A 72,089-nucleotide genomic window follows, 5' to 3' on the forward strand; every position below is an offset into this window, starting at 1 on the left:
CCCAATTTCACCTCACCTCACCTATAATATGTGTCCTAAACACAGTCACGATTGAGCTGACAAACCTCACCCGTTCTCATTTTGGGAAACAACTGCTTACCGGTACACAAAGAAAGTGTCACTAGGGACCATATTTCATAAATGTTTGTTTGTTTGTTTATTTGTTGTTTAACGCCGCACTCAGCAGTAATCCAGATATATGACGGCGGTCTTTAAATAATCGAGGCTAGACAATCCAGTGACTGACATCACGAGCATCGATCCACGCAATTGGGATACAATGACATACATCAACCAAGTCAGCGAGTCTGACCACCCGATCCCATTAGTCGCCTCTGTCGCATACATAGTCGCTTTTACGGCAAGCATGGCTAGCTGAAGACCTTTTAATGTCAATAGTCCCAGCGAGTCTGACCACCCGATCCCATTAGTCGCCTCTATCGCATACATAGTCGCTTTTACGGCAGCATGGCTAGCTGAAGCCCTTTTAATGTCAATAGTCCCAGCGAGTCTGACCACCCGATCCCATTAGTCGCCTCTGTCGCATACATAGTCGCTTTTACGGCAAGCATGGCTAGCTGAAGACCTTTTAATGTCAATAGTCCCAGCGAGTCTGACCACCCGATCCCATTAGTCGTCTCTGTCGCATACATAGTCGCTTTTACGGCAAGCATGGCTAGCTGAAGACCTTTTAATGTCAATAGTCCCAGCGAGTCTGACCACCCGATCCCATTAGTCGTCTCTGTCGCATACATAGTCGCTTTTACGGCAAGCATGGCTAGCTGAAGACCTTTTAATGTCAATAGTCGCCTTATACGGCAAGCATGGCTAGCTGAAGACCTTTTAATGTCAATAGTCGCCTTATACGGCAAGCATGGGTTGCTGAAGACCTTTTAATGTCCATAGATCCCTTTGTCCCAGCTGCCACACCTGGCTGCAACTATTCAATGTTGTAATAAGTCTTATATTGTCCTGTAGCCTTAACGGTTCGACACAAAACTTACACCGTACAGGAGATTCCTGTGTCTTCTCCCAAACATGAGCAGCTGTCCTGGCTTTGCAGATTTCCTTTTCATCACTTTCTATCTCATCACCTTGAACTTCAATTTCATGTTCGTCCTGTTCTTGGGGGCACGGGTGGCCCAGTCGTCTAAGGCGCCGCGATTCGCTGTGCAGAGTTGCGTCCATTGGGCACGCAAGAAACCTATGATTGTGGGTTCGAATCCCGGCTCGCCCCGATTATGTTTCTAGGTTTGTCAGCACCATACCCGTGCTCGTCGGTTTCACCGAACTGGTAAACGTCCGAGACCTGCATCACTTCGGGCTTTCCTCCCACATTAAGCTGACACGCCGTGATATAACTGGAATACTCAACCCAACGCACGCACGCACGCACGCACGCACGCACGCACGCACGCACTCACTCACTCACTCAGTCACTCACTCACTCACTCGTCCTGTTCTGTGTGTTCTCCTATTTCACAAAGATGTGTAACCATCTGTTCATGGGAAGCATCTAAACTAACTCTTTAAGGAATGTTAACAGGTAAAACTTCATGATCAGCATTTTCTGTCAAAACCCTTTATACTCTGCTGTGGTAGATGCTCTGTCCAAACCCTTTATACTCTGCTGTGGTAGATGCGCCCATGGGAACCACCGTGTCTGACAAATACCACTGTCCCCATCCTGTCCAAGAAGTCCACCAGGACCCGTCAATTCCGTTTGAGGTTCAACTACACAAAATCAGAACCAGTTGTGACTGTGCCGTTCAGTGCAGCCTTTAATGCAGATCGAAAGGTATCTGCAGGCTGTGATTGGACGATATTGTGTAAGATTGTTATATATTTTAAATGTACATCCCTGTAGTAATTAAAGCTGACCATGTTTTTCTATATTTAGTACTGTCTTTTCAACATGATGCCTTATGCTGAATGTGACCACAGGTATTTTCAAGTAGGTGACATTTGATGCGGAACTGGGGGTGTTGTGTTTAGCTTCCTGTACTCGGAAAAGCAGCTGGCTAAGCTAGTCGTTTTTTTTGTTTTTATTAATGCTCTAAGGCCAAACTGTGCACACACGTACAGGTAATAACTGTTGAATGCTTAATTATTTAAAAAAAATATAACGTTACTATAGAAGTCTATGGGAAAACATATCAGCATCATCAGCATCATCAGCATTACCGTCAAAACATCATCATCATCATCATCATCATCATCATTGTGTGTAATCTGTATGAGGTCCTGGACGGGCGTGGTCAGCCCTGGTTTTCAGCTCAAGGCAGGTCATGGATAGTGCCTAGTAACGGTTCCAAAGTCTCAGTAAAGCGTTCAGTACAGTAGGCATGGCTGACATGCCAATGCCATTGTTTCCTTAAGCCAGTAAGTCTTGTCAAGACAGCAGAGCGTTTCTGAACTTCCTGGAACTTGTAATGTTATCTCTTTATAATTTCATTTGGTCCGCGTCATCCTGTAATCGTGAAATACAACAATATGAATCACGGGGCTAGAACACGGACTGGTATGCGGAGTCAGTACACTGTGTCTGAGTGGGGTTTCCTTGTCAAACTGCCAGATGTTATCTCAGAGGGCTAACCCTTAACAACGGTAAAAAACCGTCCAAAATAAGTCCCAAATAGTACAGGCAGCCAGACACGCAAACACGCAAACGCACATACATGCGCTAAACAGGTGCAATACATTTGAACGCGACGTGAAAACTCATTTCACATAACCTTACATCGTCTCACCGAAAGTTATTGTAAGCCTCTAGTGAAATCATCCGATTGTTTTTACGGGTCTTCATTTCGGATTCTGTAGATGTTACATCTGAATATGTTCTGTAGAACGTGCCTCTGTCCCAGATTATATTGTCTATTGTCCGAGGGACATTCTGTTAAAAACGCGTCTGTTCCAGGGATATTGTGTTGAAAGCCCGTTCCTTCGTAGAACATCCCTCTGTTCCAGAGATACTCTGTAGAACGTCCCCCAATTCCAGGGATATTTTCAAGAACGTCTTCCTGTCCAAGAGATATTCTGTAAAACGTCCCTCTGTCCCAGGGATATTCCGTAGAACGTCCCCCTAATCCCAGGGATATTCTGTATAAACGTCCCCCTGTCCCAGGGATATTCTGTAGAACGAATGCCTGTCCCAGAGATATTCGGTAAAACGTCCCTCTGTCCCAAGGATGTTCTGTAGAACCTCTTCCTATTCCATGGATATTCTGTAGAACATCCCCCTTTCCCAGGGATATTCTGTAGATCATCCCCCTATCACAGGGATATTCTGTAGAACGTTCCCCTATTCCAGGGATATTTTGTAGTACGTCCCCCTATCCCAGGGATATTCTGTAGAACGTCCCCCTAATCCTGGGATATTATATAGAACGTCCCCATTTCCCTCTGTCCCAGGGATAATCTGTAGAACGTCTCCCTTTCCAAGGGATTTTATGTAAAAACGTCCCTCTGTCCCAAGGATATTCGGTAGACGGTCCCTTTTAGAAGATAAATACTATGTGTCTATTTCCAGGATTTTATCGAGTATTTGCATCTTGGAAATTCATCTCGAGACCCGAAAGCGTTAAACCTATTGTTTTATTTAGAAAAAAAACATGCGCACTCTTTAACACCTCGTACTTACTCGGTTGTGAGGCGTCAACATCGAACGTTCTGTCGCTGCTATGGTGATTGTGATTTTGGTAATAACGTACACCGGTAATGAGACGCAAATACCATCACGTATATTTCAGCTGCGATACCTACATCCTTGAATTCCTCATACATTTTAGAATCAAATGCCAAATGGTCTTTGTCACCAATACAAATTGTCTAGATGTAATGAAGCACAATAAATGAGGTGTGAAAACGAACGCTGAAAAAACTGCACTTGTTGGAAATGTAAACAAAGCCATTCGTCTATTCGTTGAGTACATTGGCTCGAGATCTGCATTTTCAGAATATACACGGGAAGAGAATCGTAGGAAGAATTAGGGAATTAAACATATATACATTGCAATAATTTGATATTTTCAACAGAACTTGTCGAAGTTCCCGTCCTGTGTGACGCCATGACTGACGCAAAATCACGCACAACGACAACGGTATTTATCAGAATTTCTGACTATTTTCGTTGGTTTCAATGAAAAATACAGCAACAAAAAACAGTACACAGATTGTCAGAATGTTTCTGATTACTTACATGTCACATTTATGTATATACGAACCCTGAATCAACGAAAGTCCCCTCGTAAAATCCCGCGCACTGTTGACAGTCAACACGCCATTTTGTAAAATTCGGTCACCGGTAGTGATGTCAAACTTCAACATATTTGTTCTACATATTTGGTAATTTCTCTGAGGTGAAGGTCCTTGAATGAAAGTACAAACGATCATTGTTAACTGCTTTTTACTGTTTCATGATGAAGATCTTGCATATCTTTTGTACATTTTTTTCACACAATTAATTTCACTTTGGATATTAATCAATGTTCAATATGATATCATACGTAGATATAGGCCACAACATTATATGAACGTTTGATAATCTCCTGTTTGTTTGAACAATGTTCACATATGAAGTTGATAAGTTTATAGTGTCGTATACGATATTTCTTTAATTTGAACAAGTGTACGTGTGACAGGTACATTTACATTTCATCTTGTATGTATTTCTAGGGAGTGTTATAGTCAATATTATAAGTTCATATAAATAGTGTCGATGAATAGCCGTTTCATTTTATTTTATAGCTAAAACTGACGATATAACTTAACCAAAATCGATATTATTTTTCGTTAAATTATATGCACACATTTCTTGAAGAATTGGCTTGGTCTTGGATTTTTATTTATGCCGTTTGATATACAGAACAGTGATATCTCAAGATTCGCCAGGAGCGCGTTAGTCGCTATGGTGATTGTGATTTTGGTTACTATTTCAATAATCCCAATAATTCCCATAAATAGAGAAAATCAAAATATTTGTTATGAATTTTGTATTTCCATTGTTAATTAGTATGCAAAAAATGCTGAGTAATTATGTATTCCTACACAGTGATTCGGTCGCTTGCTTCAGGGAATTCAAATCATATTTTCACCCTCTGACATTTGGTCATGTGACCCAAATTAGCCAATCACAACACAGAACACACTTTCGACAGGTTTACAATATCCCACATTGCATAGTCTTTCATTGGATATTCTGTAGACCATCCCTCTGTCCCAGGCATATATTCTGTAAAACGTCCCTCTGTCGCAGGGATATTCTGCAGAACGTCTCTCTGTCCAAGGGATTTTCTGAAGCACGTCCCCCTATCCCAGTGATATTCTGTAGAACGTCTCTCTGTCCAAGGGATTTTCTGAAGCACGTCCCCCTATCCCAGTGATATTCTGTAGAACGTCCCCCTTTCCCAGGGATATTCTGTAGAACGTCCCTCTGTCCCAGGGATATTCTGTAGAACATCCCTCTGTCCAAGGGATATTCCGTAGAACGTCCCCCTTTCCCAGGGATATTCTGTAGATCGTCTCCATATCCCAGGGATATTCCGTAGAACGTCCCCCTATTCCAGGGATATTCTGTAGAACGTCCCCCTATCCAAGAGATATTCTGTTAAACGTCCCCCTATCCCAGGGATATTCTGTAGAAAGTCCCTCTGTCCCAGGGATATTCTGTAGAACGTCCCTCTGTCCATGAGATATTCTGTAAAAAGTCCCTCAGTCCCAGGGATATTCTGTAGAACGTACCCCTATCCATGAGATATTCTGTAAAACGTCCCTCAGTCCCAAGTCTTTTCCTGTGATATTCTGTAGAACATCCCTCTGTCCCAGGTATATTCTGTAAAACGTCCCTCTGTCCCAGTGATGTTCTGTATAAACGTCCCTCTGTCCCAGAGATATTCTGTAAAACGTCCCTCTGTCCCAGTGATGTTCTGTATAAACGTCCCTCTGTCCCAGTGATATTCTGTATAAACGTCCCTCTGTCCCAGGAATATTCTGTTAAGAATAACATCTGGACAAACTTAGGAACAAAGATGCAACTCATTATGTAGAGGTTAATACCCCTGTTATTCACAGGATTGAGACTCATCTAGTGTTGTGTTCATCTAACAAACGGACAATTGCACAGGATCTGTCACATGATGGAATGTTAGAACCTACTTCAGAATAGGGTGGATGAACAATAGAATGCATTGTTAGTTGTTTAACACCGCACTCACCAACCTTCCAGGTATATCGGCGGTGTGTGACTAACCGATTCTGAACCAGGCAATCCAGTGCCTGACATCACGACCATCGATCAAAGCCATTGGAATACAATGGCATGCATCAACCAAGTCTGCGAGCCTGGCAGCCCATTGCGACATGTTTTAGATTTATCCGTTTTGATGAGTTTTCTGCGTTTTCACTCCCATTGTCCATATACGGAAAAGGGGGGGCATGGGTGGCCCAGTCGTCTAAGGCGCCGCGATTCGCTGTGCAGAGTTGCGTCCCTTGGGCACGCCAGAAACCTTTGTTTGTTGGTTCGAATCCCGGTTCGCCCCCATTATGTTTCTAGGTTTGTCAGCACCATACCCGTGCCCGTGGGTTTCACCGAACTGGTAAACGTCTGAAATCTGCATCACTTCGGGCTTTCCTCCCACATTAAGCTGACACGCCACGATATGACTGGAATACTGTTCAAAGCGGCGTTAAACCAAACTCACTCACTCACTCACATTTCTGAGTATGTGAAAAACGACGGTTTCACTGGTTTCACTTATTTTGAAGTTAATGAAAGTCAGTTTTTGTCTGCCATAAGCTCTAAATTCTTTCTCACAGAGGCATCAACATCCTCTTAACTTGTCATATAATTTATTTGCTTTGCAAACTTCATACATGAAAAAGGTAACATCCTCGTTGATGTTCTTGGGTTTGAGCTAAGAAAACCATCTGCTCTTGATCAAGTGCAGCGCATTACTCATGATATCAATCACTGGATTGTCTGGTCCAGACTCGATTATTTAAAGACCGCCGTCATGTAGCTGGAATATTGCTGAGTGCGGCGTTAAACAACAACACAACCAACCAACCTTGTATCGTTATGTTGAAGAACTGAGTATTTCATTGTTGCTCTGTCGACATTCTTCCGCTCCTTTGTATATTTTCTTGTAGGTCTGAAAGGAAAGCATGAGTACTGATTTAAAACAAATGTACAAATAACAGAACAAACTTTATCATTGTAACATGACGCGTATATACATATTCTGTACGTGCAAAGGCTGCACCTTATTGTGAAGGTCGTTTTACTTCTGTAAGGTACAATGCTAATCCGTGGTATCGTGATAAAGTTTGTTAAAAAACACATCCGGTAGCCTAGGTTTGCCTCTCAAGTATAGAACGTTAATAGTATACATTCTGTGGGAGAAACTCCCGAACTGGCTAGCAGTTTGTTTGGCAGCTGAAAAGTTAGACCTGGTCATCTGTGTATTAGAACTGGCAAGTTACTATCAGTGGTGCTAACGTGTGTATACTTGCCCGTTAGAAGAACGAAGGCTGGTAAAAAAGTTATCAGCCTGACTAACTTTCAACTATGGGTCATAACGAAGTGACCAAGTAAGTGTAGTACATTGTTTTAGTAGTTCATTGCAAGTGTATTTGGTCTATAGAGACCGTTTGTGTATGAGTGACAGTCAGTTGAACGTGATAGGGGTCCAAATGGACACAGAAATCATATATATCAGGTCAATCATGTTTCCTGCCAAGAGAAAGATCTTCACTTTTCATACATTTGGATCATTTGGGACTTCATTCCACGCACGAGGTGCTGTTACAACATTCAAGGAATCCTGTAGTCTTCTTCATAACACAGAGACGGAAGGGCTCAGTTCATCACTCGCTTACTGATTGTTTCACTCAGGGACTGCTAGCTGACTCACTCACTCACTCATTCGCTCCCTGACTGCATCACGAACTTGCTATTGGATTCACTGGCTGTTTCACTCACTCACTAGCTCACATACTGGCTTGCTAGATCAGCCACTCGTTAACTGTCTATCTGACTGACTGACTGACTGGTTCAATCAATAGTGCACTCACACACTAACTCGTTCACTCGCAAATGATACCGAAGACCATTTTTACAACTATTGGGTAACAAACGTTCCGGAACCACTCAACAAAGGTGAAAAACATTTGCAGACTACCCCTGTAAACCTATATTTGGTTTGAATAACTTTGCTGCTTTCATCAGTATCATTTGAATTCGATCTTTCACTCCCATTCTGTACGTCTGCGTCAAGATCTGAGGACCTCAGAGTGAGTGAGTGAGTGAGTGAGTTGGGTTTAACGCCGCTTTTAACAGTATTCCAGTTATATCGCGGCGTGTCAGCTTAATTTGGGAGGAAAGCCCGAAGTGATGCAGGTCTCAGACGTTTACCACTTCGGTGAAACCCACGAGCACGGGTATGGTGCTGACAAACCTAGAAACATAATCGGGGCGAACCGGGATTCGAACCCACAATCATAGGTTTCTGGCGTGCCCAAGGGACGCAACTCTGCACAGCGAATCGCGGCGCCTTAGAAGACTGGGCCACCCGTGCCCCCCTGAGGACCTTAGAAGGAGTGATGAGAGAAATCACATTTTCTGATCGATGCCAGTTCCACAGACACATAATTCCCCCGCCGTGATATTGCTGGAATATTGCTAAAAGCGGCGTAAAACCTCTATCTGACTGACTGCTTGACTGGTTCAATCAATGGCACACTCACACACCATCTCGTTCACTCACAAATGATACAGAAGACCATTTTTACAACTATTGGTGACAAACATTCCCGAACAAGTCAGCAAATGTGAAACACCTTTGCAGACAAATCATCTCTACCCCTGTAAACCTGTATCTGGTTCTAGTTACTTTGCTACTTTCATCAGAAACATTGAAATTCGATCTTTCCCTCATATTCGATACCTCTGCGTCAAGATCTGAGGACCTTAGAAGGAGTGATTGGAGAAATCCAAACATTTTCTGATCGATGCCAGTTTCACATACACATATTTCAGGGCCATGATCCATGAGCCACCACCGTCTGGCTTCATTTCCAAAATGTATTTTAAATGGCTTGTAATGGCAGTCAGGTAGCCTAGAGGTTTGCTCGTCACGCCGTTCCCGACATGGGTACAATTAGTGAAGCCTATTTCTGGTGTCCCCCACCGTGATATTGCTGGAATATTGCTAAAAGTAGCATATTACCATACTCACTCACTCGCTGTCAACGCGTTTAACCCCGACACCGAGTTTGCTGCAGCTCACCCGTGACATTACAAAGGAGTCTGAAGATGTTTACAATTTGAAACAGTGCTGCATTGGGAGGTCACATTCTACTCATTTTCCCTCCACCCATTATGTACATTACTCCTTATCTGTGTCAATTATATCCTAGATTGCTAACCAAGCAAACCCCATTCGTCCCTTGCAATACGAACAAACGTTAACAAGTTGTAGGATAAAATGGCAATGCATTCTGCTGTTGATCTGCCCTATTATAAAATGCCGTTGGTTGCAAAAGAAGCTCCAGAGATGAACGCCACATTAGATGAATTGAAGATAGGGATATAAATAATGTTTATATATCAATTAAAATAGATACTGGAAATACAATTCATCCATAATGCACACCTACGTTTCTGAAAAGAGCTATATCTTGCCATATTTTTAAGTACTTCATATATTCATATATGTTCCACTGATATAAAATGTCAACTTGTGTTTTTTGTGATTAAATGAAACATGAACACAGTCAGTATAGATATCATGAGTGCCCATTAAGCACATATTGTTTTTACTGAGCCAACCAGTGCATATGATATCTTCAGTGAAAGTAGTTTATCTGTGTCGTGCTCCAACTGAGTAGAGTCGTTCAAAGAGTCCTGATATAATTCCAGACTGCAAACTACTTTGTCTTGAAACCTGGAATAGTTGAGAAGATGGCTCTGCTGTTTCTGCTGCTCATTCACACATGCCTCCCCCGTGGACATTGGGCAGACGAGGAAGTAGTGTATGGAATTGGAATCAAGCTTTGTAACCTCAAATGTCTCCAAAGAGGCTCATGCAAAAGTTTTTCATATGACATTGACAGACTGGCGTGCCATCTGTCTCATGAGGATGTAAAGAATGGGACAATGAAAGAGGGGTCAGTTATTTACCCAAAGATGAAAAACCAAGTAAGTCTATTTTTCAAGTTTTACCCCTGGTCATATTAAAAAGACAAATGTTGAAGTGTCCTCATATTAGGAATTTCAGGGCACAGAGAGCAAACGCATAAGACAAATGTGGAGTCATGTACACGTTGTCGATGTCGTGAAAGTAGTAAATGCTTTGATCAAGCTGTTTGATCAAGGTTACAACATTTAAGGGCCCAGTAAAACTTTCAAAATGTTTTATGGATTACATGTGAAGAACATTACCACGTTTGACCCTTCAGTGACAAAAATGGTGTTCTACGCAATTCCATATTTTGACTTGTACCATATGTCCCCATGATGTTTCATGTGAACATTCGACTTGCCTTTGCACGTGTTTGTGCCGAGTGCCATCGACGGAGCAGGATACACTAACCTTTTCGCTACCATTTGGTATCATTACTATTTGATAGCGATTCATAAACACATGTTCATTTATGCAGATATTTCTGGTGGATATGTTTTGCCACTTGATAATGTAACTTCATGTTTGTTATCGTAAAGACGTTCTTTAAAATAATAAAGAATATTACACTGTCCCCCCTCATCAAACCAATCACATTAGATCATTTTAATTTATCATCTAGTAAGGACTTGATGAGGATAAGGAATTTATTCAATAACCACTTGGAGCCGCGTCTAAGCCAAAACATGAGTAAAATGAGAGTAAAAGAACTGTTTCCAATTGGCAGTTGCCATATGTATAAAAATACCCCTAAATTAAAGTACCTCACATACAAGTACCACTACATACAATTACCCAAACATACAACTACCCCTACTTACAAGTGCCCGTGTATTCAAGTACCTACATACAAGTACGCCTACATACAAGTACCCCTACATACAAGTACCCCTACATACAACTACGCCTACATACAAGTACCCCTACATACAAATACCCCTACATAAAAGTACCCCTACATACAAGTATTCTCACGTACAAGTACCGCTACATACAATTACCCAAACATACAACTACCCCTACTTACAAGTGCCCGTCTATTCAAGTACCTACATACAAGTACCTCTACTTACAAGTACCCCTACATAGAAGTACCCCTACATACAAGTATTCTCACAGACAAGTACCCCTACATACAAGTATTCTAACAGACAAGTATCCCTACACACAACTTCCACACTTTAGAAATACATACAAGTACCCCTACATACAAGTACCCGTCTATTCAAGTACCTACATACAAGTACCCCTACATACAACTACCCAAACATACAACTACCCCTACATACAAGTACCCCTAGATAGAAGTACCCCTACATACAAGTATTCTCACAGACAAGTACCACTACATACAACTACCCAAACATACAACTACCCCTACTTACAAGTGCCCGTGTATTCAAGTACCTACATACACGTACGCCTACATACAAGTACCCCTACATACAAGTACCCCTACATACAAGTACGCCTACATACAAGTACCCCTACATACAAATACCCCTACATAAAAGTACCCCTACATACAAGTATTCTCACGTACAAGTACCGCTACATACAATTACCCAAACATACAACTACCCCTACTTACAAGTGCCCGTCTATTCAAGTACCTACATACAAGTACCTCTACTTACAAGTACCCCTACATAGAAGTACCCCTACATACAAGTATTCTCACAGACAAGTACCCCTACATACAAGTATTCTAACAGACAAGTATCCCTACACACAACTTCCACACTTTAGAAATACATACAAGTACCCCTACATACAAGTACCCGTCTATTCAAGTACCTACATACAAGTACCCCTACATACAACTACCCAAACATACAACTACCCCTACATACAAGTACCCCTAGATAGAAGTACCCCTACATACAAGTATTCTCACAGACAAGTACCACTACATACAACTACCCAAACATACAACTACCCCTACTTACAAGTGCCCGTGTATTCAAGTACCTACATACACGTACGCCTACATACAAGTACCCCTACATACAAGTACCCCTACATACAAGTACGCCTACATACAAGTACCCCTACATACAAATACCCCTACATAAAAGTACCCCTACATACAAGTATTCTCACGTACAAGTACCGCTACATACAATTACCCAAACATACAACTACCCCTACTTACAAGTGCCCGTCTATTCAAGTACCTACATACAAGTACCTCTACTTACAAGTACCCCTACATAGAAGTACCCCTACATACAAGTATTCTCACAGACAAGTACCCCTACATACACTACTGCCTAAACGCGTGTAACACGCATGTGACACGGGTGCTCAACGGGTTGCACACGGGGTGAGCACCCGTTGCACACGGGTGTGCAACGGGTGTGCAGCGCGTGTGCAACCCGTTGCACACGCGTGTGCCACGCGTGTAACACGGGACCGGGTTCCAGTTGAAGTTGACAAAATTATCCAATGAATAGTGAGATAAAACAAAACAGTGAGATGTGAAATTTGAGTTAATGAGCGGCCATTGAGCTGTGTTCACCAGACCGTAAATACAAGGTCGGCCCGTCTTAATTAGTGTTCGGTTGTTAGACTTTTATGGCATGAACCATTCCACTAGGGTCCCGTCTAGCCATTGTGGTTAGCCGACAGTAGAACAGTAGTGAATTTAGATGCGAGTTTATTGCTAGGGGAACCCCCGTGTTGACACGATTGTCGCGGGTTGGTAAATGTTCGCCATTAATAAAATGATTGTTTGTGGATTTGCGAACATATTCATTTGCCCACACGAGTCATTCCATTTGATTGCAAATATAACGTTTTTCGTTCGCCAAATTTAAGCTTTAGACAGTACAATTATGATATAGCCGTCACCACTACTAATGTCTCATTATTTCACGTAGGAATATGTCCCATTTCCCCACACCCCACTTTCTGTTTTGTATTTTGAAAGAATAAATAAAAGAAGGTTTTGTGTGGGACACTTTTATACTAATTATAAGAGGATGTTGTAAATGAATATGAACAGCCATGCTGTCTGACTGTTGATAGAATTTGAGATCTTCACAATCACCGGGTGTGACCATGTAGACAGAATCTCGTTAGGGTTTGTGATTTTTACATTTGCCCAATGACCATAGTGAGTATTGCTGGGGATACCAAACGTAACAGTTTATTATTAGAGGTTGTGAGTTCCTATACCACGTCGATAGGATATATTTAGGATTTTAATCCTTCTTTGAGAGGCATTTAGAAGTTGGAGTACTACGTTAGGATAAGATTTATAGGTGACTTTAATCCTTTCTTTCTCTGTGGGTAATCCTTTCACGTTGATTGGAGGAAGTCACTCAACCAGGTCATGACAGGTCGTGAGTTTACTCACTAACTACTGTGAGCGTTTTTGGCATAACATCTTTTCTTGTATAAACATAGAAACGATGCTCACTCACTGTTAATCTTCTGCAGTTTGCTGGCAAAGTGGGTATAAACCTCAGTGTCAAAGACGATCAAACTGAGTTCGAATCCTTGTTTATATGTGACATCTCCCAACTGGTGACATGTTCATAAACTTGGCAAGTGATGATGAATTTAAATATTAATATTATTTTAGTTTATGAAATTGTTAATAAAACTTTAATAAAATTGTGCTTCACTCTCACGGAAAATATATTGTCTGTGAGTAAATTTATATATCACGTTTCATCGGCATTTTTCAGTGATATTGGGACTACATGAAACATGGCTGGTTTTACATTTCTGATACAGGTGCTTGACTGACTGAGTAGTTCATGATCAATTAGATATGTTTAAATCAGTCAAGTTTGCAACAATAGATGAATAAGTTGATACATTTGGACCGCAGTTACCGATTAACAACTTAAGACATAGAGACAGGGAGGAGATATATAACCAAACCTATGGTCCTGTTGAGACAGTTGACAGTTAGAACGTTGGATTAAATGACAGTAACTAATTTGAACATTCCCCAGTAATATCATAAAATACATCATAACTCATAACAGTCCGAGAAACAGCTTCCAGCCATATACTAGTATTGAAGGGACAATCGCTTTTGACAGTTTAAAAATAAACTCACCTTAAGGTGCTTGGCAAGTCAAAACTGACCTCCCTGAATATGTTTTTTAGGTTTGACAGCAACTATGCTTGTGGATTTCAGAGATAGACATGATTTGTTAGCTAGATGTTATTACAATAAGCGAAAATGTCTTAAAAGTCCACAGTTTGTTTAATAGTACAAAAAGTGTGTTATAGATCTATCAACGTTTTCTTTTATTGAACATAATATTTGCACTATATTGCTGTTAGCTGTAAATAATCTAGCCTCCCCATGTACGTAACTTACATATATTTATGTATGACCAGAACAGCAAATAAAGTTCTGGTAGATAGGTACCTCGGAGATTTAACGTGCGCTTTCCGACTTAAGCCTATCTCGCACACGGGGAAGCACTTATACTATTAGGGTAACAAAGCGTAATGATTAAATAAAGAAGTGAACCCCCCCCCAAAAAAAAAAAAAAAAAAAAAAAAATATAAGTTTACAGCCTATTTACAGCAAGCGTGTGAAGGCACGGCGTCGGCTGGCGAGCATGTGTGGCTAGAAGTCTAGCGAGGTATCCTTCTAGTAGTCTTTTGGTCAGCTTCTCATCCCTTGGTTGGGATTCTGGTAGAGACTCTTGGCAAGGAGGGCGGCGGTATTGGCGACGAAGTGGTTTGAGGTCGGTACGCCACTACTCTGGAAGAAGTGGTACAAGTCTGTGTAGTTTGTGATGTCGTACTCGATGTCCTGTCCCCCCTTCTTGTGCACCATGACGAAAGGGACTCCTTTTTTGGCGTAGAGATGTTCCTTTGGGGTGTTGATCTGGTCAACCTTGAGATCCGGCCGGGCCTGGTAGTGGTTGATCGGAATGTCTGACTTTTCCACTAGTAATTAAAGTTCTTTGGTATGACCTCTTTTATCCCTGCTGACGTTATCCTAATGTTCAATTTCAGTCTGCCTCACCAAGCGTAAGAAAGCATTGTACATGTTCTGATAAACCATACTGATGCAATTAAGCAAATGAATATTTGCTGTGGGCAAATATCTATTTTCTATATATATATTTGTGGATATGAAGCATTCTAGTTAATTGTGGATACACTGGGCAGACAGAATTGTGTTTATTTCCAAGCCATCCTGATCGTCGTTTACTACTATAAGGTGTATGTTTTGAGGCAAGATCAAAGGCGCCGCACAGCATTTATTAGATAACAGACGGGGTCGTCCGTTTCGCTTTAAACAACCACCCCACCCTGTCTGTAGGAGTTATATAATCGATGTGCAAATAACTGTGTCAAGTCCACTGCCGGGCTGATGCGGTGTCAGTGTCAGCGATGAACATGAATGCTCAAATTATAGACCTGTAGCACTCACAAGTTGCTCAGCCAAAATATTTGAAAAGTTTATATTCAATTCTCTGATAACAGCAAATATAACCTTAGAAATAGATTCAACATACAAACAATCAAATGTAGAACACAGACCTATGCTTAATAATATTTTCTTCTGGATATGATCAACCTGCGGAACCCTCTATCCCATGAAGTAACTAATGCTCGCTCATTAAAAGAAATCAAATCATTAATTAATCGTTCTGATGCAATTACTAATAATTTTGACTTCAAATATTTTCATAGATCATGCCAAATTGTCCACTGTCGCCTTAGGCTCGGCTGCAGTGACTTAAACGCTGATAAGTTTAGACGACATGTATCAGACATACCAGACTGCACTTGTGGATATCACCTTGAAGATGCAATTCACTTTTTCTATAACTGTCAAAAAATACGATAATATCAGAAACACTGTGTATTTCTACACACATGGGTATGGTCTAAAAATGATATTACGTGGCAGTAGTTAAGCAGTTCTACAAACATGACTCTTCTTAAATCAGTTCACGACATCATTGTCAAAAGCAAAAGGTTTGAGTAGCTTAATTTTATGCATGTAGTAAAGGAAAACTGCATTACCTTATTTCACAGACACCACTTGCTTCAGTGTATTGGCTTCGTGTATTTCATTTGTGCATTTTGTATGTTTATGTTCATCACTCTCTTATATATATCCAGCTGTTGTTAAGTTGTTACCTGGAGTGGTATTACATAAGCAAGTTTTGCTTGTTTACCGATCTAGATTTCTTTTGAAATAAAAATACGTTTAAGCCAACACAGCTAACCCTAAAACACATGATTGTAAACTATTCAAAAAGGGGCACTAATCTCTGGCTTCTTCTCGGGTGTCGGACTCAAACTCAAACTCATTTATTCTTAGAATAACATGACATACAATTATCTACATTTTTTATTATGTACAATTTAACAAAAATAATAAAAATAGGATACGTGGATACTAATACAATTTACCAATTGTATTGTACACATTGTTAAGGAATTTAGATAGGCCTTTTAGATTTCTTACACTGTTAGTGGTCATAATTTTCTTAAATGTTTGGAAACTTAAGATATTGCTTATTTAAGAGTTCATATCGCCGTTGGTGAAAAGCTTCACATTGGAATAAATAATGCAATTCGTCTCCCATAGCGATAGATTCACAGAGTGGACACTGGCTGTCTTCCCTGGGAATGTTCAGCCATCGACCTGTTTCAACTGGTAATCCTTGGTTAGAAAGTTCTGACTTTAATTTTGAGAGCAGTAGACATTTCGCAAATGAAGGTTGATTCTTCAGGTAATACGACCTTTGGATTTCCGCTTGGGCTTTCTAGCTGCCGTGAGTCAATTTGCTCGTTTACGCAACCGAGCGTGACAAGAGACTGGGCTACCAGTCTGCAAGGACAGCTAAATAAGCTTACGCATTTTTGAAAACTGATTGGTTACCCGTGATCTATGAAGATTTCAACAAAGGGCGCATGGTAATTAATTTCTTCAGCCTAAACAAACCGACAAATAACGGCGAAAGCTCATCGGATGTCGTTATTTGGAAATACCCCTGATGGTTACAGTTTAATAATAAAAAAGTATCCCTGAGTGAAAGCATTTGCGGATTTCGGATTCTGTGGATGATACAATTACTACTCCCTTGTTGTCATCCACATTTTCTGGTATAACCCTACACTTGTGTATTTGTCGTAATTCACTTGCTGCTCAGTTAATGAATTTATAACATGTATACTTAGTTGTAGCACCACTCAGATTATAAAGGTTCAAATTTGGTCTTTCTTGTACCTGGGGTAATTATTCAATCTAAATCCAGGTTTGAAGTGAGGTGGAATGTGAGTTATGTGATACGCACGTGGCAGCCCAGCAAGAGATGTATGGTCAGTTGCTTTACTTTTTTTGTAAATCAACTGATCATTCCCAGACATCAAAGGATCAACAGGAAATACGTTGATTGATTAATTACTGTTATCTTGCACAGTGGATATGTCAAAAGTAAGTGTTTACATGTGAAGGTAGGTTTACTAAACCTAGGCAATACACTCATATCATGGCGTAAAGTACAGATGTAAAAACAACATACTTTGTTCAAAGAGTAACCGATAATACACTGACTGGTTGTTCATTGTTATCTAACTCAATGTATGTTTTTAAGAACCGAGGACATTATAAAAATAGTTGTCACGTGGGCTTTCTCAGCTAACTTGGCAGCTATGTGAAACAATTGAAACAAACTAAGTGATCAGTTAAGAAACAAACACGGGTTATAATATTCGATACATTTAAATAACGTTTAAAACGATATATTTAAATATTATAATATATTTTATATATATTCCAAATATTGTTTCCAAATAATTATTATTAAAGTATTTGATTCTCACATAGACATTTGACATCGAATAAGTATTTTTGTACAGCTGCAGACGCAATGGATATTGTTCCTTTATGTTGATATTCCCGGATACATTATAACTTTGGTAGGTTGTAATAGTTATATTTGCATTTTGTTTTCATTCATTCGCTGCAGCTTTGAACAGAATCATTCTTGTACCTTTCCGTTTGGTTGGGAAGTTTTTCGATGCGCGATAGACGTTGTTTTCACAAGTATTTTCTTTTGTAAGCGTGTATATGTTACAGTCAATGTGTAAAATATGATTCACTCAGGCAATTTATTAAATATCTAAATATTTCAGTCATTTTACAAATTGACTGAATAATCCATTCATTTATTTAATCGACAGACTAAAAATGATAAAGACGATCAAAAGAGCTTAAACACATCACAATATATTAATTATGCTAAGAAAAGAAGCCCAACAATACAGAACTGTACTTGGTGATGATATTAAACATAAACAAATATTTGGAATTCGTTATCATATTAATAAAGATGGACATATTTTTCAGTTAATTTGTAAAATAAACTGAATATTTAGGCGTTAATAAATTTCCTTAGTGAAATATGTTTACATTTTGAATGTAAACATATACACACGGTAAAATAAGCAATGTTCAGATGAAATATTTACTTTGTGTTGCAAGTCAAAATAGTGTACACAAAGATCGCACAATTACTAAGCAAGTGACTTACCAAAACTGCATCACCATTACCGATGCTCCCCACAAATATACCTACATTTCCAAAACTGTATTTCATTTTTGTTGATCAATGTGACCATACGTCCTTCTACTATCAATAAAAATGCGCTTACGAATGGCGAGCACATGTCGCGAACAAGTCTAGATTTCTGCTATATCATCCGGGTACTCACTGGGAAAATACAGTAATGCACAGGTAACAACTACTCCCGCGTAATTGCTTTAGATCAGTGCTCCTTTGTACGTTGAATTACTATATATTGTGAATGCCAAAATGATGTATCAAGGATCAAGTAGAAGATACATTGACCGTAGCGCTGGGAGTTTATTCAACAGACCCGTGAAAATAACACTGCTGTTTCTTACTATTAATTTTAGATGACGCAGTCAAAGCTCACTTCTCCTGGCGGCCATTATCGAACGGCCAGCTAAAACACAACCCCGCGCTTACGTCTACAGGTCTCTTCCTGTAGTACGGTAATTAGTATTCTCTCCCTCAAGTGTATCCACAATGATATAACCCACCCTCATTAATTACATGCTGCTCTTTCCCAGCCTCACGGCTATGGAGCTGAGATAAAGAGTCCAAGTCATCATAAAGTAATTAGGGTCCAATAAAAACAATGCGCCGCCAAACCTCATACATATTATCACTGAAAGTCGTACTACAGACGGTTAATGTCAAATCACAATAAAAGCATTTCAATTGCAATAACATGTTCCAGGACCATGTATTCTCTTAACACCATCGGATTTAGAAGCAATGGTCGTATAAAACAAGACAGATCTATTTAAACACAACAGTATTCATGTTATTCCCACAAAATCACATAAAGAAAGGAGACATTAGCAAATACATGTGTATTATCATTTTTCGTCAGGATAACAAAATTTTCTCTCCTTGTTACCACCTCCAGGTTCAGCTTAAGACGGGTCCTCCTTTGGTCAAAAGTTTGTTCCCCCTCTAATGAGTGTGTCACGCGTTGCACACGAGTGGCGGACGGGGTGCACACCCGTGTGCAACGCGTTGCACACGGGTATCACACGCGTGACCAACCCGATGCACACTGGTTGCGTAACGCGTTGCCCATGTGTGTAAGGGGAATGAACTTCTAGGCAGTAGTGTACAAGTATTCTAACAGACAAGTATCCCTACACACAACTTCCACACTTTAGAAATACATACAAGTACCCCTACATACAAGTACCCGTCTATTCAAGTACCTACATACAAGTACCCCTACATACAACTACCCAAACATACAACTACCCCTACATACAAGTACCCCTACATACAAGTACCCCTAGATAGAAGTACCCCTACATACAAGTATTCTCACAGACAAGTACCCCTACATACAAGTATTCTAACAGACAAGTATCCCTATACACAACTTCCACACTTTAGAAATACATACAAGTACCTCTGCATTCCGGTATCCCTACATACAAGTACCTCTACTTACACGTATAACTACGTTCACGTACCCCTACATACAAGTACCTCTACTTACACGTATAACTACATTCAAGTACCTCTACTTACACAGATTACTACATTCAAGCACCCCTACATACAAGTACCTCTACTTACACGTATAACTACATACAAGTACCTCTACTTACACGTATAACTACATACAAGTACCTCTACTTACACGTATAACTACATTCAAGTCTCCCTACATACAAGTACCTCTACTTACACGTATAACTACATTTAAGTAACCCTACATACAAGTACCCCTACTTACACAGATAACTACATACAAGTACCTCTACTTACACGTATAACTACATTCAAGTATCCCTACATACAAGTACCTCTACATACATGTATAACTACATTCAAGTACCCCTACATACAAGTACCTTTACACACACGTATAACTACATTCAAGTACCCCTACATACAAGTACCTCTACTTACATGTATAACTACATTCAAGTACCCCTACAAAGAAGTACCTCTACTCACACGTATAACTACATTCAAGTACCCCTACATACAAGTACCTCTACTTACACGTATAACTACATTTAAGTACCCCTACATACAAGTACCTCTACTTACACGTATAACTACATTCAAGTACCCCTACATACAAGTACCTCTACTTACACGTATAACTACATTCAAGTACCCCTACATACAAGTACCTCTACTTACACGTATAACTACATACAAGTACCTCTACTTACACGTATAACTACATTCAAGTACCCCTACAAAGAAGTACCTCTACTCACACGTATAACTACATTCAAGTACCCCTACATACAAGTACCTCTACTTACACGTATAACTACATTTAAGTACCCCTACATACAAGTACCTCTACTTACACGTATAACTACATTCAAGTACCCCTACATACAAGTACCTCTACTTACACGTATAACTACATTCAAGTACCCCTACATACAAGTACCTCTACTTACACGTATAACTACATACAAGTACCTCTACTTACACGTATAACTACATTCAAGTCTCCCTACATACAAGTACCTCTACTTACACGTATAACTACATTTAAGTAACCCTACATACAAGTACCTCTACTTACACAGATAACTACATACAAGTACCTCTACTTACACGTATAACTACATTCAAGTATCCCTACATACAAGTACCTCTACATACATGTATAACTACATTCAAGTACCCCTACATACAAGTACCTTTACACACACGTATAACTACATTCAAGTACCCCTACATACAAGTACCTCTACTTACATGTATAACTACATTCAAGTACCCCTACAAAGAAGTACCTCTACTCACACGTATAACTACATTCAAGTACCCCTACATACAAGTACCTCTACTTACACGTATAACTACATTTAAGTACCCCTACATACAAGTACCTCTACTTACACGTATAACTACATTCAAGTACCCCTACATACAAGTACCTCTACTTACACGTATAACTACATTCAAGTACCCCTACTTACAAGTACCTCTGCTTACACGTATAAATACATACAAGTACCTCTACTTACACGTATAACTACATTTAAGTACCTCTACAAACAAGTACCTCTACTCACACGTATTACTACATTTAAGTAACCCTACATACAAGTACCTCTACTTACACGTATAACTACATACAAGTACCTCTACTTACACGTATAACTACATTCAAGTATCCCTACATACAAGTACCTCTACATACATGTATAACTACATTCAAGTACCCCTACATACAAGTACCTTTACACACACGTATAACTACATTCAAGTACCCCTACATACAAGTACCTCTACTTACATGTATAACTACATTCAAGTACCCCTACAAAGAAGTACCTCTACTCACACGTATAACTACATTCAAGTACCCCTACATACAAGTACCTCTAGTTACACGTATCACTACATTCAAGTACCCCTACATACAAGTACCTCTACTAACACGTATAACTACATTCAAGTACCCTAAAACACCAGTACCTCTACTTACACGTATAACTACATTGAAATACCCCTACATACAAGTACCTCTACTCACAGGTATAACTACATTGAAATACCCCTACATACAAGTACCTCTACTTACATGTGTAACTACATTGAAATACCCCTACATACAAGTACCTCTACTTACACGTATAACTACATTGAAATACCCCTACATACAAGTACCTCTACTTACATGTGTTACTACATTCAAGTACCCCTACATACAAGTACCTCTACTTACACGTATAACTACATTCAAGTACCCCTACATACAAGTACCTCTACTTACACGTATAACTACATTCAAGTATCCCTACATACAAGTACCTCTATATTCAAGTACCCCTACATACAAGTACCTCTACTTACACGTATAACTACATTCAAGTACCCCTACATACAAGTACCTCTATATTCAAGTCTCCCTACATACAAGTACCTCTACTTACACGTATAACTACATTCAAGTACCCCTACATACAAGTACCTCTACTCACAGGTATAACTTCATTGAAATACCCCTACATACAAGTACCTCTACTTACATGTGTAACTACATTGAAATACCCCTACATACAAGTACCTCTACTTACACGTATAACTACATTGAAATACCCCTACATACAAGTACCTCTACTTACATGTGTAACTACATTCATGTACCCGTACATACAAGTACCTCTACTTACACGTATAACTACATTCAAGTACCCCTACATACAAGTAACTCTACTTACACGTATAACTACATACAAGTACCTCTACTTACACGTATAACTACATTGAAATACCCCTACATACAAGTACCTCCACTTACACGTATAACTACATTCAAGTATCCCTACATACAAGTACCTCTATATTCAAGTACCCCTACATACAAGTACCTCTACTTACACGTATAACTACATTTAAGTACCCCTACATACAAGTACCTCTACTTACACGTATAACTACATACAAGTACCTCTACTTACACGTATAACTACATTGAAATACCCCTACATACAAGTACCTCCACTTACACGTATAACTACATTGAAATACCCCTACACACAAGTACCTCTACTTAGATGTATAACCACATTCAAGTACCCTAAAACACAAGTACCTCTACTTACACGTATAACTACATTGAAATACCCCTACATACAAGTACCTCCACTTACACGTATAACTACATTCAAGTATCCCTACATACAAGTACCTCTATATTCAAGTACCCCTACATACATGTACCTCCACTTACACGTATAACTACATTCAAGTATCCCTACATACAAGTACCTCTATATTCAAGTACCCCTACATACAAGTACCTCTATTTACACGTATAACTACATTCATGTACCCCTACATACAAGTACCTCTACTTACACGTATAACTACATACAAGTACCTCTACTTACACGTATAACTACATTCAAGTCTCCCTACATACAAGTACCTCTACTTACACGTGTAACTACATTGAAATACCCCTACATACAAGTACCTCTACTTACACATATAACTACATTCAAGTACCCCTACATACAAGTACCTCTACTTACACCTATAACTACATTTAAGTACCCCTACATACAAGTACCTCTACTTACACCTATAACTACATTCAAGTACCCCTACATACAAGTACCTCTACTTACACGTATAACCACATTCAAGTACCCCTACATACAAGTACCTCTACTAACACGTATAACTACATTCAAGTACCCCTACATACAAGTACCTCTACTTAGACGTATAACTACATTCAAGTACCCCTACATACAAGTACCTCTACTAACACGTATAACTACATTCAAGTACCTCTAAAACACAAGTACCTCTACTTACACGTATAACTACATTGAAATACCCCTACATACAAGTACCTCTACTAACACGTATAACTACATTCAAGTCTCCCTACATACAAGTACTTCTACTCACAGGTATAACTACATTGAAATACCCCTACATACAAGTACCTCTACTTACATGTATAACTACATTCAAGTACCCCTACACACAAGAATCTCTACTCACAGGTATAACTACATTAAAATACCCCTACATACAAGTACCTCTACTTACATGTGTAACTACATTCAAGTACCCCTACATACAAGTACCTCTACTTATACGTATAACTACATTGAAATACCCCTACATACAAGTACCTCTACTTACATGTGTAACTACATTCAAGTACCCCTACATGCAAGTACCTCCACTCACAGGTATAACTACATTGAAATACCCCTACATACAAGTACCTCTACTTACACGTATAACTACATTCAAGTACCCCTACATACAAGTACCTCTACTTACACGTATAACTACATTCAAGTATCCCTACATACAAGTACCTCTATATTCAAGTACCCCTACATACAAGTACCTCTACTTACACGTATAACTACATTCAAGTACCCCTACATACAAGTACCTCTATATTCAAGTCTCCCTACATACAAGTACCTCTACTTACACGTATAACTACATTCAAGTACCCCTACATACAAGTACCTCTACTCACAGGTATAACTTCATTGAAATACCCCTACATACAAGTACCTCTACTTACATGTGTAACTACATTGAAATACCCCTACATACAAGTACCTCTACTTACACGTATAACTACATTGAAATACCCCTACATACAAGTACCTCTACTTACATGTGTAACTACATTCATGTACCCGTACATACAAGTACCTCTACTTACACGTATAACTACATTCAAGTACCCCTACATACAAGTAACTCTACTTACACGTATAACTACATACAAGTACCTCTACTTACACGTATAACTACATTGAAATACCCCTACATACAAGTACCTCCACTTACACGTATAACTACATTCAAGTATCCCTACATACAAGTACCTCTATATTCAAGTACCCCTACATACAAGTACCTCTACTTACACGTATAACTACATTTAAGTACCCCTACATACAAGTACCTCTACTTACACGTATAACTACATACAAGTACCTCTACTTACACGTATAACTACATTGAAATACCCCTACATACAAGTACCTCCACTTACACGTATAACTACATTGAAATACCCCTACACACAAGTACCTCTACTTAGATGTATAACCACATTCAAGTACCCTAAAACACAAGTACCTCTACTTACACGTATAACTACATTGAAATACCCCTACATACAAGTACCTCCACTTACACGTATAACTACATTCAAGTATCCCTACATACAAGTACCTCTATATTCAAGTACCCCTACATACATGTACCTCCACTTACACGTATAACTACATTCAAGTATCCCTACATACAAGTACCTCTATATTCAAGTACCCCTACATACAAGTACCTCTATTTACACGTATAACTACATTCATGTACCCCTACATACAAGTACCTCTACTTACACGTATAACTACATACAAGTACCTCTACTTACACGTATACTTACATTCAAGTCTCCCTACATACAAGTACCTCTACTTACACGTGTAACTACATTGAAATACCCCTACATACAAGTACCTCTACTTACACATATAACTACATTCAAGTACCCCTACATACAAGTACCTCTACTTACACCTATAACTACATTTAAGTACCCCTACATACAAGTACCTCTACTTACACCTATAACTACATTCAAGTACCCCTACATACAAGTACCTCTACTTACACGTATAACCACATTCAAGTACCCCTACATACAAGTACCTCTACTAACACGTATAACTACATTCAAGTACCCCTACATACAAGTACCTCTACTTAGACGTATAACTACATTCAAGTACCCCTACATACAAGTACCTCTACTAACACGTATAACTACATTCAAGTACCTCTAAAACACAAGTACCTCTACTTACACGTATAACTACATTGAAATACCCCTACATACAAGTACCTCTACTAACACGTATAACTACATTCAAGTCTCCCTACATACAAGTACTTCTACTCACAGGTATAACTACATTGAAATACCCCTACATACAAGTACCTCTACTTACATGTATAACTACATTCAAGTACCCCTACACACAAGAATCTCTACTCACAGGTATAACTACATTAAAATACCCCTACATACAAGTACCTCTACTTACATGTGTAACTACATTCAAGTACCCCTACATACAAGTACCTCTACTTATACGTATAACTACATTGAAATACCCCTACATACAAGTACCTCTACTTACATGTGTAACTACATTCAAGTACCCCTACATGCAAGTACCTCCACTCACAGGTATAACTACATTGAAATACCCCTACATACAAGTACCTCTACTTACACGTATAACTACATTCAAGTACCCCTACATACAAGTACCTCTACTTACATGTGTAACTACATTCAAGTACCCCTACATACAAGTACCTCTACTCACAGGTATAACTACATTGAAATACCCCTACATACAAGTACCTCTACTTACATGTATAACTACATTCAAGTACCCCTACACACAAGAATCTCTACTCACACGTATAACTACATTAAAATACCCCTACATACAAGTACCTCTACTTACATGTGTAACTACATTCAAGTACCCCTACATACAAGTACCTCTACTTATACGTATAACTACATTGAAATACCCCTACATACAAGTACCTCTACTTACATGTGTAACTACATTCAAGTACCCCTACATACAAGTACCTCTACTCACAGGTATAACTACATTGAAATACCCCTACATACAAGTACCTCTACTTACACGTATAACTACATTCAAGTACCCCTACATACAAGTACCTCTACTTACATGTGTAACTACATTCAAGTACCCCTACATACAAGTACCTCTGCTTACACGTATAACTACATTCAAGTATTCCAAAATAGAAGTATCTCCACTTACACGTATAACTACATTCAAGTATCCCTACATACAAGTACCTCTATATTCAAGTACCCCTACATACAAGTACCTCTACACACAAGTACCTCTACTTACACGTATAAGTACATTCAAGTATCCCTACATACAAGTACCTCTACTTTCACGTTTAACTACATTCAAGTACCCCTACATACAAGTACACTACTGCCTAGAAGTTCATTCCCCTTACACGCATGGGCAACGCGTTACGCAACCCGTATGCACCCCGTTCGCCACTCGTGTGCAACGCGTGACACACTTATTACAGGGGGAACAAACTTTTGACCAAAGGAGGACCCGTGTTTAGCTGATTTTGGAGAAAGTAACAAGGAGATATTTTTTTATTTCCTGACGAAAAAAGTTAATACACATATTATTATATGTACTTGCTGATGTCTCATTTTTAGATGTGATATGAGTACTGTTGTGGCTTCTACATGATGTTTTGCGATGGTGTGAGGAGAGTACATGATCCTGTTAAATGTTAGTGCGGTCTCTTTGTCTGAGCTCCATAGCCATGGCGCTGGGAAAGGGCAGCATTTAATTAATGAGAGTAGGTTATATCATGGAGGATACACTTTGGGGAGAGGGTTCTACTAATTACCGTACCACAGGAAGAGACCTATAGACGTGAGCGCGGGGTTGTGTATCAGATGGCCTTTGCATAAAGGCCGCCATGAGAGGTAAACATTGAGTGTTGTTTTCACGGGCTTGTTGAATAAAATCCCAGCGCTACTGTCAATATATCTTCTACTTACGATTTACGATATGTATTGTTTCAACGTACATTGATGGTTTACTAGCCATATCTTTTAGAGTATTTGTCAATTGTGTTGAGCTTACAAGCAATAATTGTAATTTGTGGTTTACATGCCAAATTAAAACATGAAGTAAGTACGATAGTAAATAATTATATTCAAATTGCATTAAAATACAATGATACATATGTAACCCTAAAGCCTGTGTTCCACATTCAGAGCCAGGAGGAAAAATTATAAAACAAAGGGAAGAACTTTTCCCTTACTTTAATGTAGAGACATCATCTGAATGTGACTATATATGTAAATCTTACAATACTGTACTTATCTTCACGAATTATTAACAAGATGGGCAGAAGGTTCACGGAGACGAAGGCTATAGATACAATACCATATTAGATTTTTTAGATGATAAAAATTATTTGATAATAAATTCAGTTATTGATGTCTAAAAACCGATTTGCTATATTAATAAACATTTCAAGATAAAATTCAAATCAAATTTGTGATATAAATTCATTCTTTGGTATCCATACAAAAATGTATATGCGTCAGTATGGTTTATCAACACATGCATAACACTTATTCACGCTTGGTGTGGCAGACTGAAAATAGAACATTATGATAGCGTCAGCAGGGATAATAGAAGTCATAAGACACAACTTTATTTGCTTTTCTGGCTATAGACCATGGTATATGAAGATGTTTCACATGTTTAAGTTAATAGATTATTAACAACAATACAGATCAAATATTGTGTTCAATGAAAGAAAACGTTGATATATTTTTAACACACTTATTTTTGTACTTTTAAACAAACTGTGACTTAAAGACATTTTCGCTTATTGTAATAACATCAAGGTAAAACACTATATCTATCTCTGAAATCCACGAGCATAGTTGCTGCCAAACATAAGAACATAAGGGCGGCCATTTTTGGAGTGTAGAGCGTAGCTCAATTTGATTAAAGATTTATTTACAATTTGATTAACTATAATACAATTAATATTAAAATTTATTCATGCCCAGTTAACAAGTTATCAGTGAGATAGTATATAAATACTGGGAACGGTGAACAACTTCATTGTAAATAGACAAATGCACCTGTGAATGGTCAAGGATTTAAATACCGAGTGAAACAAAGACGAGGTGCCAGCCTACACTGGAAATGCTGTATGCTGCATGTCCAGCCTGCATCAACACCTCTAGTGATCTATTCGTGATTCCGAGCCTTGCGCATAACCATTGTCAAGACCCGATTGAGTGACCTCCTTCCATCAACGTGAAAGGATTACCCACAGAGAAAGAAAGGATTAAAATCCTAAAGATATCCTATCCACATGGCATAAGCACTCAAAACCAATTTGCTCTAATAGTAAACTATCACCTTTGGTATCCCCAACAATACTCACCATGGTCATTGGGCAAATGTAAAAATCACAAACCCTAACGAGATTCTGTCTACATGGTCACACCCAGTGATTGTGAAGATCTCAAATTCTATCAACAATGAGACAACATGTTAATATTCATTTCAAATATCCTCTTAGAGTAAGTGATAAATGTCCCATACATTCAAGTACCTACAGCCAAGTGCCCGTACATGCACCTACCTGCATATACATGTACTCCTACAAACATGTACTCCTCCATACAAGTACCTCTGCATACAAGTACCTCTACAAACAAGTACCGCTACATTCAAGTACCCATACATACACGTATCCACATATACAAGTACTCCTAGATACAAGTACCTCTACAAACAATTTCCCCTACATCCAAGTACCGCTACATTCAAGTACCACTACATACAAGTACTGCTACATTCAAGTAACCCTACAAACACATATCCACATATAGATGTACTCCTACATACAAATACCTCTACATTCAAGTACCTCTACATACACGTATCCACATATACATGTACTCCTACATACAAATATCTCTACATACAAGTACCTCTACATACACGTATCCTTTCAAACACATACCCCTACATTCAATTACCCCTACGTAACAGTCAGGAAATAGTTATGGTAGTAAACCTCTTCTTCCCAAACATTGTCTTCCTTAACATCACACACTTAAAGAAAGGAACATTGCACTAGTGGGAGTTGTTCTAGGATGTTTTGTTTTAGTTTTCAGCAGGTGCGTGCTCCTTTGTGAACTGTACTTCAAACACTCGCTGTGTGGAGAGACGTCGAGGTGGTGCAGTCTGTGTTGAGGGTAAGACTCCTTTAATGACCAAGACATGACAAGACAAGACCTAATGTGAAACATTCACTAGATCACTATTACATGTAATATATAGGGTGAGGGTGTCGGTGAGGGTGTCGATGATGGTGAGGGTGAGGCTGCAGATAAGGGTGAGGGTTACGATGACAGTGAGGATATAGCTGAGGGTGAGGTGTAAATGTAGCTGAGGATGAGGGTGAGGGTGAAGGTATCGATGAAGATGATGGTGTAGATAAGGGTGATGTGTAGTTGAGAAGGAGGGTGTAGGTGTTAGGGTGTAGATTAGGGTGAGGGTATAGTTTATGGTGGTGGTATATGGAAGATGAGGGCGTTAGTGAGAATGGAGATGCAGCTAAAGGTGAGGATGAAGGCGATAGTGTGTGTGTGTGTGTGAGGGGGGGGGGGGGGTAACTGAGAGTGGTGGTGTCGCTAAGAGTGGAGGGGTTGCTAATAGTGGAGGTGTCGCTGAGAGTGGAGGGGTTGCAGAGAGCAGAGATGTCGCTGAGAGTGGAGGGGTCTCTTATAGTAGAGGGGTTGCTGAGAGTGGAGGGGTCTCTTATAGTAGAGGGGTTGCTGAGAGTGAAGGAATAGCTGAGAGTGGAGTAGTCGCTGAGAGAGTAGGGGTTGCTGAGAGTGGAGGAGTTGCTGAGAGTGGAGGCGTTGCAGAGAGTAGAGGGGTTGCAGAGAGTGGAGGGGTTGCTGAGAGTGGAGGGGTTGCAGAGAGTGGAGGGGTTGCTGAGAGCGGAGGGGTTGCTGAGAGTGGAGGCGTTGCTGAGAGTGGAGGCGTTGCAGAGAGTAGAGGGGTTGCTGAGAGTGGAGGTGTCGCTGAGAGTGGAGAGGTTGCAGAGAATGGAGGGGTTGCTGAGAGTGGAGGTGTCGCTGAGAGTGGAGAGGTTGCAGAGAATGGAGGAGTTGCTGAGAGTGGAGGGGTTGCAGAGAGTAGAGAGGTTGCTGAGAGTGGAGGTGTAGCTGAGAGTAGAGAGGTTGCAGAGAATGGAGGAGTTGCTGAGAGTGGAGGCGTTGCAGAGAGTAGAGGGGTTGCTGAGAGTGGAGGTGTCGCTGAGAGTGGAGAGGTTGCAGAGAGTGGAGGGGTAGTTGAGAGTGGAGGGGTAGCTGAGAGTGGAGGAGTTGCTGAGAGTGGAGGCGTTGCAGAGAGTAGAGGGGTTGCTGAGAGTGGAGGTGTCGCTGAGAGTGGAGGCGTTGCTGAGAGAGGAGGCGCTGCAGAGAGTAGAGGGGTTGCTGAGAGTGGAGGTGTCGCTGAGAGTGGAGAGGTTGCAGAGAATGGAGGAGTTGCTGAGAGTGGAGGGGTTGCAGAGAGTAGAGAGGTTGCTGAGAGTGGAGGTGTAGCTGAGAGTGGAGAGGTTGCAGAGAATGGAGGAGTTGCTGAGAGTGGAGGAGTTGCAGAGAGTAGAGGGGTTGCTGAGAGTGGAGGTGTCGCTGAGAGTGGAGAGGTTGCAGAGAGTGGAGGGGTAGCTGAGAGTGGAGGGGTTGCTGAGAGTGGAGGAGTTGCTGAGAGTGGAGGGGTAGCTGAGAGAGGAGGGGTTGCTGAGAGTGGAGGAGTTGCTGAGAGTGGAGGTGTCGCTGAGAGCGGAGAGGTTGCAGAGAGTGGAGGGGTTGCTGAGAGTGGAGGGGTAGCTGAGAGTTGAGGGGTTGTTGAGAGCGGAGGGGTAGCTGAGAGTGGAGGTGTCACTGAGAGTGGAGGGGTCACTGAAAGTGCAGATGTTGCTGAGAGTTACGGTCCAGTGTAGAGTAATGGGGCAGCTGAAAGTGAAAGTGTCGTTGAAATGGATGACGTAGCCGAGGGGGATGGTTGAGCTGAGAATATCATATTTGAGAGTGAAGGTTGAGTAAGGGTGTGGTAGAGGGTAAAGGTGCAAGTGTGGGTGACAGCGGAGACGAGGGTAGGGGTGTTGGTTGCGGTTATGGTACCGCTGCGTGTGAAGGTGTACATGAGAAGAGAGATTAGACGAGGGTGAGGGTGTAGATAAGGATGAGGGTGCACACGGGTGTGACGATTTAGGTGAGGATGAGGGTGTAGACGAGGGTGAGGTGTAGACGAGGGTGAGGGTGTAGGCGAGGTCTATAGTGTAAATGAGGGTGAGGGTGCAGACGGGTGTGACGGTGTAGATGAGGATGAGGGTATAGATGAGGGTGAGGGTATAGATGAGGGTGAGGGTATAGATGAATGTGAGGGTATAGATGACGATGAAGGTATAGATGAAGGTGAGGGTATAGATGAGGGTGAGGGTATAGACGAGGGTGAGGGTATAGATGAAGGTGAGGGTATAGATGAGGGTGATGGTATAGATGAAGGTGAGGGTATAGATGAGGGTGATTGTATAGATGAAGGTGAGGGTATAGATGAGGGTGAGGGTATAGATGAGGGTGATTGTATAGATATAGGTGGGGGTATAGATGAGGGTGAGGGTATAGATGAAGGTGAAGGTATAGATGAAGGTGAGGGTATAGATGAGGGTGAGGGTATAGATGAGGGTGATGGTATAGATGAAGGTGAGGGTATAGATGAGGGTGATTGTATAGATGAAGGTGAGGGTATAGATGAGGGTGAGGGTATAGATGAAGGTGAGGGTATAGATGAGGGTGATGGTAAAGATGAAGGTGGGGGTATAGATGAGGGTGAGGGTATAGATGAGGGTGAGGGTATAGATGAGGGTGAGGGTATAGATGAGGGTGAGGGTATAGATGAGGGTGATGGTATAGATGAAGGTGAGGGTATAGATGAGGGTGATGGTATAGATGAAGGTGAGGGTATAGATGAGGGTGATGGTAAGATGAAGGTGAGGGTATAGATGAGGGTGAGGGTATAGATGAGGGTGATTGTATAGATATAGGTGGGGGTATAGATGAGGGTGAGGGTATAGATGAAGGTGAGGGTATAGATGAGGGTGATGGTATAGATGAAGGTGAGGTTATAGATGAGGGTGATTGTATAGATATAGGTGGGGGTATAGATGAGGGTGAGGGTTTAGAGGCCCTGAAACATCAATGGTATATAATCATTTTCAACATGATGTTAGTCTGGGGCTATATTTAAGTTCCTTTGCCGCATTTTTAATTTCTTAAATGTTTTACTTAATAGTTGGCAATCTTACACTTTTTTTCTGTTAAAATTATTGCTGAGTTATAATTTTTTGCGTTAAAAAAATTATAGAAAGTGTCGAAATATGGCATTAAGGCAATTGATTGTGGCTTTATTTTTATTGATAAACTTTGAGGTTTTTTCTTGGTGAATGTTTTAGATTTTCCCGAAGCATCTTATTTAATTAATTTACTGTTGTATAAATGCTTTCAACACTTTTCCATTGGCTTTAGCATATTGCTGATTTAAACACCTCATTTAGTACACTATGGTATTTCTTCAGACGTTTCATTGAGTTATGACATTACATTCTTCAGTCTTTTCTTAACCTGGGATTACTTTTCTCTTCAATAATTCTAAGGGTTCCATATCATTTGCGTACAGCCGACATCAGCTTTATACAATTGCGTCACACCGGCTGGTATTTTTTGAAAAATGTGCTTTTAAGGCCATTCAGAGCAGAGAAACTGGGTGACACAGAAGATTTCTGTACGTGTTGGATATCTATGTTGGTTCTTTTTGCTTACATCATTTTGGCTTTTGACATTCTTTGATATTATAAGCTATTTTTTCCTAAACTGGGAATATATAGGAACTTAAATTAAACGTCACAGGGCAATGTACGTCTGATTACATAGATGAGAAGTTAATTATATATACGTCCAAAAAAAAGGGGTAAAAGCAATAATGATCATGTGGTATATCTATAATAATAGTATCTATACATGTTGATTATCCAATTATTTAATCTTTACGGTGGTTCTACCATTGCATATTTGTATTTTGTGGCATATACACACCCAAGACTACGAACACTGTCAGTGTACAGCGTGGGTGTACGTTCAGCCACAGTGGGAGAACCATCAAATCTGATGTAAAGGAGTTAAATAAATAAGTCTTTACATTTCCCACAAGCATTGGCTTCTTGCCACATTGTTTCGAAGTTATACTCTAAAACTTGTAATAGGAAAGCAGTTTAAACATACAGATTCTAGTGCGGTAGAAAACAAAGAGGATAGAGCATCTGCCCAGCGAGCGGAAGGGTGGGGGTCCCACCTGGCCACGTCATACAAAACAACATTGAAAGATGGTACTTGTTGTTACCCTGCCTGCCGTCGGCATTAAGGGGCTGGAACTAGGACTGGTCGGCTCAGAGTCATTATATCGAATCTGAGTGGAGTATTCATGAAAACCTGTGGCATGGTATCTCAGTGGGCTAGCAGTAGAGCATCGGCATAAGTCCGGACTAGCACATGAAGCCACACACACACACACACGGACACACATTTTCATTATCTTGAAATTTAAAGTTAAAAGTATGTATCTTGAAATTTCAAGATAATAAGTGGAAATTTGAAGACAAAAAGTTAAATCTTAAAATTTCAGCTTATCATCATGAAATTTCAACTAAGTATGTGTATCTTGACATTTCAACTTAGTTAATTGAAGATTATCATAGTATCTTAAAATTTTAAAATATTAATTTGAAATTTCAAGATAAAATCATAAACTTATTACATTGAAATTTCAAGATAATTGTCTTCCAATTTCAGCTTCGTATGCATCATGAATTTGCAAGTTAGTATCTAGATATTTGAAGAAAGAAATATAAAAACAAGTGGCCCTAAAGAGGCGAGTGGCGATGTTAGATCATCATATGTTACCCTTGATGTTACCTCGTCTGTTCACTTTTCCATCAGAAGTCACTACCACCACTATGACAACTACCACAGCTCCCACATCTACGAATACGACTACAATGTGTTCTACCACAGAAAAGCAGTCAAAGGGTAGGTGCAACTGGACAAGCCTCGTGTGTGCCACTGTCATTATGTCGGTTTCTATTACTGTAATAATTTTACAAAGTGCAAACTATACACATCCAACAAAAATAGCAATTGAAAACGTAATAGGAATTTAATATATTCTGTATCGCATTCTGGAAGCTGTGTAAATAATAGTAAACTTGTTCAAACAATATGTGTTATTGGGACACAGTTTAATATATAGATTTACTTCTGCTATGATGTGACTGGCGATGTTAGATCATAATATTCTACCACTGTTATAAATTTTCACTTATGATTTATTTTTCACTATGTTCAGTGGTGAGCAGGCCTTTCTTTTATTTACATTTTAACATTCAATTTTCACTGTTTTGCTAAACATTTACTTAAGTTCGCTAAGCATATCACATATATAGATAATCTCTCCCAAGTGTCTTTTGATATCAAATATATCAACTAATGTTGATATATTTGATATCAAAAGACACGAGGGTGTGATTCTATTTATCATCCAACATCATTCTTCCAACTTTTTTCAGTTTCTAGACTGTATTAAGCAGTGTCTTAAGAGTTAAAAGCACTACAAACAGCTTCAGTAGCAGAGCCATTAGTGATGTCATTTGATTGTGACGTCATGGTAACCAAGCCATATCTCTTACGGGAGCCAGTTCTGGATGATAAATATTTATGTCATCCAGTGATCACGTTATTGGTCTATTCTTGCAGTTCCACAAACATACGTTGGGTGTTACGAAGATCGAGCGATCCGTGTACTTCAACATGACCAGAAAATGGACCGTACATACATGACATTTGAAGCCTGCAAACAACGCTGCTACGGACAACACTACACCTATTTCGGAATCGAGGTAGACAAAGATACAATTGAATAGATTAAAACAGTCAACAACTCACGTGCCATTAATCGTGTATAACATTATTGTTACATTTTTCAAATCAGTTGAAATAGCGATTATCACTTACTGATTTTGAAATCAAGCAGGCTCAATGCGATAGTTGACCAAGGCAATGAACATTACACCAGCAAATGTACCTAGCACGATACCGAGACGAGCATGTGAAAGCTTTTTTATACCTCAAATTAAAGTTTATTCAATGAAAAAAAAACTATTTCTATTTATCATCTATTTTCAAATAAGAACCATCCATGTGGTCCTACAATACTATAACATGAGAAATTGAAAATGTCCACATATTCAATATTGATTATTCCTCACGTAGAACAGTTCGAATGATAACCGATTTAATATAATATCAATTTGAGGCAAGATCCTGGTTAGCTAAGTTATGGAACATGGCTACCAATGGCAAGCAAAGTATGTATCAGTACAGGTACACATGGTATTAAGGTAAGGATGTTTTATCTATTCAGTAGTAACGATGCAAACACTATTGACATAAGCCTCATCAGAATGCTTTCCCCAAGAATATTTGTTTGCCACAGTTCCAACTTTGTCATGTGTGGATACCAAATGGACAGGATGGAAGGCTGTAACGACTTAATAGATTTCTTTTCATGGACCAGTACATCAGACCAGTAGATCAGATTAGTACATCAGAGAAGTACATCTGACCAGTACATCAGACAAGTAGATCAGATTAGTACATCAGAGAAGTACATCTGACCAGTACATATGGCCACTATGTCAGACCATTTCGTCATAACAAAACATCAGTAAATGCCGGATAGTAACCACGAGATATTCAGATTTCTGCTTCTGGCAACCTGCAGAATTTTAACATGAGATGTTTTTTTCTGACATGGACGAGCACCACACTTCCAGTGTGTCTATTCCTCCTTTAGAATTTCAGGCTCAGACATATACGTCAGGTTATCGAGGCTTTGGTGTTGGTTCCTCAAAATAAGCACTGACATTCAGTAATGCACATGCTGCTTCTGATTACAGGTTGGTGAAGAATGCTACTGTGGTAATGTCATCAAAGATGGGTACGGCAAGAAACCTGACTGTGAATGCCACCTGCCATGTACTGGTGACAAATCTAAATTCACGATGTGTGGAGGACACTGGAGGATATCCATCTATAAGAAAGATTAGTGGAAAACGGAGTTATCTTTGTTGTCTGATATTGCTGAGGTGCCACCGAGGTTCATGTTTGTTGTCTAATTTTGTTTCGATGGAATTCAATAAATTCCATTATCACTTCAGATTTCTGAATACAAATTGGGAATTGTCCCAACCTTCCTGTGTCACTGTCACATAAGCACTATCGTTATTATTTCTGACTTCACTCTCATACATATGTCAGAAAACAATGTCTTGATGTAAGTCGCGATCGACGATACGTAACAAGATAAGGATGCTGTGTTATTACATAATTATATCTTCTGTGGCGATGCAACTGTGACAGCTGGACAACAAACTTCACGGAACTCGGTGGGTTTGATGGATGTTTCCATCTTACGTCACCATAGCCTGCTGTGTAGGTGTCATTGTTCGGTCTGACATGTAAACGCCTGCTGTTAGATTTGCCTGTAGATATACTGTAGATAATGATAACTTTAAGAATCGTTTGACTTCGCTGATATTTAGTTTTGAAATATATCAGAAAATTATAGAAAATGTTGGAACCATATACGAAGTATTTGGCACTAGAATGTATTGACAGAATTGAGAATTTCCTGTGGGGACATGTACTAAACTCTGCCAGAGTGCGAGTTTAAATCTTGTGTCACACCAGCAACTATTCACCTGTATTGGTCTCTATAATCACAACTGGTGCTATCATAATTTTTCAAATCCAATCCTCCCACCAAGCTCAATAAACAGTATACACGTGTTGATAGCCGCACTGACGCAATTAAAGGGGCTTTGATCTCTGACAATTCTCCGGGGCGGGATGCTGCCTATGCTCTTTGATATAGGCAAATACCTAGCATGTAAAAATATTTATTAAATATAAAACTTTCTCCATGATGGTATATACACTGGGCACGTAAACGTAAAACAAACTTGTGACAGAGTCACTGGTGCCTTGATATGCAACAAGAAAGAATATTGTTTAATTCCACACGACCCTGATCATCGGTTTCCTCCACTACATGTATGGTTGGATGCACTCCCCCCGGCCATTTATGAGACAACAGACAGTGTCGTCCGTTTCGCTTTGAACAACCACCCTACCCTGTCGGTAGGAGTTATCAACAGGTTCGATTACACTAAATCAGAACCAGTTGTGACTGTGCCGTTTTCGTACAGATCGAGCGATATCTGCATGCTGTGATTGGATGATATTGTGTAAGAGTTTTGTGTCTTTTAAATATTCATCCATCAAGTTATTGAAACGATATCGATATTTCGATATTAAGCCTTCTTGAACATGACGATTTATGCTGAATGTGACCACAGATATTTTCCAGTAGGTGACATTTTGTGTGGAACTGGGGATGGTGTGTAAATCTTCCGGTACTCGGAAAAGGAGGTGGCTAAGCTAGTCATTTTTTGTTTTTATTGCAGCTCTAAGGCCAAACAATGCACACACGAACAGGTAATATCTGTTGAATGTTTATTTATTTTTTTAAAAATGCGTTACTATAGAAGTCAACGAGAAAATGTTGTGCACCGTGTGCAATAAACTGTGTGCATCGTCAGTGTCGAATAACGTTGTGATAGTTCTGAAAAATCCTAACAGTCCTCTTGTTTGTTAAAATACTTCCGGCAGTAAGTCAGCGAACTGGAAGATCAACTGGCTGTAACATTCCTTATACCAGTTGAGGGTTCTTTTTGTTGAAATATGTAGCAGACATAACATTAAAAGTCTAATACTGTCAACATGATATGGCCAGGAGACATCTGTTGTGTGTATAATGAGAGGTGCGCCCTAAAGTGTTTGTCGTAGAATGTGAAAAGGTGTCCTTGCTTAATCTTCTCGAAAATACATCCCTGTGTATTGAATGTGCAATGTGTGACTGTAATCAGGGGGTTATACGAACGCTCGCTAAACATCCTTCAGAAAATCTAAAGAATTCATGCAGCCGATAACGTCATCAACATTATCGTAATAACACCATCATCATTATCGACAAAACATCATCATTATCGTCAGGACAACACCATCATTATCGTCAAAACATCCTCATCATTATCGTCAAAACATCATCATTAACGTCACAACATCATCTTCATTATCGTCAAAACATCATCATCATTATCGTCGAAACATCTTTATCATTATTGTCAAAACATCAAAATCTACAATAATGAGTGCAGTTAAAGCATGAACTGCACGTGCAACGCGTGACACTCCACCACAGTTCCCTGTTTAGTGGAAATGAATTCCTCCAGCCTACAATCGACATTTGTGAAATGTTTGTTTAGCAGCAGGCATCAATATTGACACCAAATGTAAATTGAAAGTTTTATCACACAATAAAAGCCATTCGTGTGTCATACACTGATTGGATTAGGCTATCTACTCATTGTTAAGTGGAACGTGAGTGATATCAGTTGCCATAATTAACTCTGTCGTGATGAAGAAGTGAAGTAAAAGATTGAACTTCTCGTCAACATTACATTTGCCTTAACAGGCAGTTAAGAATAACACACATAAACCTGAATATTTCATACGCCTCAAAAGACAGATAGTAATTGTGATTCGAACGACTTCATAAGTGTTCAAACAGTTATACGAAGTGTTTTATCACAATTACATTGGATCTTTCAGGCAAAAGTAAGTCTCCATTTCAAAATGGGTAATGTAAACAAGAATAACTGCAGTACAATCTTTAATATGTCACTGCCACCTTGGATGTAATTTTATGGCAGGTGTCACAAAAATATAACAGCACAATCAGGATAAGGAAATGGATCCTTGTGATCCAGGTGATCCAGGGTAGTAAATTAAAATATTCTGATAAATACCCTGGATCTATTCGCCATTCGTGTCGGAAGTGACGTCACAGTCTCCGTTTCTCACACATTGTATCACTGATATCGGATAGAATTCGTCTTGCTCACGGGGGTTATTTTTAGCATCATGCATGGCGCCAAATAGGTAATGGTAATGTATCGTAGCAGAGTGGAGATGTAATACAGGGGCTAAGTGTAGGAGTGTACTGACACAAAAACAGTTGAACAGTCTAACCGCGAACGTCTTCCATTCAAGAAATGGTACAATTGTCATAAGATTTGAAGGTGTTATTCTGTAGATGGAGGTTATCATAAAGGGTGAAAGGCTGTAAGAAATACAAACACAAATGTTTACTTAACCTGGTCGCTAGCAAATAATATCATGTGTTCAACAAAAAGTGTCCTCGTTTTAGCATAATTACGGTAGTTTGCTTTACAACGAAAATAACACAAAGCCGTTAAACAGACTTTAAAGACACACTAAAACAACGTAAGAAATATCCTTTAACATGTAACCTTATGTGACAAATCTAACACATACATTGAATGCGTCAGCATATTAAAAAAGCGCGTGAAAACTTCGTCACCGTACACAGCTTGTCAAAGTGAATACACGACATATTATCCTATGACAGACCAATTAAACTGTACACAAACATATCTTGACCATACTATAATAAATAAACTGCCAGTACTCACCCTTTGGGTTGTCACAAGTGGTCAGATCCTGATTTGCCTTATTGCCAGAGCGAACGGCGTGGTTTGTCTCGCTTCCCATTACGCAACGACAAATTTGACTCATGCACAGGAGAGTTCCGACAGCCAAGGAGCATATATTACAGAAAGTGTCATGCTGTAACAGCACAAATCGTTAGAGTAAGTTGTCAATGTTTGGTTGTTTGGTTGGTTTGTTGTTTTAAGCCGCACTCAGCACTATTCCAGTTATATGACGGACGGTGGTCTGTAAATAATCGAGTCTGGACCAGAAAATCCAGTGACATACAGGTGCAATTTTGAATGGTGGGTTAAATTCATTTTATGTCATATTTTGGGACTTATAAATAATATTTCAATACAATATACTTAAACGACATTTGAGGTTTAACTCTTTATGTTGCATAACTCAAGACACACTGTGTTAGGAACTTGGTGATCGAACATATACATGCATGCCTTACTAATTAGCAATTCTGTTCTCATGGCCACTTTCGGTGTACTTTCACGGTATAATCGCGAACATACAGCGAAGCTATTTCACGGTAAAGACGAAGGATATGATGAATGTACAGCGATAGATGTTGTAATGCAGTGTTAAGAATTACATGGTAGTGTCGAACCTCACACCTGCTAATGCACTTCTACTTCTGTTGATTGGAATTTATTATCATACCAACGATGAGTACGTATTTGCTTCCATACGTCTTTAGTTTTAAATGTTCACTCCATTTCAAACCTACCACTATGTGTTAATGTTTAGTCTTAACTGGTCATTCTGTCTCGGGGCGGTCGGGTAGCCTAGTGGTTAAAGCTTTCGCTCGTCACGCCGAAGACCCGGGTTCCATTCCCGACATGGGTACAATGTGTGAAGCCAATTTCTGGTGTCCCCCGCCGTGATATTGCTGGAATATTGCTAAAAGCGGCGTTTAACCATACTCACTCACTAACTCATTCTGTCTCACATACATCACTATGTCTCAAGTGTAAGTGTTTAGTCCTAAATGTTCAGTCTACCACTCACATTTCACTATGCATTTAGTGGTAATGTTTAGCCGTTACTGTTCATTCTGTCTCACATACATCACTATGTCTCAAGTGTAAGTGTTTAGTCTTAAATGTTCAGTCTACCACACACATATCACTATGCATTTAGTGGTAATGTTTAGCCGTTACTGTTCATTCTGTCTCACATACATCACTATGTCTCAAGTGTAAGTGTTTAGTCTTAAATGTTCAGTCTACCACTCACATTTCACTATGCATTTAGGGGTAATGTTTAGCCGTTACTGTTCATTCTGTCTCACATACAACACTATGTCTCAAGTGTAAGTGTTTAGTCTTAAATGTTCAGTCTACCACGCACAAATCACCATGTCTATAGTAATAATATTTAATCTGTATATGTTTGGTGCAACATATTATTGAGACAATACTTCTGTTTAAAGGTTTAAACAACAAACATCACGTGATGATTTCATTAGTAAAGTATCGTTTAATGACAAATATTTAGTTAAATAATTAGTGAGACAAATATGGTCGAACACAAAGTTACTTACACAATCTAATGTATGCATTGTAATTGTGATCAAATATATTTAATAACAAGGGACGAATATAATTGCTATTTCACATGTCAATATATTTTAACACTAATGTGGTCTTTTAAGGCATTTTTATTTCATTTTACTGCCTAATGTATTTTACTACGTTCATACTTCATTTTAACTCCCTATCTATGTTATGGTTAATGGTTTGTTAAGTTTAATATAGCTGATGTTCTTATCCGTTATATTGACTATTAAGGTAAGCGATATATGCTAGCTATAGAAGAAACAGTTACTACTTGACTTCACAATTAAACGATAGAGGGTATTAACTGATACCACTATCGATCAATGTCACAGTGAGTGGAGATCACCATTTATTATATATACTTCAGTGTGAAAGACTGATTTTTTTAGGTTGAGAAAAGTGATGTTTTCATTGCACTGAACATAAAACTTGAAATTTCACTGCAGTGAACATAACATTTTGACGGAACCATTGTCACACAAGCGTTCCCTCCCTTTAAATTGTCGCCCTTTATCATAAGTGTCAATCCCGTACACAGACTGTTGACGTCCTTTTTAATGGTAGTTCCAAATTGACAAGGCAAAATAATAGCGGATGGTCATTTATGAAGATAATATCATTTCTTGACGTTTGTTATTCTCTCGAAAATATTTCGTTATAAACTGTTAATTTATCATTTTACTCGTCAATTGAGACCATTCGTTTTCAGAAAGCGTCAGTTTTGCTATTTGACCACTGTATATTCTTTCGCTTCAAACAGCGGTCTCCTAGTTGTCAGGAATATTTTTTGTTTTAGTTGATTTTGTATATAATCATATCGAAATGTATGACAAATTTAAGTGACCCTAAATATTTTTTGGATCCTTTTGTTTTTATTTTTTAACATTTTGCAAACACGAAACTAGTTTTTTAGTCGCAAATACAAGGGATCGTGAACCCTCCCTGTGTGTTGGGTAGGGAAAATTTACACCACACGTCCAATATTCTGTGCACATTCCATCAGTTTGCCATACTTTGTATGCACTGTTGACACCACACGTCCAATATTCCGTGCACGTTCCATCAGTTTGCCATATTTTGTATGCACTGTTGACACTTCACGTCCGATATTCCGTGCACATTCCGTCAGTTTGCCATACACTGTATGCACTGTTGACACCACACTTTCAATATCCCGTGCACGTTCCACCAGTTTGCCATACACTGTATGCACTGTAGACACCACACGTCCGATATCCCGTGCACATTCCATCAGTTTGCCATACTTTGTATGCACTGTTCACACCACACGTTCACTTTCCCGTGCACGTTCCATCAGTTTGCCATACACTGTATGCACTGTTGACACCACACGTTCACTATCCCGTGCACGTTCCGTCTGTTTGCCATACACTGTATGTAATGTAGACTCATCAAGTCCAACGTCCCTATGTACGTCCGTCCAGTTCATCATACTCTACATGCAATGTCGACACCACCAATCCAACATCTCCCATACATGGTCCATCAAGCTTGACTTACACTGTGCTCATCCACGGCAAATGTTTTAACAAATCACTGTTTGTAAAAAAAATCCCTTAAAAATGTACAATGACTGTCATATCCCTGAAAAGTGATTCTTAAATTGTCTCAATTCTTCAGGAAAGTAGAACTCCACGTAAACTCAACAGATAGTGGCATTGTCTTGAAAATGTGTAAAGATATTGAATTATCAAACATTGTTATCGTACCACTCCCACCCTAAAGTAAAACAGTACTTGGAAACAGACAGAAAGGCAATTACCTTCTGCACAGACAGCTTTTCCAGGTCGGCTCTCTATACATCCAGAACTGAGATGATTTACACGAATGAGTTACATTTCCCATCTAACGGTGAGTGAGTGAGTGAGTTGTGTTTAACGCCGATTTTAACAGTATTCCAGTTATATCGCGGCGTGTCAGCTTAATGTGGGAGGAAAGCCCGAAGTGATGCAGGGCTCAGACGTTTACCACTTCGGTGAAACCCACGAGCACGGGTATGGTGCTGACAAACCTAGAAACATAATCGGGGCGAACCGGGATTCGAACCCACAATTATAGGTTTCTGGCGTGCCCAAGGAATGCACCTCTGCACAGTGAATTGCGGCGAGTTAGACGACTGGGCCACCCGTGCCCAACTATACATCCAGAACCGAGACTGCAAGACATCCTAGCGCGGGGACCATGGGGTACCTTTAAGCAGAAGCAAACTGTGAACAGCTATGTGCTTGTCCGAGACCTGCATCAATTCGTGCTTATCTCCAACATTGATATAACGGGACTACAGGCAAAAGCGGCGATAAACCCAACTCACTTGCTCACTTACTTATTAGCATCGGTCTTATGTTTTTTTGTAGAATGCATTCAAGCATTAATTTTCACTTGAAAGTCGCCGCTATATATAACACGTCTCATTTTAATTCTGGAAACCAATTTGTCCAGAAACTCTCCATGCTGTGGCCAGTCTCTGTCAGAGGTATTGGCAAAATTCAACATGTGGCATCGTCCTCCCAGAATAATTTGGATAAACACAAAGCACAAGCTAAGTGAGTTAATTATGCTTCTTTTCAAACTGATCATTCTTTTGTTATACCGTGTATCGCCACGTGATCGACGCACAATAAACAAGATAGCAGATGTAGGCAAAATGTTGTATTTGATTTTGTCAATTTGACTTGACAGATGTGCAACAAATGTGACCAAATTTCTTAAGTCCATTACTTTACAAGCGTTGAGCAAGGTATACATTTCAAACAAATCTAGCCACTTGATCAAATTGATTAAGAATTGAATCAAATCTGTGTTGGAGAATTTCACATCTAAAGAGAAAAAAAAAACTCGTTTCCACCTGCAAAAGAATTACATATTCGTCAATGTCGATCTGCTCGATGGGTAGTTATTATTAGGTATTCGGAATTGTCAAATGGGGATGGACATAGTTTTAGGGACAAGAAGCTAACCCTCCAAGTTTGGGGGAAACAATTTCTTAAGTTTTGTAAGAATTCGTCTTTGAGTATTCCTTCTGCGTATGCGTCTAGCCAGGGCATGCTGCTCAGAGAAGTCCCAAAGTGGGTACCTATTCACATTAAAATTACTGTCTAATACAATACAATTATACAACATGGGTAGTAATTTGAAAGGAAAATTTCCATAAGTAAACTTGTGCCAAAGGATATTACTTGTTTACAAACTCAAATAATTAAAGGTTCTCTACCCAATTCACAATAGAAGATCTAATTGTGGTGTAAAAAATTCTGAGAATGGCTACAATTCAGATGGACCCTCTCCATGGTATTTATATTTTTGGAACCCCATACTTCCGAACCATGGTATGAAAAAGTGGTAATTAAAATCAAGCGGCAAATTCGTGTTTTATTAACAGACAGTACATCACTTTTATGGAATTTTCACTTATCTAATTAAGTCCTTTGACAAATCCAATTTCCAATTTCAACATCTTCCTCAAAAGAGAAATATACAACTTAGAAGATTTTTGGTGACCACCCCTAACAGGGTTAAGAATCGTGCCGACATAACGCCTCAATTAGTATGCTATTAGATTCCTTCAGACGTTTCTTTGATTTAAAATTTCTTTTCTATTATTCTACAGTCTTTTCAAAACCAGGGTTTATTTTTATTCTTCTTTATCCTCAATAAAGTAATTATATTTGCGTTCAGCCAACGTCAACACGTGCGCTACATCATCGGCAAGGCTGTTCAGAGCAGAGTAATTGGGTTACACCAACTTGTGCGTGCATCGTGAAATAGATTACATTTGATTCTCGCTGCTTATATCGTTTTGGCTTTTGACATTCCTTGCTATTTTATGGATATGGATTTTCATTGGGCACAGGGCATTTCACAGGGCAATACACTTCTGATAACAAAGGCGAGATAGTGAATAGAGAGAGTGAATGAGTGAGAGAGTTAAAATTTTTCGTCGCATCGGCATTATTTCAGCCATATAGCGACGAGACCAAGTTAATATACTCACACACAAAAGAAACGCAAGTCGAGTATGCAGTATACATGATATTTACTGTCAACAGTAAAGACAAGAAATACTAATAGGGCAAGATTGGCAAACAATTGCCTGAAGACAGTTTAATGGATTAAAAGGCACAGGACATAATTGTTTTTTTTCAAATGTTAAGGGCTTACACAGTTTCGGGTCAATACCCAAAATGTCAGTCAATACCTGGTGTGACCACCAGTAACATTGATCACTGCCACACATCTCCTGTAAATTGAGTAGATCAGACGATTTGTGAAGGCCCTAGGGATCCTCCTGCACACATCCAGAGCAGCTGTGCGTAGTTCATCGGCAGTTGTAGGGACTGGGCGCACATTGTGCAGACGCCTTTGAACCTCATCCCACAAGTGTTCGATGGGGTTCAGATTAGGGCTGAGGGCTGGCCACGGTAGAACACGGATGTTGTGTTGTTGCAGAATGGCAATGGTAGCTCTGGCAACACGGGGACGAGCGTGGTCCTGCTGGAAAATGTGATGTTGATGTTGTGCAAAAAATGGAACAACGTGGGGTCTGATCACTTGGTCGATATACCGCTGAGCAGTGACGCCTTGTCCCCGACCTTGACCAACATTCAGAAAGCACATGGGTCCAAGTCTCGCATTAAGTCCAATCCGCTAGGTCCACCCCATTGATCCCTTCCCAAAACGTTTCTGTCAGCGAAACGATCACCTCGACGCCGCCAAATTCTGACTTTTCCGTCTGCATGGGAGACACAAAAGCGACTTTCATCAGATAAGATGACACGCCTCCACTCACGATGACGCCAATTGTGATGACCCTGTGCCCACTGAAGTCATGCTTGTCGATGCTGTGGTTGGAGAACAGGACGACGTGCTGGTCGGCAACATCTGAGGTTGTTGGAACGGAGACGACGGATCACAGTATTCCGGCTAATGTGTCGATTATGTGTTCCTATTGTCTGTCGAGCACTTTCACTTGCAGTTAGGAACGGATGTCGCTGGTGTTGACGGGTATTCTGCCGATCTTGTCGAGGTGTGGTGACCCAAGGACGACCGCTCCGAGAATGGTCATCTGTTGTCTGTATAGCATTGTATCGATGCAGGAGATGGTAAATTGTGGTTACTTTAAACGTTGAAATGAGGGGCAACATCTTGGACAGACTCTCCAGCTTCCAAACGTCCGATAGCCTGGTTTCTCTTAATTTGAGTTACTCGTGGCATTGTTGACCCAGGAGTAGTAGGTCCAAGAATCGGCCACAGTTTTATACCAACTACAGTTCGTGACAGTTCGTACGTTTTCGATTTCGCGAGAAATGGGTGCATGATACCCACATATTCATTGAAATGGTGCGTTTTGGCGATTCGTTTTTGATGTTGCGTTTTTACTCGGGGCTTCCAAAATGCAACCTAAAATATTGATAACACCATCAGGCTTCACTTCATGCTAAAACTCGTATCGATTTATGGTTCCGTGTTTGTTACCTATTTGCTTAAAACCACTTGCGTTTCTTTTGCGTGTGAGTATAGATAATCAATTCACCTGAATCCTTGTAGCTGGAAGTTGCCAGGCACTCTGATGCAGTTTCAGAAATTGTCTATGTAAGTGGTTACGCTACAAGTGCTATGGCGAACATAACAATGTGTCGTGTTTGTAAGTATTGATTGGCACTCGGTGACAACAGCTCGTTTCAAAGGACAAGAAGCCAACATATCCTGTTGTTTTTTGTTTAACGCCCTACCAATCAATATTCCAGGTCTATACAGGCGATCTGTAAATAATCGAGTCTAAACTCGACTTTCCAGTGATTGATATCATGAGCATCAATCAGCACAATTGGGATACGATGACATTCTTTGTTTATTTATTTGAGTTTGCTGTTTAACGCCGCACTAAGCAATGTTCCAGCTATATGACTTTCCAGTCATTGACATCATGAGCATCCATCCACGCAGTTTGTATACGATGACATGCATCAACCAAGTAAGCAGGACTGACCACCGAATCCCGTTATTCGCCTTTTGCAGGCATGGGTTTCTGAATACAAATTCTAACCCAGACCATCAAGTGTCCCAACATACGTCGATGCATGTCGCTTTTCTTCGGTGTAAAACAACAAACAGATTCCCTTTATTCAAACTCTGCTTCCTTTCTCAGCTGGGATAAATTTTAATACTTTTTATGCGGCATCACTCTTGCAATACAATTTGCAAAGGAACTAAAAGTGATCAAACGGTTTTTGTTCATTAAGCAGACGGTTTTATGTCAAAACAATTTTGATTCAGGTGAGCTAACACCAATAATAACACATTTTGAAGCAAGAATAAGTTTGTTTTGGTTTGTGTGTTGTTAAACGCCGCACTCAGCAATATTCCAGCTATATGACGGCTGTCTGTAAATAATCGAGCCTGGACCAGACAATCCAGTGATTGACATCAGGAGCATCGTTCCACGCAATCGGGATATGATGACATGCATCAACCAAGTCAGCGAGTATGACCACCCGATCCCGTAAGTCGCCTCTTACTACAAGCAAAGCTGCCTTTTACGGCAAGCATGGGTTGCTGAAGACGTATTCTACCGCAAGAATAAGTAAGATGTGCAAGAATATTGTCTTTCCTTTAGCAAGAATGGAATCCTCAAGTCGCTCACATAAATTTCCTTTCAATTGATTTGTACTTTTGGCTTTATACCTTTACACATAGACAAGCCATGTTTATTGATTGTTCTCTGTACATTATAGATTGAATTTGTTCTGAGAGAATAGGGCGATGTGACACAGCACTTCAGTGCCATACGCGTCAATATGGTCTCAGTCAGACATCACCTGCTTGATGTCTGTGTTAGAACCTACAACAAAGCGTCGCTCCTATTAGTAATAAAGAAGTTACTTAATGCTCAGTTGACTATTTATTTGCAATAGTTCGAGTAACACTGAAATATGGTTAGACAAAACATTTAAACCCATTTATTTCATGTATTTACTGAAGACGACCATTTGAGGATGTGTGAGTGAGTAAGTGAGTTATGATGTAAAGTCACATCTACAACATGAATAGCTGTATTTGTGTACCAAATGCAATGTCAGACCGGTTCGGCCCATGACAAGAAATTGGAGACATACAGAAATCTGAAAACACTTTCTAGCACATACCAGCCAATTTTTTAGATTAGGACCAATTCATCCACCCGTCCAGGTGAGAAAATGTCAAGATAGTGTGTTATGGAAAGCATCATAGTTCCTGTAACCATTTCCCTCAACTACCAGACTCCCTTCCTACACCGACACAGGTGCGAAACCCACGGCAAACGTGTTGCCCAATTCGATCGTCCTTTACAACTAGCAGTGGGATGCAGGGTGCACATTCTACCCCGGATCCCCATGGAGGAAAGCTAAGGATATGTTACGTCTGTATATAAGCTAAATTCACGATTACCAGTTATATTGATAAGGTAGTACACACAACTATTTCACTCACATGGTGTTCTAAATACTTTGGACAATTCATGATTATGGGTTAGGTACCAACATACTAGTAATCGAAACTGAAATCAACAATTTACAGCCTTTGCATCTTTGGTAAATTCAAAACGTCAAAGTCAGCGAATAATCAGTATTGAATATGTGACAAAACATATTTAAATGGCTGAACAAGGCAAAATAGGGATTTGATCTGAAAAAGTGTAGGCACGGTAATTTGTCGACGATATTAATATGCACCTCAAGTACAGTGTGAATCAATGAGTCAATATATACAGTCACATCGGAGTGAGTGAGTGAGTTGAAATTTAACGTCACATCGGCAATATTACAGCCATATTGTGACTAGATAAAGTCAGGCATTTGATTACAAAGAAATTCCTACTTGTAAAATACCTGTCACCAAAGGACGGTACAATAACTAGAATATCACAGATTTTAGTTAAAGCTGGTTTGAAAGTATATAAAATAATAAATGACAATTCAACAACACAATACAAAAGCTGGTTATAGATCGCCAGCAACAAAAGTCACAATGCCAGTCACATTGGAAATGTTTCAGCCATCTAGTGACAAAAACAAGGTATACAATATTTATGAATACATTTCGACTGCACAAAAACCTGTCGACAAGGGACAGTAAAACAACTAGGGCATAACAGTTTTCTATTAAATCGAGTTTGCAACCATAAAATACGACTTTCATGACAATATACGAAAGAAACGGGCTATAGATCATCAGCAACCAAAGTTAGACCACAATACTGGGGACCATGAGTACTTACAGTACATCTGCTACTTACATGGTTACCAAGCAGACGCTTGTACTTATTGACAAGCTTTACCTGCAGCTTAAAACAAACTAAAACAAACAAATATTCTACGACTAAGAGACTGGTAGACATAAAAACTAATTTGAATGACGTTTGCTTAAATACTCTCTCAGATGTTCAATATTTTAAAGTTCTTTAAACCCAATTGAGGGCACAGCCACATATAACGCAATTAATAATCATGTACTACCAATTTATAAAATGCCACACTTTCACTTTATCAACTAGATTTCTTTTAAGAAGCATAATACAAAATAAGGATTTAAATTACTAAACAGCTCATTGATGTTACACTGATATAGTTATTGCTTGTGGTGGAAAAAGCAATACTGTCAAGATTGGCATGCTTGACCATGATTCTTTCATCACTAGGGATACAGAGTGGAGGAAGCTCACCTTTAAAAAAATGCTTGAGTGTATAACGAGAATGGCCAGTATGACATCGTAAAAAAATGGCCCAAATCTGTGCGACCGTGGGTTGGTTTTAATGCAAGTACTATATTTATACCTACTTTGATGTCCGACTTCTTTTGCATTAGGTTTCTGAAGTAAACATCTAATCGCAGGTTTGTAGTCGCTATATTGGATCAAAAGTGGTGTCAGTTGCAGCATCGGCCACTATGTTACCAAAGATTCCACAATGGCTGGATAACCATCAAAAGACAATGTCATTTTGGCTAGTAGTAATACTATTATGTAGTTCAACTATGTCAAGTGAAAGTAGATGTTGACACGAATTATTTAGCATGAAGACAGGAGAAAAAGTCTAAAAAATAATGAATTGATTATGTTTAGAATGTTTAACGATATATTATAGAGCTATTTAGATGTAATAGTTAGCTGGTGATCTAGTTCATAAAATTCTGGATCCAACGACAGTTGCGTCAACATCCTTGGATCCATCTGTAAACATTGATTTGTAACTCCTTTGTCCTTTGTTTGTTGTTTCATGCCGCACTCAGCAATATTCAAGCTATATGGCGGCGGTCTGTAAATAATCTGTAATTGCTTTTGTTTCTAGTTACTTAGTTTGACCAATGTCAGGTCTACCTGTGGCTTTACCAGCTGCCAAGAAGGAGAAGACAATAGGCGGAAAGGAGATATATTATAAAGTTCAATATTGGCAGCGGAATTAAAAGGTTTAGTTCTTATTCCACGGGGGGGGGGGGGGGGGGGGGGGGACAACTCAAGTAAAGGAAGGAGATTTATCATCCCAAACTGGCTCCCCCAGGAGATATCGCTTGGATGAGATCAAGCGATATCTATACTGTAGATATCGCTGCTATGAAATTGCTTCACAATGCTTTGCAGACCATTGTGACGTCATTGGTTACCATGGCGTCACAATCAAATGACATCATTAATGGCTCTGCTACTGAAGCTGTTAGCAGTACTTTTTACACTGAAGACACTGCTAATTACTGTCGACAAACTGAAAAAGTTGGTTGATAAATAAAATCTCACCCGATTGTCTTTTGATATCAAATATATCAACAATCGTTGATAAAAGTAGCAAAAATCATCGGCGAGCCTCGGAAATTTTCCACACTTTCAACTTGTGTCGATATATTTGATATCAAAAGACACTCGGGTGAGATTCTCTATATGTTATAAAGTTCAATATTGGCAGCGGCATTAATATGGTTTGGTTGTTATTCCAAGAGGCGGAACAACTCAAGTAAAGAAAAAGCTTGAAAGGTAGAGGGGTATAATTACCTTCCTTCATTTCTAGTCTCTCGGTGGTGCCTGTTCAGTGCAGTCCTGCCCTGCGTCATCTTGTCACCTGGATCGACTTGGTCGTACATCATGCGTGCCGGGTAAGTTCCTATGCTTATCTTAAATGATTTCATTAACCACCTTCTTTCATGTATTGTTCTTCTCATAAAGGTACGTATATATTTTATTTCAAAAATAATATTCAACAAAGAAAAATAGACTGAACATACATGGAAAGTTTGAAAAAATATATTGACGTCATAGTGTTTATTACCCACTTGTCAATTTTGCCCTTGAATATTGGAATGGTGTCATCGCTCAATTTTGATAGAAACAAATAACTCCATGAATATTGAACAGGAGCCTCCGTGAGATGGGAGATTCAGACACTAATAACATATTCATAGGGGATACACGTGCAGTGGTAATTATCAACACACATCACATTCTATAACCATCAGATTAATGTTAAAATAACCCATATTTGTTGGCACTCGATGGTCCTTGTCAAGCCCTCTCATTCCCTTATAGTATTTTCTTACAAACATATTTTGGGACTTAATTTTCACAATGCTGTTTGGTAGTTGGATGGCCAAATTGCAAACATTGTCTGGAGCACCAATAAAATCATCTAGGAATTTGATTTTGTCTCCAAATTCAAAAGTATCTTTTTGTATAATATGTGGAGATTATATAGATACACTTCTTAACATACCACTGTTCAATAGAAGTGAAAGATCGGCGTCTGTCTCATATTTGAAGATATCATGAACGTTTCTATTGTGACAGAATGCTGCACAGACATTATCAGTAAAATCTGCTTTGTGACAAATGTCAATCGGTTGAGGTCGTCAATTAAAAAAACCATCATGTTTGTTGTACCAAACTCGTTTTGGAAACGACTTATATCTGGAGCTTCAAATATTTGATACTAATAGCCTGTACCAGATCAGTCAAAAGAAATAAGCCTTGCGTTTTACAATAAAATCTTAATCATAGTCACAATGGAGCATAGGCTGCCGTATGTGTTTGAATAAGTTAATATCCCAACCAGACCAAGCTTTAGGCAACGGAATACTTATCTTTTCTAAATATAATTCTTAAGGAGCCTTGGATGTTTGTCCAGCCAGCCATGGCAGTTTGATATCTATACTCTGCAACCCGACCCCTGAAGTGAGATAGTTTTCTTACACATGACCCTGAACATTGGGAAAATCTCGACTCACTTCATTCAGAGCTTTTGCATTACAGAAAGGTCTGGATGGCAGGGAAAATAGTATGGTTCAAGGACTGTGAAACTACAACACTGTGTATCTGTCGATGGTTCTGAAAGAACTTGGTCAACAACGGTGCCTATTAAATATAAGCAGTGCTATTTAATATATACTATGGTTGTCAATCATTAAATATTTTTTAAGAGTTCCAGGCCTGCGGTGCACCACCGACTTTGACCAATGGGACGAGAGAGTATGATGGTGTGTACCAGGGAGCTGTGGCAACGTACACGTGTTTGCCTAACTTTATCATGTGTGGCAACAGTAGCACTGTTTGCAGACAAAATGGACAGTGGGGAGGTTCCGTCGGTCCTTGTGATAGATACAGATGGGACAACCCTGTAAGACAGCTTTGAGTTACAATGATTGAAAGTATTAATGAAAACAACGCTGGGGAAGAGAAGTAAGGATGTCAACTTCTTTATTATGAGAGACACAACGTTCCGGAGTATAAGCTTACTCCTCCATTCACCTGATACACAAAAAACGTTGTGTTCCTCATAATAAAGAAGTTGACATCCATAAATTCTCTTCCTTATGTGTATCACTTCTAAATGCCTTTCAAAGATTTGGAATTAAACGTTCTAAAATACCTCAGTCACATCCCCTTACTATAATGTGGAAGGAAAGTTAAACCAAGTCAAACCAATGCGAGTGAGTTGTTCCACCGAAACTGGACCATACAAACAGTGCCTAGCATTCTTAGCAGCATCACAGGACTTCAGGGTATGATGCCAAGCAATCCACTAAGTCACTGATCCTGACGGTGTGGTCTGTGTTGTGGAAGACACTGATGAGTGAATGTTGCTTCACACCGAAGTCTGCACTGTTCTAGCTGTATCTGGTGGCAAGTAAAGGGCAGACCAGACGTTCATAGCATTTGGCTTGATCTATGCCATCGCGTGGCATTAACATGACAAGAGAGATCCTTTTGTCAAAGATTATCCTCTCTGGTTTACCGACGGTGTTGCTGCTGTTTAAAACACTTTTGATGTCGGCAATAAATGAACATTTTGATTGGTATGTTATATGAATTATTTTGTTTCATACCTGTAGGATGAGTCAAGATTCGATCTGTCGTGTGGAGCTGTGAACAGATTCAAATTCACCCTGTACATCACCAACAGCTGCTCCAAGGTAATAGTAACACAAAACATGACCGGGGCGTTATTGCCGTCAAACTATTAAGAAAGGGACCAACTATACTGAACAACAAAAGTTCCTGTGACATTGAATAAGATTTAGTGCAATTTTTTTTACCAAATCTGGAACAATTTCGGTTTGCAACAGATAAAAGGTTCCTGTAAGTGTTCAAATGGTTTAATTTGCCATACTGATATCAGAAAATGTGTGATTTCATAAAAAAGGCCAATTTACAAATCAATAGCGTGTGTGTCCACCTCTCGTTGCGACGCAAGCAAAACATCTTCGTCTAATGGAATGGACCAGGCATTGCACAAAGTCCTGTGGGATATCTGTCCATATCAGCTGGAGCATGTTTCGAAGTTTCTGGAGTGTCTGTGGAACACAAGGTTGACGTCGAAGGCGCCGATCCATCTCATCCAACATGTGCTCATCAGGGGAACGAGCCGGCCAGGGAATGACGTTCACCTTTTTTTTGTTGAAGAGGATCCTGAACAAGTCGAGCAATATGAGGCCGGGTTTTGTCATGTTGAAAGGTAATGGCTTAGCCATGACGACGTAAAAACGGTAGAAGAACAGAGCCGATCGTCGCGGTAGTGCTGTCCATTGAGATTTCCCTCTACCACTATCAAACTGGGGTCCTCTATCTTGCTGTAATCCCACCCCATACCATAACGCTGCCGCCCTGGAACAGATCTTCTTCCATGACACAATGATTGACGTAACGTTCACCTCGACGTCGGTACACTCGAATCCGTCCATCGCTGTGGCTGAGGTGAAAACGAGACTCGTCAGTGAAAAGAACCCACTGCATAGACGCTGTCTGCACCACTGTAGACGTACTTGACTGTGGTTTCCTCTCAAAATCGGACGTCTGGCGGGTCTTCTGGCGACAATCCCTCAGGCGACGACGTACGGTTTGTAAAGATATTCGTCGAAGGCCAGGGATGCTTCTTGCAGTCACTGTTGCTTGCTGGAATCGATTTCGTAGGGGTGTTGTTCGAATGCAGTTGTCGAATGCAGTTATTGAAAACCAAACTTTACTTTATATTTTTTTTCAAAAAAACTATAATATAAGGCAAAAATAAAGACATGTCCTGAAAATCAAATAGCCAGCTTATTTATGAAGATTTTTTTCTGGAAGATGCCTTAACGTTATCATGGTCACAAAGAACAATATTGAGTAAGCATAATTAGTGCAATATTGTCTACAGCAACGAACATGTATATAAAACGTCTGCATAAAGTGCAAACGCTGCACTTTGTCATTGTGGTTATATTACCTCATGCTAATCTGTGGTGCATATCTTTTACACGCACGCACGCACGCACGCACGCACGAACTAACGCACGCACACATACGCATGCATATCACTGTATAAATGCAATAGGCTTGGTCACGAGGTGAAACCCCATTTCATCTTACCTCATTTCAAATGTGTGTATATGCGTGAGTATGTGTGTGTGATTATATTACTGAACATCATGGTATTTGGAAATTGTGTGGGCTCTTGATTCTCATTAAAATTCTGATTCTCACTGCCTGAATAGATACTTCCAACTCCTGTGGATGTATCCCCATCTAATAAAAGGTATGACTGTTAATGAACTTGCAGCTTTAATTGTGTTGATGATTTGGCTAAATGCAAGCAAGTAAGCACTTATGACTTTATGATTTCATGTTTTTAATAACCCTTTATCTCTTTCAAGGATACAAGTTTCTGTACGCGGAAGAGCGAGTCTTTTGTGTCGCTATGACTTCCAAACGGATATCAACAACACAGTAATCAACACACGTGTCTCTGGTGAATGGGGGTCAGAAATATCGTTGACACATGTTCCCTTGACACTGGGAGTTCCGAATGTGATAGAAATAACCCTGGAGGAAGGAATCTACAGAGTACGTTACACCGGGATCCATGTCAACAATTCACGGGTACGTCTACTATACGCTCCTCCCACACATGTGAATGTATACGGCGGTGTAGTTGTAAGACGTGTCTATTTCTTATCAGATAACTCATGATAGTGAAATGATCCTACAGCGTTCCTACTCGGACACGTTGTGCGAACCCTACCATTGTCTGACAATGAAGAAATGTGTAGAGCAGAAACCACATTTCGGTGACACACTTTGAACATGGTTACAGGAGAGAAACTCGTTTGTGAGATGGCGAGTGAGCCGACATAGATCTGTGCACTCATTGTTTCCTCATCGCTGGAACCAGGCTGAATCTTGATTAGTTGGTCATACAGTAAACTACGGTTATAACGAACGCAAAGGGACCATTCGTTTAAGTTCGTTATAACCGTAGTTCGTTATAAGCATATAAACAACATTTTTAAATTAACACCTTGTGACCGATTTTCTGGGATAATTTAATAGTTTTTCGATAACATCCCAGGACCATCCAATGAGCAGACTCCATGAGGTGAACAAAGACATGGTGTTGATGTTTTTATCAGTGTGCAGCCACTGTAACCACAATATAGTCAATGTTAACGTCAACATGCAAAGATGGAATTGAAACAATCACGGTCAATATTGCACCTGTCCCTTATTGACTTCCAATATATTCAAATTGGGTATTGAGACGCTTGCGCAACGATGCATGATGGTTTTCTCCGGAAGGCCAAGCACTAGTCTAGTTGACCCACAACATAACATTCAGCATGTCAAGGGAACAAATTATCTTTTTAGCATTTTCAGGAACAGATCATTTAGATAAAGAAAGGATCAATCATCTCGTCCCCGGAGAATATCACACGTCGGTTTCGAAAACCTGTATGACTATCATGTCCTCATATATAAATATCTGAAATACTGTTGAAAATGGCAATAAACCCTTCTCACAACCCATATCTGAAAAAAAATGCTAGTTTGTTGTTTGACAGCAGCCTCCATCGCAGTACGATAACACGCAATCACCCAAATCATGGACTAAGGACTAATCCTCTTAGTAACCTCCAAGGACAAGCACAGGTTGTAGTGGACCAGTTATAACCCACAATCCCATCTGGTATCTGAAATCAACTTTAATTCAATCATGAATATGCATAATGACAGCACGCACTCATTTAATAATCTGTGCATTTTATACATTAAGCTTTCAGTGGACGGAACTGGCATCTACAACTTTACTGAAAGATACCCTAACATCATTCCACAAAATGTCAAGGTTGATGGTGACGTTCAGATTGGATCAGCAGAAATAACACTGTGACACTTCTTCATCATGTGAATTGAACGGAATAAGTTGACTGTTGAGCAGCTAGTGTTAACTTTCTCTGGGGAAAAGCTATGTACGTTCAAGTCAGTGTGACAACTAATAGCCTTTGTTTGTTAAATGGATGCATGAATCATAATGTGGTAAATGCAAGTTTCTGAGCACATGTGCTTCCTTTCTATTCTGTTATATATGAACACCCAAGTAGGCTATAGGGTTCATGAATTTAAACCAATAACCAGTCATACAATCAGTCAAGCAAAAGTCACATCATTTTACAACCAAGTTTTGATATTTTACTTTTTGATAAGATAATTCACTCATACAGACTAAACCGTCATATCCGATTTCCCTTGTTAAATTCCTGATGACCTGTTTAGGTCAGTGATATTGTTTACACATATTGTGCATGTTAGGGTGCAGTACGTAACCCATTTGACTCTGGAGGAGGATGGAGGAAATTGCTGATGACTTAAAGATGTTATCGGTTTAATTGTTCCATTGTTTGTTTGACAGTCTGTGATTAATCGTGTCTGGACCAAACAACCAAGTGTCTGGCATCATAAACATCGATCCATGCATTTGGGATACGATGACAGGCATCAACCAAGTAAGCAACTTCTGTTGCTGAAGACCTATTCTACCCCGGATCTTCACTAGTCTTGATTGTTCCATCTGTGAAATACTCATGACTCTAAATCAAGCGCTCAGTGTGTTATGTACAGTAGCAACAGGGTGATTTCATTGGGAGCAGCAGTATTCCAGTTATGTTCGAGGATGCAACAACTGCAGAACATGTTTGTGAAACAACACTATTTTTGCGAACTACTACGTCCCATGGACAAACATATATATATATATATATATATATATATATATATATATATATGTTTATCTATCACTTAGTTCCTTACTCTGGAATTTACTATATGTTGAGTCTCTTGAAAGAAGGGTTTTGAAATATATAAAGAAGACTTGTTTCACAATGTGCAGCTCAATACATGATTTCAGAATTGCCTGTAATTGGCATTTCAAATACTTCCTAATGCTTCAAAATAGTAACTTTAGTGTTAGACTTCCAAACTTCTGGAGGAATACCACGTCCTCCATGCAATATTGGGGCCGAACTACAAAGTCAGTGCTGAAGTCAGTGCTGTAGTCAGTGAAGAAGTCAGTGATGTTTGAGCAGAGAGAAGAGACTTGGAATCGTAGTATGGGAAAGAACTTCAGTGTCTGTGACTAAATCTCTACATGTATTTCCAAGGATGTGCCTCAGGCAGCACGTGCAATACTGAGGAGCCAGTCGGAAACTTTTGTGAGGTCAATGAATGTGGCAGCATTCTGCCCTCAGCATATTTCCTGCAGCTGTTGCATAGAGAAAATCATGTTGGTCATGTATCGTTCTGCACTGAATCTCTTTTGCGATTCAGGATACAGCCAACCACCAAGTTTATGTAGTCTGTTTAGGACCAGCATAGAGCTTTCCTGCAATGTTTGGTAAAGACATCCAGAGATAGTTCTTACAAATGCGTTTGGCGCTCTTGTTCTTGATGAGGTTGCAGTCTTACACGCCCACCTCTTACAAACATAGACCCAGAAGTTCATACTGGAGCCCCTTTCCGCATTTGCTCAGCTTCTCCACCGAACATGTCTTGTCCAGTTCCTTCTATTGCAGATTCCATTATGCTGTTTTCTCTAGTGTACAGCTGAGTAGTTGATGATTGAATGCAGCGTTTTAGTCGTTAGCACATGTCATTGATGTTCCGGAATTTGTCTCTGTCTCTTCTGAGAGCTTTCAGGGTATTCTGGATGGGATAACATGTGTATTCTCAATGACAGGGTTAAGCTTGCAGGAATGGACTTTGTGCCAGGCATGAACGTTCCAATACTTCTTCCCAAAGACTGAGAATGAAGCGGCGTGTATGTTGTGTCAGATGGCCTCATCTTTGCTCGGCATCTCCCTGTGGAGGATCTGTAACCAGATAATCATCCAGGGCAATAGTAAAAGACTCCACTCTCTTCAGGTGTGAGGGTTGCAGGATATATGGGAAGTCTTACCCTCTAGCTTAGTGTGGTAAATCTTCTTTGGCTTAAATCTTATCCCTGCAATAGACCAATAAATGGCCAGTGTCACAGTCAGACCAATAAATGGCACGTGAGTGAGTGAGTGAGTATGGTTTTATGCCACTTTTGGCAATATTCCAGCAATTTTATGGCGGGGGACACCTGAAATGGGCTTCACACATTGTACCCATGTCGGGAATCGAACCTTGGTCTTCGGCGTGACGAGCGAACGCTTTAACCACCAGGCTACCCGACCAATGGCCAGTGTCACAGTCAGGCCAATAAATGGCAACGTGATAAGCATTTTACAGAGGTGGCACCGTCTTGTGATGATCAGGTCCAGCTGGTCAGGATGCTTGGACTAGGTGTCTTCATGACACTTTGTGCTTAGGCTTTGTCTGGAATAAGGAATCGCTGCTGCATAGGTAGTGGTGTATGCACAGTTTGAGAAGCCGATTCCATTATGTCCCTTACACCAGAACCAGAATTAACGGTCACTACCCTCTTTTATGTTGAAATCGCCAAGCAGTGGCATCTGTTCCTGACTTTGATCCTCTTAATGATGGTCTGGAGCTAGTTGTAGAACTGGAACTGGAGGCAGAGGATAGGAATATGCATGCGATTCGCTGTGCAGAGTTGCGTCCCTTGGGCACGCCAGAAACCTATGATTGTTGGTTCGAGTGTGTTGATTTCTCCAAGGGATAAATATTTCAAATCATCATCAATTAAGGATCATTTTAAAACTATCAATTCTTTTTTAATTATAGGTATATTTCTATATTATTTTATGTTGGTAATGTATAATTGTGACTCGGATGGTTATTGGCTGTGTCCTCAAAGGGGGTTGAAGTAGCATACAAGTATCGTCCCCCTGAGAGGATATGTAAGGCCACATCATTCAAAGAACATGATTCATACCTCAGTTTTAAACGTAGAATATTTGTGTATTTTCACTAATGACTTCATTGCGTACCATCAGCAGCAGCTGAAGGGATGGTGTAAATCCTTCTTGGGAACCGTGCAGGTAGCAGAAGTAGTGTGAGTCCCCACAGTCTCTCGTGTGGTTGCCTACCTTTGGTTGCTAGTGATCTAAAGCCCATTTTTATATTGTATTGTTGATTGAAAATGTATTTTTTTAAATGTTCTCAACTAGTTTTAAAATCGAAACTGTGATACTCTAGTTGTTCTATTGTCCTTTCCTGACAGGTTTTTATTACCTATAAATCTATGTGTTATATGTCACTTCTCGTCACGATATGGCTAAATTTATTACTGATGTGACATAAAATTTTAACTCACTCACTCACTCTTGCTTCAATGGGGGTGGTCGGGTAGCCTAGTGGTTAAAGCGTTCGCTCGTCACTTCAATTGGGGCGGTTGGGTAGCCTAGTGGTTAAAGCTTTCGCTCGTCACGCTGAAGACCCGAGTTCGATATTGCTGAAATATTGCCAAAACCATACTCATTCACTCACTTCTTCAATGGGATAAACATCTGAAACGGAAGAGACTTTCCACAGCCAGTACAAAGTACTGCCATCAATCTTGACCGTCTCTTTTGACATGTTCCTTTGATGTGACATTTGATAAGATGGATGAACAAGAACATGTGATCGTCATGACGTCGAACACGAGGATAATACCATACCCTCATAAAAGGAGGAAAGGTGACACAGCAAATACCACAAGTTCACAAATGGCTGCATCCATTTGGGATTCGATAAATATTATCTGGAAGTTATTAAAGCAAATGGTGTTCGCTATTGTTACATTGTGTCATAAACATAAGAAACTATGGATCGCATTTTATCCTTTTTGTTTGTTTGTTTGTTTGTTGATTAACGCCGCACCCAGGACTATTCCAGCTATATGATCTGTAAATGATCGAATCTGGACAAGACAATCCAGTGAATGACATCGTGAGCATCGATCGACGCGATTGGGATACGATGACATGCATCAACCGAGTCAGCGAGCCTGACCAACCAATCCCGTTAGTCGCCTTTTACGACATTTATGCAATATTCTGGCAAAATTCCAGCTATACGACTTTGAAAACGCCACTTACCAAGGAAGAGAACAACACAAGCCGAGAGACCACCATGTTTAATTGTAATTGAAACATATGTCACCCATTGTATCATGACGTTATATATCTGAAAAAACAATGTCTGATACTCCGCTGACTGTGCAGAATGATACAATGTTCCCATAGCTTTGTATGTCCAGAAACAGTTTTTAGCTTTGCTGTGAGATGTTTTTGTCTAGCAGGGTTTGTTACCGAGAGTCATCACATCATATGGTGATGTGCGCCGAGGTGACGTTGGCGTCACCGCTGATACGGACGTCTTCTCGGATCTCATTCGGGTATCTGTCTGTGAAGTTGTTTATGCTTGATCCATCTACAGCTAGCTGCAACGAATCAAATGGAGCATCTTAGATTATCCAGTGCATTACGTTTCCATTCTGTTCTATTGGAACCACAGCTTCTATTGGAGACGCTAACAACTGTCTTAGGAGTGAGTGAGTGAGTGAGTGAGTGAGTGAGTATGTTTTACGCCGCTTTAAGCAATATTCCAGCAATATCACGGCGGGGGACAACAGAAATAGGGCTTCACACATTGTACCCATGTCGGGAATCGAACCCGGGTCTTCGGCGTGATGAGCGAACGCACTGTCTTAGGACATTTCTCTCATTAACAAAAGACATTCTGTGCAATGTTTTTGATAGGAGACATGGACATGGTGAGGACAAGTGCGAAACAAGGCTAACAGGGCGAAATGGTTCCAGGATATTCATCATAGTAGTAATGGGGGATGTAAGATAACAGATTAAAAAATGCTGCATCTTGATTTTACAATGAAAATTCACATTCTTCTGATTGAGGTGACTCAATTAATAGCCATTCAAAGTTAAAGATTCCCCAAAATGAAACATACATTAAAATTCATATATTTTTTTAAAAGTAAAATACTATTTTGTTTATTTTGCATTCTGAAATAAGGCAGACAAAATCACAAATATATAATTTAGAATTGTTGTGTAACGTTACATCAAATGACGGGGGGAATGAAAAAATGCCCTGACTGATTTTTATTGCTTTTAACACTATATGCCTGCTGGTTGGTTTCTCCAAAGAGGTTTGAGAGTTACAAAAGCCTGGGCACAGTGAGGGTGACATGCCCTGACATGACTTAAATACACATTCTTGTGGCCTAAACCTACTTTACACGCTCCTATGGCATATGATCCCAAAGAAAACAAAACTGGTTTATTGCCTTCACTGCTTTAGAAACATATTTTGTCTTATTTAAATGTTGATCAGACAGATGCCCACCAAGACGCAGTAATTACTACCAATTTGTGATTTCGACAAAGCTCAAGTAGAGGATGTTTGAAGAAACAACAACATACCATGTACATGCCTTGATCCAGTCGTATCTCCACCAGAGACTCCGTTCCCACTGCCAATGGGACTGGCGATAGATCAATCGGTGTTCCCCACACACCGGCAAAGCGTGAGTTCAATACAAGAGTGTTTTCATCCAGTCGGAAGGCAGCATGAAACAGAAGATTTCCTTCGCCGCGAACATCCATATATATTCTAAAAAAAACAGGAACAAATTGTTGGTGTAAATTTTGAAATATGTTTCTAGATCGTATAAAAACACAGATACGAATTTTCGAAAACACGATGGTGGTCCTACAGTGTCTCTTTCGATCTGGAATCCTTATTCGAAGTTTGCTTTCCATGAACAAAAATATATCTATTTGGAACAAAGTGATTCAGTTCCTGAAGAGATTGGAAGACAGACTTGTTTATTATTATAGCCAATCAAATTGTGAACATTGACAGACTTTCTAACAAATTAATCTGTATATCCCATCAGTGACAACTGTGAACATCTGCCCTGTTAAAAGATGGATGGATGATGAGATTCGATAACAAATGCTAGTGGCCCAATATTAGACGTTTGAAATACTAGTCTAAACGTCTTCATATGCATGACGACGTCTCCATAAATTAGCTTATAACATGATTAAACATGTATATAACATGCAAAAGAATACTTTGACATCAGATATAACAAGTATTTTATTTTCTCATGGTTTTGGTTTTATATGACTGTATAGTGTGTGAGTGAGTGAGTGAGTGAATTTAATTTTAAGTCACGTCGGCAATATTTCAGCAATAGCGTGACCTGAATATTTATAAAATCTGTCAACGAAGGACAGTATAATAACTTGCAATATATCACAGTTTGACTTAATGACTTTGACAATATAAGAATGAGGCTATAGGTCGCCAGCAACAAAGGTAAGGTCACCATACTAGGGACCAAGGAGACCTGCATGGTTCCCCAGCAGGATTTACACCTATCCCTTAGTTTCTGGCAATTGATGCAAGTTTATCCAGAGCTAAAAAGGGAACGAATATTCTGCAGTAAAAATGGGGTAGAAACATATATTCTTTGAATGAGGTGGTCTTACATACCCTCTCAAGGGGAAAATAAATTTATGGTACTTTAACCGCCTTAGAGGGCACAGCCACAAACAATCTCAGTTAATAATCATACACTACCGATTTATGAAATACATAACTTTCTAAATCAAAATTAGTGAATTAGTTCAATATCGTTTAAAAGGTTAATGATTAAACGTGAATTTACATTGCCTTCACTATTTTGACACTAAAATATTTATCCCCTGTAATTGAATAATCAATACATTAAAGCAAGTAATTTTCAACACAAGGAATACAAAACGGAGGTTCTACATATTCATGCGTATATTGCTGCTATGGCCAATACGACATCGCCGCATTATGACCTCTTCAAATCTGGACGGACAACCCAGTTAGTTTTACCGATATTTGGTTTAATTTAATGTAATTTATTGATACTTACTTGGGTGTCCCACTTCTTTTGCATTAGATCACGGATGTAAGATATAATTATGTGTTTATAATCAGTGTATGGTATAAGAAGAGGTGTCACAGATTTGTTGAGTGGTGCATTTGCAGCAGCATCAGCCATTGGGTTACCAATGATACCAACATGGCTTGGTAACCAACAAAAGACGAGGTCATATTGGCCAGTAGCAAGATCATTTATAAATTCAAGAATCTGGATTAAACGTGGATGTTTGGATGACATATTTTAATCGCCTAAAGGCACGAAATAAAATCTGAAAATATAATGAATTGTTTATGTTTTGATTGGTTATTGATATATGTTAGTGCTGTTAAAATGGCGTTTGCTTTTGCTGTGAATATGGAAGTGTCATCTGGTAATCGTGAAGATATTGCTCTGGATCCATTGACTGTGACAGTAGCACCTGTGCCACCAGCCTTCGATCCATATGTTAATATAGATTTGTAAGTGTCTTTGGTGTTTCTTAATTGATTGTATTCTTGTTGGCAAATGAGTTGGTTACTATCTGATTTCTTTAGTTTTGTTAATATAAGGTTTACCTCTGGCTTACCAGTTGCCAAGGAAGAGATGAAACAAGTTTAGTTTCGTGGGAATCATGCAATCAAAGATCAGAAGCCGAAATGGCAGATTTTATTCTGATTCCGAGTTGCTGAGTGAGTGTGGACTTCCCACTGCAACGATCCTCACAGAGAGGACTGAACACGCACTCAAAAGCCGGATTCGACCAACTAGAATACAATTTAGTGATGCATTGCAAAGACAATCCTAGACAGCGCTGCCCAAGAAAAAGGCTATCCATCACAGACGACGGAGCCGCAATCAAGCTTTGTACTGATCAGCGACCTGTACAGGTGTAAGAGGGCCGCCCAATCCCCTCCCCACCTCGAATTAGAAACAACTTTCAATAAATCAAGCGCCTCCAGACATTCAGCCCAAAGGCACCTAACATGTGGAAGGAAAGCTAAGTGGTTATCAAAAACAAGTACCAAGAACCTGGCACCCCAAACAACCCCGACAGGGGAGCCACCCCAAAACAACCTAGGGCTCATATGACTGTGTAAGTCAGTTGGAAATGTAAACATGTTTCAAATTAACATCGAAATCGATCTATAAATAAGTTCTACCTAGAATGGCATTACACTTTGGAGGATAGTTCACGTTATGAATATCACAAAACTTTCAAAACTTTGCTTCAGCCAGAAGTATATTTATCAGTACTCACGAATGAAAACTTAAGAAAACATTTAATAAAATATATACTTGATTTACTGATCCTATTTGTAAATGAAGTAAGAACACCACCCATTAACAACTTGAAAAGCATTTGTTCATCATGTAATCTAGTCAGAAAAAATTGAATTCGTTTTGTGTTTGTCCTTTTTACAATGATTTTCGAAAGAATTACATGTATATCAAAGATTATCTAATAGCAATGTCACTGATAAATGCTTTTGAATTTAATCACATGACATTGCCCCAAATGGGTCATCTCTTGTCTGTCTTGATTCCCATGTGCTATCGAAACTCTTATAAATACAAACACAATATGTAAAGTGTGGCTATAATGACTCGCCACATGTACGGTCTTGAGACTCCGCAGTCTGTCCCTTTTACATTAAGAGTATTTTGTAACATTCAGAGTTGTAACAAGGGTTAACCGGCAACACTTAAATGTAAAATATTTTTACATTAAGAGTAATTATTACATGAAGGTTTGTAACACCGCAGTCCGTCATATTCAATCAGTATGACAGCCTCCTGTAAATAATCGAGTCCGCGGCAGACCATGCAGTGTTTGATTTTATGAGTAACGACTCACACCATCACACCGTCAGGGGGCTAGTCAGGGGACCACTCGAACCGTTGCATCGCAAGCATATGTTACTGGGGAACACCGCTAACCTGGAATTGCCACGGAGCCAAATACACACTCTGAGTAGTCACGCTTATTCTTTTGTTCTTCATAATCATGAATGCGAATATCTATTTTTACCGTATAACGGTTGGGGTGATGTTCATTGCCACTTTGAAATTCGTTGCATTCCCACAAGGCACGACCATGAGGAAGTTCGTCACCTATGTAAATGAAGAAAAGGGTACTTAAAATGTTTTTAACAAGCTGCATAATTTCTGAATCCTTTGCAAACATTTACATACCTATTTTAGCTGGTGTTTCCTTTAGCAGGACCGTGTCAACGGACATCTTATTATCAGCTATTTGAAAGAAATTGGTCTGTATAACAATTTTTAAATGTGCATGTGAATACAAAAATGCTTGTCTCCAACTTTGGTGTAATGCTATTATCAATTGACATTATGGAAGGCTCTGTCCAGGGGGTTAAAGTAACGTAAAATTATTGTCCAACCAAAAGTAGCTAAAGCGATGACTTAAATCCCCCTGGGGTGTCATGCAGGAAGCAGATGCACTGTAAGTCCCCACGATCCCCATCGAGGTGGCCCAGCTTTGGTTACTAGTGGCCTATAGCCCGTGTTTTAGAACTTTATACATGATATTGTTATGCTCAGATATGTTTCAAAACTTGTTTTTAAATAGAATATATGCTTTAACAAGTAAATTGTAAATATATTTACTTGGTCTGGTCGTTATATGGCTGAAATAATGCTGATGCGACGTTAAATTTGAACTCACTCAGTTACGTTAGCAGGAGTATGCCTACTGGCATAAACACCTCAAATGAAGGTAACGTTTTTTATATTTGATTTCACTTTTAATTTTGTAACGTCTCTCGGGATGTTTGGAAAACATTCTTGATTTCCTATTGCATCAAACATTTTTTTATTTGCAGATCAAAAATATCTAGCAAGGACGTTATTAATTGTAGAATAACATGTCTCTGTCTCAGCATCATCCGTGTGATGTGATGTTCTTATATGCTGTTAATGGAACACAGTAGCACAGATTTGTATTGCCAACGCAAATGTTTTCAGTTTCATATGCATTTTATTGTACGACTGCCTTTGCTGTTTCTGACACATGATTTTGTCCGATGGAAATCGAATCGAATTCCCATTACACATTCATTTCCACATACTGTTTGTTCACTCTTTTGCACAGTCATATAAAATCGTTATATTTTACACAAGGGCAGACCAACCGGATCAAGTTCCAAAGACCAGTTCTACTAGTTCTGACATCGCCGATCTATGTGTGTAATGCCACGTACACTCCGTGTCATTTTTAATTCTTACAGCGGTTTTATTTGGTTGATATAATTGAGTCCATCTCACCTATCCATCTTGTCACAATTATTGATGCTACCTTCATAATCAACGCTCATACTGTACCACATAACCATCTTACCGGGTTGTCCCAACTGTACTGTGCGCACGGGCCGACAGAACCGTTCCAATTTCCTGTCAACTGACAGACTTTGCTGTTTCTATCCGTGCACATTATGAAGTTGTCCTTGCAAGTGTATTCTGCAACTGCTCCTTCGTACACACCGTCATAATGAATCTCAGCATTGGCAACAGAAGGTGGTGCGCCACAACCCTGAAACTCTGTACATTAAAACCCAATCATATAACATATTGGTTTATTTTAAGCTTAAAGTGAGTACATGTATGTTTGACCAATCTGTCATTATTGGGATTTTAGAGTTGAACGCCGCCGATTGCAACAGATTAATGGGGCCGCCCAACTACTAATACATTTGAGAGGTCACTGACAGTTAAAAAATCATGCTCGAACGTTGAAACCCTATTTCTTTTCTCAGTTATTGTTCTTGGGTTAGGTTAGGTCGCTATCAACACGATCAATATACATGACACGATTATACTTGCACTAATTGTGTGTCTGTGTGTGTTCGTTCATGTGTGGGTGTGGCTGCGGTTACTAGTCTAATAACTTATTCTTTGCTGGCTAACTGAAATGCCATCGCGCAGTTTAACATGTGTGTCCCACTCTGACTAGTCCTTGTTTTATTCCCTTAATGCCCGGCGCCAGGCAGGGAAACAACAAATACCAGGTTTTGATATCTTTTGATGTGACATAGCCGGGGTCGAAACACCGATCCCCGGGCAGACGCTTTGTCCTGGAAAAAGTCATTCGTGACAAACACTTTCTCATATGGCATGTCATGTCAGTCCAAGCCATATGATTTCAATAAAAAATAGCGTAAAATAGAATTACCTGTTACCAGTAAAAGATTTACCTGTCTCACATGATGCACGTCCGAGCCGATCTAATTGGCACCTGGACGTCGGACAAGGTGTCTTCGAACAGGCTCCAGCGAGTGACTATTTATAAACAATACATTCATATGGTGTTTAGTGTGCTTCCAATGCACATGATTCAGATAGATATTTAGCACAGCCGATTTAGCTAATTGAAAGAACAAATGATTGGAGTGAGTGAGTTGGGTTTAACGCCGCTTTTAACATTATTCCAGTTCTATCACGGCGTGTCAGCTTAATGTGGGAGGAAAGCCCAAAGTGATTCAGGTCTTAGACGTTTACCACTTGGGTGAAACTCACGAGCACGGGTATGGTGCCGACAAACCTAGAAACATAATCGGGATGAACCCGGATTCGAACCCACAACCATAGGTTTCTGGCGTGTCCAGGGGACGCAACTCTGCACAGCGAATCACGGCGCCTTAGTCGATTGTGCCACCCGTGCCCCCATAAATGATTAGACAAAAATACATTAAAATAATCGGGCTATAGATAACAAAAGTTAGGCCACACACTAGGTACACAGGGGACTAACAATTCCTCTGCTACCTGAACGGTTCCCCTGCAACATATACAACATCAAAGAAAGAGAGAGAGAGAGAGAGAGAGAGAGAGAGAGAGCGAGAGAGAGAGATGGTTTAATGTGTCCAGACCACAAGGTGTACGGTGGTTGACCTTAAGGATTTGATGGTGTAAGCTCTTTGAGTTATTGTAGACCGATGACAACGGTCATTTTTCGCAAAAATAAACATATTCCAGTATGTTTATACAACAAACAAATAAACATAAATATCACAGTTTCTTCTTGGCATAAAGTAAATATAAAAAGGTATACCAATGTGTAAAGAATGTAAAGAAAGTTACATGACATGGTTTTGACATTTTGACCTCACAACGAAAAATAGGATTAATAAGTGATTGATAATATAACTACCTCAGGCCAGTGGTTGATGTCACTGTAAAGAAATCCTGGCCGCGGTGTGACGGTCACAAGATCACTTCTGTTGCTGTTGAGTTCACAGATGCGAGTCTTGGTCTCAAAGTTGAAGGACATGCAGACTGAAGACATCAGACATTCCGATGCACATGAATAGAGAGACGGTGACCTTACTTTCCTAAACACGTAATGTTCCATATGCGCATCTACCTCCACAACAGAAGATGCGTTGAAGCAAGTGCCACAACTACCTAATCCTCCCCCAATCAGGACAAGGACTACGGTAAAAAGACAAAATTGCATTTTCCTCTTTTGTGAGAAAAGAAATGAGTAAGGGAAAGGTATCAGTAATGAATGTTGAATCTCATACTTCACCTCTAAAGTTGGACCCCTCAGTGGAGTAAAGCCATGTGAACTTCCTCAGTGGGTTTTCTTTGTTATCTGACTGTCTTTGCTTTCAACTGAAGCAACGCCCATGTGAAAAACAGGAATGAATGTAACTGCGTCTTTGAAATGAGTGGAAAAATACCAGACCAGATTTGAAAATCTTTGATCTCAACCTCGAAAGCAAGTAACTAAGAATTGATTGAGGTCGGAATGCAGTAGGCGAAGCTACATGCTTCATTGTTGAAAAATCAATATAACTCAGACTGCCTTGGATGTTCAATCAAAGACTACGATTGAGCGTTTGAGAGAAAAAAAGTTAATTTCGCCAAACAAACAAGTGTGCAAATCGATCGCAACTCTATGGAACTGCTTTTATGTACAGTGATACAGTGCTTTATGTTTTTTCCCACAATCATGGGATCCTGACACATCTTTGAATAGTTCAGAAATAACACCGAAGACGTTTTCTTTCACATTGACATGGTGATGACTTACCAAGGCTCCAAAATCGATGAAAATGTGATATTTAGCACATTCCTGCACTACTAAGGGACGCGTAGCTCAAATAAATTTGATGTGCTTTAAGTCCACTGGGTCACCAGTTGACGGAGTTTCAGTCAAAACTACTCATGAATGTACTTATATATTTGATTTTGTTGTTTAACGTCGCACTCACCAATATTCTAGCTATTGCAATTTGTACATAATAGGGTCTGGACGAGACAATCCAGTGATTCACATCATGAGCATTGATCTACGCAATTGGGGTACGATCACATGCATCAACCAAGTCAGCGAGCCTGACCAACCGATCCCGTCAGTCACCTCTTACGACAAGCATTCAGAAGTTTTGGTTGCTGAAGACCTATTCTGACTTTTTATATTTTAAATTAATAATGATCAAAGAGAGCTAAACAAAATAAAGTACTTGCTCGGGCGGTAGGGTAGCCTAGTAATCAGAGTGTTCGTGCTGAAGACCCAGGTTCGATTCCATTGCTTGAATATTTATAAAAGTGGCGGATGAACTCAATCACTTTCTCTAATAGGACTCATAGCTTTGCGTGAACGCTGTATGCAACAGAGAACACATTATATTCAAAGAAATAGAAATGTATGATACATTTGGGAAACCAAGCTATTTTATGAATTGGTAGAACACAATTATTAAGATGTGCCATCGCTGGGGATTGAAGTGAAATTTTAGAAGCGTTTCTTGTACCGGTATTGATCATCCAATCGATTATTGATCAGCATATAAAACAATGATCTACGTCCCTGTGTCGAAACACCCCGTTGTCAACCAAGTTATTCATTGTGACCATCCGATCAATGAATGGAAAACACTTGTTAGTTGTCAATGGCGCAGGTCAATCCAGTGTTTGAAAACGTGAGCATCGATTCACAAAATTGAGATATGATGAACCAAGTCTTCAACCCTGACAACACGATCCCTTAAGTGGCCTCTTTGAAAAGGCTGAGCGCGGCATTATACAAGCCCTCTCATGTTAGGAGATTATGTTTGCTACGTCTTTCGAAGTGAATAAAAAGTATGTTGCAGGTGATATTGTACTTGGTAAACTTTGGAGTAAATATTAGCTGATATAAAATTTCACCACTTATATTAAAGGAGATCTTTGAAAAAGAGACGTTAAGGACATGTTAATGACTCTTACAATGTACATATTTACCTAATGGTGATTTCTTTGTTATCTAAAAAGCAACA

At 39.6% G+C, this 72,089-nt stretch overlaps 2 protein-coding genes across 2 annotated transcripts; one reads left to right on the plus strand and one right to left on the minus strand.

Annotated features, from left to right (window-relative positions):
* Window positions 1–1,639: 1,639 nt before the first annotated feature.
* LOC125383538 (hyphally regulated cell wall protein 3-like) lies at window positions 1,640–37,066 on the plus strand. Its single transcript, XM_048401888.1, has 5 exons — window positions 1,640–1,798; window positions 30,178–30,268; window positions 30,588–31,742; window positions 32,229–32,899; window positions 36,917–37,066. Exons 1-5 carry the CDS (start codon window positions 1,640–1,642, stop codon window positions 37,064–37,066), a joined length of 2,226 nt encoding a protein of 741 aa, XP_048257845.1.
* Window positions 37,067–62,001: 24,935 nt separating this feature from the next.
* LOC124120443 lies at window positions 62,002–70,507 on the minus strand. The gene is made up of 6 exons (XM_048401900.1): window positions 69,977–70,507; window positions 69,021–69,105; window positions 68,168–68,367; window positions 66,839–66,921; window positions 63,326–63,515; window positions 62,002–62,322 (listed from the first exon to the last, which is right to left on the minus strand). Exons 1-6 carry the CDS (start codon window positions 70,280–70,282, stop codon window positions 62,206–62,208), a joined length of 981 nt encoding a protein of 326 aa, XP_048257857.1. The 5' UTR covers window positions 70,283–70,507; the 3' UTR covers window positions 62,002–62,205.
* Between the last annotated feature and the right edge of the window lie 1,582 nt (window positions 70,508–72,089).

Source organism: Haliotis rufescens, unplaced genomic scaffold (assembly GCF_023055435.1).
Source record: "Haliotis rufescens isolate VD_foot unplaced genomic scaffold, xgHalRufe1.0.p SCAF_24, whole genome shotgun sequence".
Classification (NCBI taxonomy): domain Eukaryota; kingdom Metazoa; phylum Mollusca; class Gastropoda; order Lepetellida; family Haliotidae; genus Haliotis; species Haliotis rufescens.

What these genes read in the sequence shown, in the direction of transcription:
- LOC125383538 (XM_048401888.1), top strand. Translation starts at nt 1,640, where the DNA reads ATGCGCCCATGGGAACCACCGTGTCTGACAAATACCACTGTCCCCATC. An exon ending in CCTTTAATGCAGATCGAAAG is followed by an intron (nt 1,799 to 30,177) that starts GTATCTGCAGGC and finishes TGTAATATATAG; the next exon opens with GGTGAGGGTGTCGGTGAGGG. An exon ending in GAGTGGAGGGGTAGCTGAGA is followed by an intron (nt 31,743 to 32,228) that starts GTTGAGGGGTTG and finishes GTGACGGTGTAG; the next exon opens with ATGAGGATGAGGGTATAGAT.
- LOC124120443 (XM_048401900.1), bottom strand. Translation starts at nt 70,282, where the DNA reads ATGCAATTTTGTCTTTTTACCGTAGTCCTTGTCCTGATTGGGGGAGGA. An exon ending in ACGTGCATCATGTGAGACAG is followed by an intron (nt 68,368 to 69,020) that starts GTAAATCTTTTA and finishes TTTAATGTACAG; the next exon opens with AGTTTCAGGGTTGTGGCGCA. An exon ending in TGGATCAAGGCATGTACATG is followed by an intron (nt 62,323 to 63,325) that starts GTATGTTGTTGT and finishes GATTCGTTGCAG; the next exon opens with CTAGCTGTAGATGGATCAAG.